The sequence below is a fragment of the Podarcis vaucheri genome (genome assembly GCF_965113315.1).
Source record: "Podarcis vaucheri genome assembly, chromosome: 3".
Lineage (NCBI taxonomy): Eukaryota > Metazoa > Chordata > Lepidosauria > Squamata > Lacertidae > Podarcis > Podarcis vaucheri.
The window spans coordinates 124,976,524-125,048,612 of NC_138761.1; the positions used below are offsets into that span (position 1 = coordinate 124,976,524).

The 72,089-nt window shown below is 43.9% G+C and overlaps 1 protein-coding gene across 2 annotated transcripts; it reads right to left on the minus strand.

The window, feature by feature from the left end:
* Window positions 1-256: 256 nt before the first annotated feature.
* TFAP2D (transcription factor AP-2 delta) lies at window positions 257-40,672 on the minus strand. Of its 2 annotated transcripts, XM_082216440.1 has the most exons (8): window positions 40,619-40,672; window positions 39,194-39,691; window positions 35,823-35,883; window positions 18,329-18,494; window positions 15,839-15,957; window positions 10,456-10,597; window positions 6,452-6,565; window positions 257-1,225 (listed from the first exon to the last, which is right to left on the minus strand). In XM_082216440.1, exons 1-8 carry the CDS (start codon window positions 40,655-40,657, stop codon window positions 1,006-1,008), a joined length of 1,359 nt encoding a protein of 452 aa, XP_082072566.1. In that variant the 5' UTR covers window positions 40,658-40,672; the 3' UTR covers window positions 257-1,005. The 2 variants fall into 2 exon arrangements, with proteins under 2 accessions (XP_082072566.1, XP_082072565.1); XM_082216439.1 differs by lacking the exon at window positions 40,619-40,672 and having other exon boundaries at window positions 39,194-39,755.
* Between the last annotated feature and the right edge of the window lie 31,417 nt (window positions 40,673-72,089).

Below are 72,089 nucleotides of genomic sequence, written 5' to 3' on the forward strand. Positions count from 1 at the left end.
TACCCCCCCACCCCCTGCAAGAAGAGCTGAACAGTGTGGCTGAAGCATGATCCTACAAGCCGTTGAAGAGGGGAAAGAGAAACATTGTGACATCACAGCAACACACTAGATCTCTCCAGTCCCATATTCTGATCCAGCAGAGCATACAGCTGTTTATGGTTTTCTGCAGGCACAGAACTCAGCTGCTAAGATTAAGGGCAGGTGGGAAAGATGGTCAGAAGCTCCAGCTCTTATTTGTTGAACTTCTCCTAGCTAGCAGTAAGAAGGGTATGGACTCAGTGGCCACACCCTCCCAAGAGAAGGCACCCAGGCTGGAATGACAAATCGTTGATGGGCTTTGACATCATTCTGGTGTGGATCTATCAGAAGCTCCCAGGCCTCAGTATTCAGTCCAAACAACGCAGTGCTTGTTATTTGAAATATCTTCAAGTTCTTCCACCTCCTATGCAAGACATGCTTCCATATTGTCTCTTGTGGGGGCAAGTGAAAAGAGGCACTCTTCTCTGTTTCATCCATTGAATGGGTGATGGTGTGACACAAGTTCACCAGGATGCCATATTCTTTTAGTCTCTGACTAGGCTGTCCAATCAGAAAAGTGTTTCAGTGTTAGCCTGCGATAGGTTAGAATTGTGCTGCTTCTTCCAAGTCTGGAAGTGCTGGGGGGGGGGGAGTGTCAGTGTATCATTTGGAATGATCAAATGTACGTGTGTGCATGCGTGTGTGCACACACAAAACATCATTGAGAGAGAGAGAGAGAGCTTTTAAAAAAGTGACAGTTTCATCCCACAGTTACTGTACATAGCTGTCCTTGGGGAGAGCAGGGGTGGTGGGTTTTAAAAAACCTCCCCCTCCCCAAATTCAGTTTGGTCCACTGGAGCCAAATCACTTTTGATGAGATATATAGATATAGATATATATGTAGATCTATATATATAGAGATAGATATATGTTTTAAAAAAAATATCAGCAGCAAGGTTCTCTGGAAATAGATTCTGTTTGATGTAGCTAGTCTGTCTTTTCTGTTTTGCCCTCTTTCACAGCAGCCTCTGAAGTTTTCCGCAGGGGGGCCTTCTCCGAGTTGGCATGTCCTTGGCCGGATTCTGCGGCTCCGCCATTTTTGTGTGCCGTGTGTTTTTCCAAGTAGTTCAGCATTTCACTGAGAACAGTTTGGAAAGTGCTGAGGGCAGCACATATCGCAGGCGTCCCAAAGCCATGAGTGATCAAGCTGTAAAGGAAGGAGAGAGAGAGAGAGAGAGAGAGAGAGAGAGAGAGAGAAATATTGAAGAGTTTACTGCACACAGATTTTCATTTTGCTGAAATTGAATACTTGCCCACTAAAATATTTATTACTTTTCGAGTGAGGAAGACACAAAAATAATCTATCTATCCAGGCCAGAAACATCTTCAAAGGTTGATTTTCTTGACAGAAGCTTAGGTGTTAAGTGCAGCCCTTAGGGACCAGATTTTCAGTTGGTGTAAACCGGTGTTGCTTCATTTACTGTGGCCAGGATGCCCTGGAACCCAACAGGTAGAAGAGGATGCTATGAAGTCTCCCAAAGCAATACAATGTGACTCCCAACAAAACTGTCTGCTAGGATGATGAGGAATAAACCCTGCAAGAAAAAGCCTCAAAGGTAGAAATATGTGTGGAAACACACATCTTGCACCCACTGGGAAACTCTGGCCCAATCAGGTACTTGCACACGGGTGTTTATAGGTTTATGGGTAACATCCACCCTTGGCATGTTGTGGTGAGAGTCAGTGTTGCAACAAAAGTGATTCCTGCAGTAATAATGTTTGTAGCTGGAACATATACTGGGGTGGCAAAACAGGGAACAGGCAATCTTCATTCTGGGAATAGGTATGAAGGTGAAGGGTTAAACCCCCCCTCCCAAATACATGGCCCTGATCCAAATCATACTTGGGATACAGTCACATGTAGTTTGGTCTTTCATTTGGATTAAAGTTCAGGTTGCCAGTTTCCCCCCCTGGCATGTCCCCTATACCTTTAATGATTGCCTGGCTGGCAAAAATCAGCACTGAAGTTTTTCCTGGCGTGACTATTCAACAGTGGGCGAAGCTTAACATGCTGGTTTCTGACTGTTATATAGCTATGAAATGCTGGAAGTATTTGGATACAGCTAAGCTTGCACTGGAGGCAGAGGTGTAGGCAGTGGCGTAGCGTGGGTTGTCAGCACCCGGGGCAAGGCAAGTAATTTGTGCCCCCTAACCCGTGGATTTGCGCCCCTAACCCGTGGATTTGTGCCCCCTAACCCTAATCCCCAGATGTTGCGCCCGGTGCGGCCGGCCCCCCCTGCACCCCCCACGCTACACCACTGGGTGTAGGAAGGTCAGGTGGTACCTGGTACGGAAAATTTCTTGTCACCCCCCCACACACACACATTGATTTTTGATTTTTGATTTGCCTGCAAAAATGGTTTTTATGTTATTTTGTATTTTCTTACAAAGGAATGTGGATTCTGGGCCCCTGATAACAAGTACCATATTTTTCGTCCTATAGGGCGCACCGGCCCATAGGACGCACCTCGTTTTTTTTGGGGGGGAAATGAATTAAAAAAAATTATCCCCCCCCGCCGTGGCTGCCGCCCCAAGCTTTGCGCACACCTGCCCGAAGCACGGGGCACCCTCCGGAGGGCTCCCTGTGCTTCGGGCGACAGGCTGCCACCCCAAGCCTCGCACGCTCGGCGGGACCTCCTGCCGGGCACGCAAGGCTTGCAGACACTCGCCCGAACCACGGGGAGCCCTCCGGAGGGCTCCCCGTGCTTCGGGCGACAGGCTGCCGCCCCAAGCCTCATGCGCTCGGCAGGACCTCCTGCCGGGCGCGCAAGTCTTGCGGACACTCCCCGAAGCACGGGGAGCCCTCCGGAGGGCTCCCCGTGCTTCGGGCGACAGGCTGCCGCCCCAAGCCTCACGCGCTCGGTGGGACATCCTGCCCGGTGCGCAAGGCTTGCGGACACTTGCCGGGGCTGCAGGCTGCTGCCCGCAAGCCTTGTGAGCCCGTGGGAACTCCCGCCGGGCTTGCGGATAGTTTCCTGAAGCCTGGAGAGCGAGAGGGGTCGGTGCGCACTGATGCCTCTCACTCTCCAGGCTTCAGCGAAAGCCTGCATTCGCCCCATAGGACACACACACATTTGCCCTTCATTTTTGGAGGGGAAAAAGTGCGTCCTATGGGGCGAAAAATACGGTAGGCGACTGTGGACAGATACTTAAATCTACAGGATGGATTGTGTTTTGGCTCCACTGAATTGAAATTTCAGCTTTCATGACGTATGAAAACGGCCAAGTAAACAGTTATTTTTGTGGAGGTGGGTCAAGATATTAACTGATATGCATGAAATTTCAGATATAGCTATATAATCCCTAGTGTAGTAAGATAAGACCTTTGGAGCAGGCATTTTTTAAAAAAAAAAATTAATGAAACGCCTAGTAGGGCAGTAATTGTTCCTTGATAATTTGTCACCCCCCTGCATGATGGCACCTGGGGCGGACCCCCCCCCTTCCTACGCCCCTGACTGGAGGCTAGAGAGAGGAACCTCCTAGCTTCCTAGACTGCCATTTATCCTGTGCTGACCTTCCTTCAGACTAGAATTTCTGACTTCATTTCCTACTTTCTTCTTTTCTTTGCCACCTTGGCATCCGCTTTGAGTCTCTCTCCATCTGAGATGAAAGAGAAAGCAAGGCCCATTGCACCTCTTCTATGCTTACCATGATACAATGCACTTTTGGGGGAATGAAAATGGATTTGTATTTGTAAAGAGTGTTCTGAGAACTTTGGCGGTGGTGGGATATTATGCCAATTTTCTCAAGTCATTATGCAGTTAAGCACATGCAGCCAAGCCCAGAAGCTGGATGGGAAGGGCGTTTCCCCTTCATGTTTTAATGATATCCTTTCACTGAAGTAAAACCAGCCAAATAGGCCTCAAGACTTGGACTCTCCTTTGGCAGCAGCTACAAGGTGTCGCACACCCCACCCCACCTCTCCACCCCCAGGCTGACAGAGCTCAGTCTTATTGTGAAGGAAATAGCTTTACTCTCCATGGGAGGTGGAGGAGAAAAAGAGGAAGCCACCATCTGTCTATCCCCGTTTACAGCAATGGCCAAGTCTGGATATTTCTAGCAGCAGAAGTTGCTATCAAATATTTACAGCATACTGTGGCAGGCTGATGATACTCAAAGAGAGACATGTGCCTCTGCTATGCCCTGCTCAGTGTGAAACCATCTAACCCCATGAGTGGCCCCTATGACTGCAGAAGCCCCTTCCTGCAGCCTCTACATATTACCTGCGGTTCTTCTCAGTATGTAACTTGTTCATGGTTAGAAGACGGAAAACACCAGGGCTTAGTGCCAAGCCTTCAGATGCTTTACAGCAGGCACAGCCAAGGTGGGGCCCTCTGGATGCTGCCAGACATAAACCCCCATCAGCCCCAGCTGGCATGGGAGTTATAGTGCTAAACGTCCGGAGGGCCACCCTTGCTTTACATAAATTTATTTTAGGAACAAAAAGGTGAGAGCAGTCTCCAGTGTTTTCTTGATAGGATCTCCCTGGGTCCATAATCACATTTTTGTGGCTCACGCACATGAGGATCTGCTTGCAACGAGTGCATCAGCCATGTCTCTTGCTGCATGAAGGACCGTATCTGCCACAATGTGGGCATGTTTTATGCAGGGTTTCAGCTTTTCTGGCACTGAAGCCTATGCACATAGCTCAGTTGCCCATGTCGGATGTGTGGATGTTGGGGGTGGGTCAGGGGAAGCTGCAGAGGCCGTGGTATCACCCCACCACTCCTTCTGGGCATGGCCACTCGTCCATGAATAAGAGTGTGAGGAGGGTTGCTAACACTCCAGCTGCAATTTGGGTGGCTGTGTGTATGCTCACACAACCTTTTAAAAATACATATGTTATTATTACCATTACTATTCATTATTGTTAGTAATAACAATTTAAAGCATGCAAGTATATTAAAGTGATTTCAGGAGGAAGAACAAGTTGCTGAGAAGGACTTGTGTCCTATAGCTACACCCACAGAACCCTCTATGCCAAGCCTATTAGAACCCGCACATTCCCTTAAATACTATGAAAGTGCTTTGTGGTAGTTCTACTGGTTGAGTTTTAGTTTGCAGAAAATGTTGCAGGGTTATATTCAGATACCCTGTCTGAGCAGCGCAAGGCAAGGGAAGTATATATGGCTCCATAAATTTTTTGGCACTTCAGGAATTTAAATCCTGGAAATGTCCCATCTCTACACTATGCTCCATGAAGTGCTCCACCTTCAGCCACCATTTCGCTCAAGCACATTTTTATAATTGATGCCTGGGGGAAATCTTTGCACTTATCCCATCCTGCTCTTGCTTAGAGAGACCTGCAATATCACTTATTTGATTTAACCTGTTTGGGACTGAAAGATCATTTACGTTCATTTGGGAAAATGTAACCTAGTCCTATGTCCTTTCTTGCTTCCACATATTCTTCTTTTGTTTAGCTCACTAGCAGAGCAGCAGAAAAGAAATGACTGCTTCTCACCAGCACCACCAGAGGGCATCTGACCACTCAGGAATGACAGCACCTTGGAACAAGACAATAGTCTCCATTGCATTCTAACTGTGCAAATTTTCATGAATTTGGATTTCATGTTTAAGCCCACATATTCAACTGGATAGTTTTTCATTATGCAAAAACTGAAGTGGTTTAATTGTTTATTTGCTTGAAACATTTATATCCCACCTTTCCTAGGGCAGATAACCAACAATAATTTAAAGAAAAACAAGGAAGAATAGCTAAACTATTAAATGTTGAAGAACACATACACACACAAATAAAAGCGGCTCTTAAAATAATCTTAGAACAGTGTACAAACAATGCAATACAGATTGATGCTGTTCTGATTGAGCCTCATATCTCAGGCCAACAGAACCATTCATGGCTTCATGCTCCTCTAAACTGGAAGGTTTGACCATCCGGTGAAAAGTCATTAAAGGGAGGGATAAGGCAAGCCAAGCTGGGGAAAATTCAAGAGCCTTTTTCTAATCTAAGTCTATATTATTTATATAGCAAAAAAATGAGTTTACATAAAAGTCTTGGACAGTAACTGCATTCCAGAGAGCTATACTCTCTCCTGGATCAAATTTGAGGACATTCCTGTGCCTTGGGATCCTGTAAGATGTGGTTGCTACACAAGGACTAAACTCGGCAAAGCTCCCCAACCCAAGACCAAAAGTTTAAGTAGCCTCCTTTTATGCACCCCTTGAAAGCTCTTCCCTACCACACATAGATTGGATTTAACAGATGCTAGTCTTGATGTAGAACTTACTGTGGCAGCATAAGCAACTTTCCTCCCAGTTTCTTGAGAGGAAGCACACTGAAATCTAAAACATTCACCAGCTAACATTTCAAGTTGACTTACAGAAGACAAATGGATTTCAAAGGTCATACCTGAAATGTGTTAAATGTCTCTGGATGTCAAGGTCCAATATTGGTGTGGGTCTTGAGGATCCCAAGGGTGATCTATCTTGGCTTAGCAGGTCCTGAAATTCTTTACATATTTGCCTAGAACCAAAATGGATGCATAATGTTAAGGATGTCTACCCAATGTCCCAATGCATGCTCCAATGTGTTGACATCTCTTAGCAGAAATGGATTCCCAGGTATGGAGCACAACTGAATAAATAGTAGCAGGTGGTACAGGTGGGAGGTGGGCTGAGAAATGAAGCCATTCTTCAAAGCTCTGCTGAAAAGAGTTTGGCACTGGCACTATTCCATTGCTTTCCATAATGCATGCGAAATAGCAACACTATGAAATGCAGATGGAATGTGCATAGAGGCTCGAAAGTGAAACTGTGCCAGGATGTTTGAAACACACAATATTAATTTGGAGACCAGATGATCCAGCATGTGGACTATTAGCTGGCCATTGCTCTCTTACGCTGTTTAGTGATTATATTCAAAATCAATCTACATTCCAAAAAAATGTGCATATGCATACACATGCACACACACACACAATGCAGTGACAACAATCCAACACAAATTATGTGTGGTTATGCTGCTTTTGGAATCTACTTTAAAATGCTTCAAGTTGCAGTATTACTAAACCTTGACCACCCAGTTCCAGGCTTTGGTCAATAGAACTTCACATTTCAGTGAACAGGAAAGGCCATCAGTGGGAGGCATCTCCCTAGAACCAGGACTTGCCAACCATGCTTATCTCACTCATGTCTAAATTCAGCTGCTATGAGCTTGCTTGTACGCAATTTTCATCCACTATGTCATTGAGACTACTGCATAGGATAAAAAACAGACGATCAAAGGAAATAGTGCTACATGGGGTTAGCCTCTTGGTTGCACACCATTGCACTGTTCTCTCACCATCTCATAAGGAAGTCACACATACATAAAATATTGCCTTCTGGAGTCTACTGTGTAATTTTCAAAAGAGATTTTGAGGCCATTATCAGAAATAAGCAACATCTCTTGGGTGCATGCCACAAACACCTTCCAGGTAGGGTTTTATGTGTGTGAATCATTTCAGAACCCGCCTCTTAGGGTTCAGATAGGAGGCCACTTCAGCTTGTGTTTAGAGGGTTGCTTCAGTCCATTTTCTGAAGCTTCACATGACTTTCCCACAGACTATAATGGGGAAATTAACAAAAAAAAATATTATTTTTTTAAAAAGCAGAACTGGGTGTTATATGCAGAGCTGAGTTGCTCTCGATTTCTAAACAGACTGTATGAAGTGGTGTGATTTGCCTGAGATTCATGCCTCATAGAACTGTTGAATGGTAGAGTTGGAAGGAACCCCAAGAGTCATCTAGCTCAACCCCCTGAGACTTTTGCACAGCCTTGCTCTCAAGTTCTATACAAATTTTCCCTATAGACATAATTTTATCTCATGAACAATAACTTCCATATGCACTTCTGTCTCTGAGATCCAGGGAAGCCTGCATTAAGGTCCGCCAGTCCATATCAAGCAAATCTTTGCTCTATAGCATTTGAGCCTTTGTCTTATTTTTCAAAAAAGGAAACAAATTATTTGCAACCGTTGATAGTTTAAAATGAAAGCAAATAGTATTAGTTTTTATCACTCCAATCTTTACAGTGTTAAATCATAGCTCCCAAAAGCTCTGGTGCAAATCATTAGTGTGAGTAAGCCCAGAGTAATTTTGGTCCAGTCTTTCTTCGAAGCTCCGCCACTCTTGGCCGGAAGGGGTCACTTTGAAATGTTATGCTGATGTGCCTACAGATGAACAAATTGGTCTGTGCTAGTCCTAGGTAAATGTTTTAAGAGTCTGTTTGGTCTTTAAAATCCTGGCAGACTAATTGTTTTTTATGGCTCCTTGGGGAAGATAAAGGGCTTCAGGAGGCCTATTTGACTCTGTTATGTTTGTGCATTTCAGAACTGATTGTGATGACTGTGTGTGGCCTAATAAAAGTGGCAGCTTGTTTCCTTCCATTTTAAGCCAGTTATGTGATTTTTGGACTATTGCATGCTGGTATAGCCAAAGGGGATTCTTTGAAGAGAGGTTATACATCAAGTAGGAAAGAGGTTTCCCTTTTCAAGGAAACAGAAAGCTTGCTACTTTCATTGAAGCCTTTGATACTGTATAAGTTATTTGCGGTCACCTGTATCTTGTCGCCAGGCAGCACACCGTGGCCATTGAAAATGTGAAAGAGGCACAGGGGAAGGAACTCAGAAGCACTTACAGAGCAAAAAGCCTACTCTCTGTCCTTCAGTGTGAATGAATATGCAGGGCAGGTATAATGCAGAAAGTCTGATCCCTAAACAAACTGGGCTGTTATAGTTCGATTGAGCCTCATATCTCAGGCCAACAGAACAAATGTAACCTGCTTTGTCTAGCCTATCATGTGAGCGTAAATTGTTTGTGCATCGGACTATAATGTTACAGAGCAGCATGTACTTCTTTGGGGATCCTGTTGAAATCAGGGGAAGTTTTGTAACTGGGCTTATTCAGAATACCTGAGAGAGACTCTTACTGAAACTGCATTAGTGAAAATAATAGCTGGTGTGCACAGTGACTAGGTCTGGAGAGACCTTGGTTGAGCTCCCTACATTCATGAAGATCACCAGCCTTCTTCATAGACTATGATGAGGATAACATGGGATAATGTGACAGGGAAACGAAGACATGTTAGGAGTAGTGTCCCTTAGGTCTGCAACATCTGGTCCTTTGCATGTTTACTCAGAAGTAAGCTTCTGTTGAATAAGCTTCCTCACTCCAGAATAATTGCGTTTGGGATTACATCCTTGCTTGCGTATTAAAAGAAAGCAAACAAGAGACTGATGTCTGTAATGTATGTTTATGGCCCTCATTATAATAAACTAAAAAATATACAAGGTCTTTACTCCAGAATATGGCCCTTGATTTTTGAAAAACTAAAATTAAACCATTGACTTTTGCATAAGTAACCAAAAATATTTCAGGAAAACATTTTCCTCACTTTTTCCAGATTGCCAAAAAAGTTCAAAAATCAGATAATTTTCAAAGATTTAACATCAGGAAGTCAATAGGCTGCTTCTGGCCTGCTCCTGTCTTGATGTGTGTGTGTAATAATGTCTTCTTCATGTACTTTAGTAAATTCAGCACATTTGGGCACATTCAAAGAAGTTTGATATGGAGGATTGCATGTCAACTGCTATACAGTGAGGTTTTCATGAGAATACCGAACTTCTTTGTCAGTTTATATGTTTCCCATGAATCCCACTGGATAATTCCCATGACAAATTAAGCAGAGATGGATTTAGCACAGTGCAACTGGTTCTCCTGCGTTGTGTGTCAAGCTGAGGGTGGCACCGTAACTTATGTTGCAGTGCATGTGCAAAACAGACATGGAGAGGGCACCAAATTTTGGCCTCATGCAGGGGGCTGCTGAAATTTGAAAGACCAAAGTCCGCCCCTGGTACAGGAGCAATACAGGATTGACTCATGTGCCTGGTTTGTTCAGCATGTCTATGACATGCAGGTGATCATTTCTGATTATGCCCAGTAGAGGGCAATAATAACAACGGAAAGGAAGCAACAGTCCATCTGTCTGTCATGCATCAGTCAGCTGATTCCAGTGATGTGTCAGCTGCAGACTTCTGTTAAAAAACATCCAAGTCATCTTTCTTCACACAAATGGAATTGGTGATTTTGCATTTCTAATATTACAGTGCTCATGCAAGTAGACCACTCATGTGAGCGCTATATTTTCAGAACTGATACGAAGTGCTATTCTATTAATATTTACGTATTTGTGTCACTAAATTCAACACAATGTACTTCCTAGGAAGTGTGTTTCAAACTGCAGCCACTGTGGCTAATGCATTTATGTACCATGGAACAAAAACACTCCAAAAGTTTGCAGAGGGTGCATGTGCCCTTCCACTATGTTTTGGTCAGGTTACAAACCAGCATGAAAATAATCTGGCTCTCCCTTACTTTGTTGCTAGGATCATCTTTTTCCTTGCTGTCTGTTCCTTCTGTTCCATGTGTTGTCTGGCAAGATGCTCCCCAACCGCCTTAGCTGGGAATTCAGTTTCACAAGTGTAGCCAAAATCCCTGGCCAAATGTAAAGCTTCTCCTGCAAGCAAACAAAAACAACTGGGTCATTTTACATTTGGTCTTTGGTACTTTACTTTACTTAGAATGTACAGACACTGCCTCTCTCAACATAGATAGATAAATAGTTGTGATTTAAAGCATTTGTACCTGCTCTTCAATCAAGAAAAATGCCAGAGCAGATTGCATAAGAGTAGTAAGAAACAAAACAACAACATATTTTTGTTGTTGAAATATGGCATCAAAAATAAAATAAAATACTGATAACCCTGAAGAATGGCAACCACCAAAATCAAAGACTGGACTTTGGCAAACTTAAACTTTGGCTGGGTTTTTAATCCTTGCTCACAAGACATTATCCAAAATGTCTATCTATCCTGTACTTTGTGTTTAGATACTATTGTCTGATGCCTTGTTTCTCAAACCAGCTTCCCACCAGCTTAAATTGTTCTTAAGCCATTCCTCATTTGTCTCTAGCCCAGGGCATGGACACCTTTGCATGGGGCAAAGACAACCCTGCTCAGTCAACACCTCCTGGTGTGTACAGTACACAGACAGAAATTGAACTGATTCATAGAATCATAGCATTGGAAGGGATTCCGAGGATCATCTAGTCCATCTCCCTGCATTGCAGGAATATGCAGTTGTCCCATAGGAGGATCAAACCTGCAACCTTGGTGTTATCAGCACCATGCTCTAACCAACTGAGCCATTACTGCTCTAAGGCAGTAATGTGAGCACACCCTCACTTTGGATCCAAACCTAACGTATACTTTGTCTTTTGGCAAAGAAGTACTGCAGCTTTTCAAACCAGGCAATGTTCAGATATGCTGTAAGTAGCACTATGGGATGACTCTCTTCCATGGGCATAGTAGTGAGGTGACATATTAAAGCCCACAACTTGAGTAGGGACAATCACAAGATCACCACCAGCACATCCTCCTCATCAACAATTCATCAAAAGGTAAGATTACCAGATTTTTTTCCAATGAATTCAGGGACACTTTTCAACTTCAATGGATTTTGTCAGGGGACTGATTTGTAAATCTGGGGACTGTCCCCGGGGGATGGAGACATCTGGTAACCTTATCAAAAGGTCCCATGCAATTGGGCCCAAAGATGTGGCTCTGGGCCTTTAAATATTACAGCAGCATCAGGGAATGAATCCACAAAGAAACTGTTTCAATGCTTATACTTTAAAGATCAATCACTTTAATATTGTTTGCTTTCCTAAGGCTATGATGTTGTGAGGGGGGTATATGGAGTATTAAGGGAGGGGTAGTACCTCTGGTGGGGGATACATTCCACCTTTGTTCCCCACCCTACACTCAGCTCTCACCTGTGGCTCCCAGAAGCTGTCAGCATGCAACAGTACCCATGCCCCAGGAATGGCTTCAACTAGCCAGCTAAAAAAGGTGAGGGCAGCCAATGGGTTTCAAACCTTCAGTGAGTTAGGGACTTCCCCAGCATGTGAAGATAGGCTGTGGTGCTGTGGTCTAAACTACTGAGCCTAGGGCTTGCCGATCGGAAGGTCGGCAGTTTGAATCCCCGCGACAGGGTGAGCTCCTGTTGCTCAGTCCCAGCTCGTCACAGTGCAAGTAGATAAATAGGTACCGCTCTGGCGGGAAGGTGAATGGCGTTTCCGTGCACTACTCTGGTTCACCAGTCATGCTGGCCACATGACCTGGAAAAACTGTCTGCAGACAAACACCAGCTCCCTTGGCTAGTAAAGCGAGATGAGCGCTGCAACCCCAGAATTGTTCGCAAGTGGATTTAACTGTCAGGGGTCCTTTACCTTTATCTTAATAGTGGGTCCAGTGGTCAAGAAGGAGGTTGTATTGCCAGATCAGATATGGCCAGTAGGTGGTGCTTCCTGGTTTCAACATTTATTGTAGCTTTAAATCTTTATATTTTTATCTGTATAATGAGGGCTTCATCATATAGCTAACCTACAATGAGGAACTGGTGCTAGATGCTGCTATATATCTGTCAATATAATTAGGACTATATACGATAAGGGCAGGGATGCAGGTAGCGCTGTGGGTTAAACCACAGAGCCTTGGGCTTGCCGATCAGAAGGTCAGCGGTTTGAATCCCCATGATGGGGTGAGCTCCCATTGCTCGGTCCCAGCTCCTGCCAACCCAGCAGTTTGAAAGCACGTCAGAGTGCAAGTAGAGAAATAGGCACCACTCCAGCGGGAAGGCAAACGGCATTTCTGTGTGCTGCTTTGGTTTGCCAGAAGCAGCTAAGTCATGCTGGCCACATGACCCGGAAGCTGTACGCTGGCTCCCTCGGCCAATAAAGCGAGATGAGCGCCGCAACCCCAGAGTCGGTCACGACTGGACCTAATGGTCAGGGGTCCCTTTACCTTTACGATAAGGGCTTGGCAACTTAATGAGAATTTGGCCAGCTGCCAGACACCTGCCAGTTTGACAAGTTACCATGCCCAAGACATGAACTGTATTTGGCTCAACCTGAAGGACAGCTGACGCCATGCACCCTAATTGACCAGACATAAGGCTGGCAGTGCATTCACACCCAAGTAGGGAGGAAGGTTCACATAATGCAGAACACCTGCATAGCCTGGCATTGCGCCCTCGCTAGGGCTCTAAAAGCTCCTAACTTCAGAGGCTGAGTGAGTCCTCGCGTTCTACAGGTAGACTTCGGACATTGGTCCCGTCAGCTGAGGGAAGGATCTGATGCTCCTGGGGATTCTGCAGCAAATGAGATGAACCATGAACTTCGCTTTTGCAGTTATCTCCCTAAATATCCTGAAGTGCCTTTTTTGCTTATCTTAACTGCTATTTAGTGTTAAGCCTTCGCTTATTGTAAGTCTTTATATTGTAGAGCCTATTAGACTCTATTTTGTAGTATCATTATGTCTTACTGCTAATAATTGTCAATCAATAAACCATTTTCTTCTTCATCTCACAGTCTACTAGTCCTCCATCTGCTGGGATCCAAAAGAACTCCTTGCTTGCTATAACTACTAGGCAGCAGAGCAAGACAGAGGTTTCTGCACATGCTGTAGATGGACGTAAGGGGCAGATGGGGCTTGCCAACCTGAGAAGGTAGCCCATCTAGAAGGAAAACTCTGACCCTGAACCTCCACTGCCTTGTGGGAGAAGAAAAGGCTAAGGAGTAAACCCAACACAATCTAGAGTGGAGTTGGTTGGATGGTGCCTTGTACACTTTCTCCCAGCAACTCCTGCAGCCAAGCTGGTGCTCTGCTTTCCTTTGGACCACATCAGCGAGACTGAGAGGGCGGTCTTGTCTTCTGGGCAGCCCAAGACCTCCATACACACTGCCCAGGGAGGTCACTTTGGTGCTGCTAACACAATAGTTTGACTTCACCCCCAGAGGCACACTCCATTGTCTTGAGACAGATGGATGTCAACAACAATGCTGTTGTATTATGATTATAGGAAATTTTCTATAATTATGAATGAAGAATTTTTTTTTTCAAATATTAAAAAATTGCATTAAAAAACCGCTACCAATGACTGGTTGGTAGCTTCTGTTTATTAAAATGTAAGTTAACTCTTTAGAGAATCCATTTCTTTTCAAATTTGGATAAGAGTAAATTGGTTGAAGTTTGCATTGTAATATGCACATATATGGCAATTAAATCAATTAATTCATTATGTGTTCAGCTATAAAACATGCAGCCAAATAAAGGCCCTTAGATGGACAAAATATAATTCTGATTACTTTTGTGTTGCTTGTTTAGAAACAGAGAATTTTCATACAGAATTTTATCGTTTCATTGGGCTCAATTGCGTAACTGTGGAGTAGTTAAAACATCAGGAGGACATATCATACTGAGCTGCAGATATTAATTTTAGAGACAATTTGCTTTCTTCACCCCATCCCCTTACAAGACAAAACACATATTTTCAAGAAACAGGTCAACATGTGTCTCTTTTGGCTGTTTAATGGGCACTACCACATCCACAGCGTCTCTCCCCTTTCCCTACTCTGTAGCCTTTGTTTTCACAGTCTTCATTCTTCTGTCTTCTCATGGGATGGAAAAGCAACCTATTTCTCCCCCCCCCCAATTCCTTAAACAGGTAATGCTGCAGGAGTGCTGATCATTATGCAGGTAAAGCCAGTGAGGAGAAGAGAGGAAATCCATGGATAAGCTTCCACCTAGGACTGTTGTTTTCAGCTTTCACTTGAGATAGGAGCATCCCTCAGTCTTGGGGAGGCCCAGGAGAGCTCATTGCTGCTCCTTGCACCTGCCAGCTGAAGCCTGTCAAGGTACACAACCTGGTCCCTCCTGTGGGGCCTTCCAGAAATCTCTGCCTTAGCCCAGCAAACTGTCCTTTTCAATCTTGCAAAGCTCCCTGGCCAATTGTCAAGCAATACAGAAAAAGTCTTGCTTGTTCAGCATCAGCTCTAGCCGTAAATAAAGCAGCCTGTGCCCCAGATTGTAGTGAAAACAATGAGCAGTGCAGCATGGCTGCTCTAGCAGTCAGCACTGTGTGTGGGGTCCTCTGCGCAAAGTTGCTGTGGCGTTTCAAGATGGCTGTGCTGACAGATTAAAAGGCAGTCCCTTCCCCTAAAGCCCACCAATCCTCCTGCTCTTGTCCACTCTGATTGACAACAGCTGGTCAAAGCTTGAGCCTAAGTGTATTTGGGCTGATCCTCAATTACAGTACTACCATAGTGTCAAAGGGAGCAAGTTTCCTAGACTTTGCTGCAGGAGTCCCTGGTTGGAGACCCATATCCTTAAAACTCCATGTTAGGTTCCTGCCTTCTCAGATGGAATCAGTCGATGAAAGTCTGCTCTGTCTCTTGCACAGTTGCCTGCTCAAGTCCCTGCTGGGGCTTTTACTGCCTAAAAGGAAGCGGGGCTGTACCACACTTGTAGAACGCACACTTGGCATGCAGAAGGTCCTGAGTTCAATTCTTAACCTCTTCAAATAGAACTGGGAGAAACTCTTCTCTGGAATCCTTGAGAGCTGCTGTTGAGCTGGAAGGACAAATGACCTGACTCAGCATAAGATAGCTTTCTGTGCTCGTTACTTAAATAGTCTGCCATCTTGCCACACTCTCAGGGCAGGTGCCTCATTGAGATGTTGAGAACAAAGCATGGAAACTTCAGAAACAACAGTTGTCATTCATTGCTAGTAGGAAAAATGTAACTGTTGATCTTTTGTTTTCATCTGCAGTTACAGTAACATGCTAGAACCAAAACCACTTCAAAAATTCAAGAAGGCAACAAGTAAGGTATTTATATCATGATATTACAAAGCATACCTTCTACTAAGGATGTTAGGAGGGTGACATTTGCTGCTTTCCTCCTCCCTGCAGGCAGATTGAGCCCCAGCCTGTCCAATTTTTCTCTTAAGCAGCGTCCTCCATTCTTGGATTTTGCTCTGTCAGGGAAAGGGGAGGGAATGGAAATACAAAGATTCAATGTTATCCTTTCCCAGTTTTTCTTACTTAAAATAATTCCTCAAATGAGCATCTAAGAGCTGCATGTTCCCAATTTGCAGTACAAGGCCCTCCTCAGCAGGAATTCATAGGTCCTCTCAGCAGCTGGAGCTAGTAAATGAGAAGAATGATGTTGCTAAGGGCTAAATGGCATGTTAAGTGGGGAAGCCATGACTTGATGTTGCTTTCTTTCCCCATAGGAACCATTGTGAGTAGCAATTGAATCAGTGCCATAGTGTACACAAGTGTGTATATGGCTAGCCTTCCCCCACAAATTGATTTCATGGTGCAGATCACTTAGTGGGGCTTCCAAAAATTTCCTCAACCAAATTTCTCCCCAGATTTTTGGAGTTTTGAATGATCAGGTCTTGTTTCCAAAGTGAAACTGACACATTTGATTTTTCTCCCCATTGTTCCTTTTCGATTTTCAGATTTGTACAGCACACTTCATACACACAGCCTCTTCCTTCATCTTATTTGCATGCCCTCTCTTCTGCATCACAGATGTGCAAATGCTATGTGCATTGATAAAACATATCAACAAAACAAATGTGATATGATGGTACCTACAATTGTAATAGAAGGCTTTTTTGTGCCATGTTTGACCAATCTATGACAGCATATGGGCACACTGGAAAGAAACTTGATGCAGTCATATCAAGATTGTTTTTAGGGGCAGTGTGCTTTATAAATGTGTTAATGTGCACTGGTAACAAAAGCAGAGATAATACAAATGAATTAGGAAAAAATAGACTGTGGAAAACTGCACATGACCCACATTCCAAATTAAGTTTTACAAATGCCTCCAATTAAACTGGATTCAGGAAAAGTGAAATTTGGAGCACAGCAAATCAGAGAAACAAATAAAGCAAGAGAACGAACAGGGGAAATCCTCTCATCTCTAAAATCACTCCTCTGAAAGGGACATTAGGTGGGAAACTGAAAGCATGCAGGTACAATATGAGTAAAAGTTGGGGTTTCTGATGTACTGGAATTTTCTCTTGACTTATACTTAGAAAGGGTTATCAAACAAAAAGTAGTGTTACAAAAATAGTCCTGTTCCTCTCACAGATTTATGGTTTTCAGAAGGGACCCCCTGAATGATACTAGTAAAAAGGAAGAAAATGAATGACTTTGATTCTATTAACAGAGCTTTGCACCAAGAAGAGCAAGAATCTTCCCACACTTCACCAATTTAATTACTCCATGGCTTTTGCTATTAACTACATCATTTGTTTTATGTTTAATCTGAGAAAGTCACATTTCTTTGGTCATTTTTTCATGCAAAGTCATTTTGTTTCAACACTCATGTTTGTTTCCCCCTTCAATGAAGCTTGTAATTCTCCTGCCCCTGTCATCTGGGTCAACAGTGATCACAGAGCTGATTTTGAAGCCTGCTCCTTGTGGCTGCCACTTCATTTCCCCAGAATGCCCCAGATGTTATATTGTGCTGTAGGCTTTCTTGTGGGAGGAGCAGCATAAATTAATGGTGGTCACCATTAGGAATCTTGTGAATCAGCTGTCATTTCTCTCCCAAATATATTGAAATGATGCATCGTCTAAGCCAGGCTTCCTCAAACTTGGCCCTCCATATTTTTTTGGCCCACAACTCCTATGATCCCTAGCTAGTAGGACCAGTGGTCAGGGATGATGGGAATTGTAGTCTCAAGACATCTGGAGGGCCGAGTTTGAGGAAGCCTGATCTAAGCACTGTGGAGAAAATAAAAGGTAGAGTGGCCATTGAAACAATGTGTCTGCAGGAACTGTCAGTGAAAAGTTCAAATGGGTCTAAGTGTGGTAACAAAAGCTGAGCCCATTCATGCCCATTCATTATTTAATGCATTCATTCTGAAACAAATGAAAATTTAACCAAATGAACTCCATTTTATATACATTCCATAGAGATGATGCCTAGTTGGTGATTGGGAGAGGAGGGATATTGTTTCTATTTTATTTTTGGACACAAAAGTTGTCTAATGGATAAAACCACAGCCAACAATTAAAATGCTACAACAAAAAGCTGCTTATGTTTCCTCTATTAGTTGTGGTCTTCCTTGTTGAGGCAGTCGTTCAGATGAAGTACTAATCACTTCAGGAAATAGATTCCAGAGGAGGCACCATTTCTCTGCCTCTGATCAATCTGTCTCAGTGTTCCCTTTTCCATGAAGAGCCTGAGGTACATAAAGGTCTGAAGAACTCATCTCTTAGCCAAGCTGAGCAGGCACAATGACACAATGCCATCCAAGGCCCCACTGAGTCCAACTCAAGCGTCCCTATATCTACCCCATGCAGTTGCCCACAGCTTTCCCTTACCTTCTCAAAATCCCTCCTAACAGAGAGGCATTGAGGCATTCTGGTGGGGACAAGCGTCTCTTCACTTCTGCGATGGTCACTTTGTATTTGGAAGTGGAGCTGAGTAAAGATAAACGGCCAGGAACCGAGCAAAAGAGGTCTGTGGGATTGACTACACACGTGCCACCTGAAAAGTTATACATGACATGCGTTAGGGGGAGGCTCAGAGCAGGAGTTTTCAGGATGAAATGTCCCTGGAACACATTTGCGGGAAAGTTTTGCTTAATTTGGGAATTATGCCTGAATGGAGGATGGGAGCGCAGGTAAGGTCCGTGGGGCCAAGCACACCAGCCCTGCTGCCAACACTCACCCGTGTGCTAGCTCTGCCTGTTCCATCCCTGACCTTCCTGTATTGAGTGGGAAGGTAGGGAAGGGAATTCTAAGCACATTTGATTGAACACACTTAGAAGTCTCCTTGGAATAATGCATGGTTCTCAGTTACAGGGAAGTTTCTAAGCACATTCGGCTAAATGCACTTATAACTCTCCTTTAGACTTTCCATCTCCAAGACTGATGGGGATGGAACTGACATGCTCAGTGACATGCAATCCTTTTCCATGGGTTGATCATTTTAATGCCTGAATAGGGTTTTTTATGTCTTTCCCAGTTTTGTCCATTTTAAAAACACAATTTCATAGCAGAACTTGTTATTGTTTTTTTAAAAAGTACCCCCAAAACTATATCAAACAAAGAATTTGCACGACATGTAAGAACTTCAAAAAGCTAGTCACAACAGGCTATTTGCAACCAATTACAACGATTTCTTCCCTTTTTATATTTTGGTTCTGGAGGATCTTTTCTTCTTCCAGGGAAATATTTTTGCATATTTATTTCAGGCTTTTTGTTCTGTGAGTTCTTCCCAGAACTGCCACTTGCAACTGTGACCTGACCTCTGGCATGATAGTGATACTTAGGCATCATCATCACCACTACAGCTGCAATTCTTGGAGTATATCGCTTCAGACAGAGGATTGCACAGTTACTGTATGTCCTTCCCAGTACATAGACAATTAGATGTCAGGGAGAAGGTTTCTAGCATTCTATTTTTCTATGCATGTATCTCCCCCAATATAAGCATTCAACCATGCTTTCTGCAGTCTGAAGAGGGGCACTCTTACCACAGGAGCTGCTGTTTGTTTAGGCTAAGTTTTGCAGTGGTAAAAATTATTAAAACAGGTTTAAAATACTATTTGTATTCTATATTAGCATGCGGTAGATGTTTAGATTAATACAAGTGGTTTACCAAAGGGTACTTGGGAAGGACAACAGCCACAATCCAGGTAACTAACATGTACCAGTATTTGTATCATGTACATTCTGCTTTTTATTACAGTTGTAGAAGTTAACATTATTCTTTGAAGCAGAGTTTATAGTAATTACATTCCATGGATTTACACAAGGCAACGGCACACTTGAAAATATTTGCGATGTTCCCAGAGGAGGCATTCATTAATTGTTGTAGTCCATGCCTTTCTCCTTTTTACATTTTGTTTTCACAATTTCTAAGTCATGATTTCTGTATTTATGCCTAGTGCATTCAAGCGGTTAATCACAATTTCTCCCTATAAAAGCCAGTCCCTCAATATCTCAATCGCATTGTGAGGAAAAGCAACAAAATGTAGGATGTGCTGAGAGAAGCAGCCTATCCCACTCAATGGCTTGATTTGGGGTGACTCAGATAGAGAACTGGGTGAGGCCTCCATTGCAATGATGTCTCCAAGGGCACGTCTTTCTTTTCTCCCATATAAGTGAATGGGGGATGTAAGGTCTGCACACCTGAAGGCAAACCTGCGTTCCCGCACTCACAGTGGGTGCCTCAACCCTCACAAACAGGGATCCCCCAGAAAGCAAAAGGCCCCTCCACACACAAAGTGTCCCTATTCTATTTATGGGCATAACAATTTGCCTGCCTGACTGCCTGACTTTATCCACGCCACTTTCCATATTTTCTGATTTTACCCTGCCTCCTCTGACAGAGACCACATATGCAGTTTACAAGGAGACAAGCTGCTTCCTTGCTTGCTGCTCAGGGGTCCCAGCAATCTATGGCCAACCCACTCGGTCACTATAATAGGGGCTTCACTAGAAAATATATCTGTGTCTGTATCTCTGTCCCTATCTAACTAGTGATTTTATAAATTGCCATTTAGGAAAGAAAACGAGGTCTCAAATTAAACGACCAACAATGAAAGACCAACAAAATACTGAAACTCAGTTATATTAATAAATGTGAGTATTTTCAAAGGAAAACACAGGCTTCATAACTAGTTGAACTCTTTGTTTGGGGGGGGGGGGAGGTTATTTTATTTTTCCAAACTCTCCTCCTGCCAAATTGTACCTTATGCTTTTTCACCTACATATAGCTTTGAATAAATAATAGTCTTCCTGTGCATCCAGATTTCAGTTCAGCAAAATAATGTGTAAATGATGTTAATTATATTGGAAGGTACTATTTATTTCAGCTCTTGATATATTTGCTCGTAGGCAGGTAGAGAATTACCTGCAGCCATAGATCTTTATATTACAATGCAAGAGACAAATTAAGTCTACATTTTACAAACAATGAGGAAGTGCAGCAATGAAATATTCATATTTCTCTTTTACAATCCAACCCATATGTGCACAAACAATTTGTGCTGAATAAATAATTGCTCCTTTAATAAGAAAACATTTTGTTCCCACCTGCTTTATCTTTTTCAGCGCAGGCTTTATCATTCAGCAAAATGCATCAATTCCAGAAAGGCCACAGTAGTCTTCTAAAATGAAACTGACTCAAAAAGTGATGCCTTGTAAAACAACGTTGAGCAGAAACAATGGCCAGATCCAAAGAATTGCTAACTTGAGGTGCCCCTTGGGGGTTTCAATGTGCCCAGTGGGATTTTTGACATTTTCTCCTGGAGTGACAGGCCCCTGCCTGCCGCATCTCAAAGTACATTTGAAAGCCCTCACCGTTTTCAAAAGTGTTTTGCCTTGAGGTATGAGCTACTGCTCTAGCACAGGTCCAAATCAGCATTGGGCATGCAGAGCTAGCATGGCCAATGGATCATGGCATTGGATCATGGCCAATGAGGATAGGAAGGAGAAGGGAAAATGCCGTGGGAATGTAAAAGGTATTACTTATCCAGTGACATAAGGGCAGGATGGTAAATGGAACTTCCCAGTGAACTATAATGAAGATATGAAGCAGGGTCTGTCCAAATTATGGCTTAAGCCTGCTGGGCAGGCTTCATGGGAAAGCTCAGTGCACTCAGCCCACCCACTGAACAAAGGGAAAGCCTGGCTCTGGAGGAAGGAGCCAGCAGCCAGTTCTTGAGCAACTCCAGGGGTGCTGCCCTCAGCTGACTCCTTGGTTTCTCCTCAGCATCCTTGAGGTTTGGATGCCCGACTTCTCTTCTGTCACTGCCCTTTGATACTACGCTCTTCCCCACCATTCTTCCCTATCATGCTTAACATGCTTGATAGGAGAAAAAATGTTCCCTGGAGGCTTCCCAAGGTTGCCCAACACTAGGACCAGCCCTGATGAAGTGGGGCAAGTTCCCTAACTGCACGTAAGTAGGCAATGCACCATTTTCAAGGGTGAAGTGTTAGGCGCACAATACTTTTCTCTCTTCAGGAGAATTGAAGGTGGTATGATAGGAACGCATTTTATTCCACTGTCATGACTGTTCAAGCAGATGTTAGGGTGCCTAACTACAAAAGGGCAAAAACTGCTTTTCAGAATCAGCAATGGGACGGAAAATGTAAGTGACTGCATTATGAGCCATGATGGCCTTATGGTGCCACCCCCAGGAGAAGAAAAACTACCATTTGTCTCTAGTCTGAACACGGCACACTGAAATGATGTTTTGGAGAAACTTCTGTATTCTACTAATCCCACTCTTTATAAGCAGCATAATATGGATTGAAAAGCTATATTCACATTAATGATTGAATTCCATGCCTCATTTTTCATGCTTTATGACCCGAAACATTCCCAGCTTCAAAAACTCTGGAATATGAGATGATTCTTAAACACCGTGTCCCAGTCTCTATCATAGCACCTTAGAGCCAAAGCTTTGATCCACAAGCCATGAAGTGACATGAAGCAGTTGCCTTGGGCAGCAGATTCCTGGGGCAATGCCTTTTCCGCACCTCCTGTTTCTATTTATGTACACATTTTGAAACATCAAGTCATCACTAAGCATGGGGTGTGGGTTGGTGGACTTTGTGTGTAATGTGCAAAAACATCCAGAATGGTATATGCCAATTGTCACCACTAAAGGCTGGATTAACTACTATATACTAACAGCTGGAGCCAGAGAAGAACTCTGCTCATGAAATGGGCCATTTTTGGACTCCCTTTCCATTGCAGCCCCTGATAACTCCAAAAGTGACTCCTGATGGTCAAGATGAAGGAGGCTGAAGGGGTGGGGTGTTAATGGGATTTGGGGAGGAACTACAGCTTTAGATCTAAGCCTAACAACTCAGACAAAAGGGCATCCTGCTAGATCATAATTAGCAAGAAATGTGGGGCAGAAAGCCAGGTTTTATTTAGTCACTGAATTCACCATGGGATTCTGCATTCCTGTGGCAAATATCTATGCCCTTTCCAGTATTAACTGTCTAGAATTCAAGTCAGTATTTACTGAAGAATGGTTTTTATAGTGGCTTCTGGCACTTTGAGTCTTTATGATTGATGTTTCTATCCCAAACTGTGGAAGCTAGAACTATCTATTTAAAAATAAATAAAAATGAAACCAATACTGTCCCATAATGGCATATGATTTCTTGGCTAATGAAGGTTTCAGTCTATACATTTTAAACAAGAAAAAAAAATCACTCCATGAAGGAGCCATCCAACTATCTGCCATATACTTCAGTTCTCGTCCAAAAAACACCTGGGAAGCAGACGTTCAACTTTTATCCTAAAATCCTAGCTGGATTCAAAATTAGATTTCATTGACCTAGATGGGTTTTCTTTCATGACAACTGGACTTCACAACTATCCTATGCTAGCTACACGGAAAGAAGTCTCATTGTGCTCAGTGGGATTTACACCCAGGAAAGTGTGGAAAGGATTGCAATCTTTTTTTTAAAAAAAAAAGGTGTTTCTAAAATATTTTACAGCAAGCTTTGGCATAACACAAGGAAGAATTTGATGAAATGAATGAATGAATGAATTTATTAATACGGTCACCGACCAGCGTCAACACACACAATATCACAGATCATAAAAAAAATATCAGAAATACAAAGGACAATATGAATATAACAAGGATTTAAATATAAAAATTAAAATTAATTATTAGCGTGCTCCCTATAGTTAACATTTAGGGATTTGGTCATTATGGGATACCACTTGCTTCCTGCGATTGATTGCAGACACACAGAATTTGGCTACATTTAATGTAGTCTTGGGATTCTTGTCCTCTAGCAGTAGTTTTAAACTATGGTGTTCCGATTCTTTCCTGTACTTTTGCAAAACAGGTGTAATAAAAGTCAAATGTACATCCTCATAAAGACGGCAACGTAATAGTATGTGTGCAGCAGTTTCAACTTCCAACGAGCCACAAGGGCAGACCCGTGCTGTATATGGTTTACCCTCAAATCTGCCCTGAAGTAAGGCAGAAGGGAGAACGTTGACTCTGGCGAGGGTAAAAGACCGTCTGTATTTGGGTACCTGAAGACCTGACAGATAGTTAGCTGGGGAGAAACCTCTCCCATGGTCCCTTATTGCTGTATGTTTGATCATTTCGCTCATGTGGCATTGTAATTCTACGTCCCAGATACGCTGGCGAATTGTAGTTTGATGAAATGTGATGTCTAGGCTTGCAAGCAGGGTCATCTTTACCCAGGGGTGCAAGGGGGGCAGGGCGCTCAGGCACCAAATTTTGGGGGTCATCAAATGTATACCTACTGTATACCGGTCCCTCTTGATTGGCGGCAGTGAAAAGGAAAGGAGCAAAAGTCCCCCACCCCATTCCTCCATCGCTCTGTTACTCAGCAGCATCAAATATCCCCGGCGAGTCAGGAAACAAAAGCAGGGTTTTTTTGCTGTGTCGTTGTTATAGGTGAGCGATTGCCGCCACCCAAAAAACTCCCAAACTTTGAGTTCACCCCCCCTAAAAAAAAGGTCAATAACTTTGGCTTCCCCCCTCCCTAAAAAAGCCCTAATTTGGGGGATGGCTAAACTAAATTTGGGGATGCTGGGCAGATCTTTGCACCCCGGTGGCCCATATGCTAAAGATGGCCCTGCTTGCAAGCCTATGCACATGTACTTGGGACTAGCCCTCACAGATGTGTGAGGTCCCTTTCTGAGCAGAGGTGGATTTAGGAGAGTGCGGCTGGTTCCGCAGCACTGGGCACGGAGCCTTGGGGGTGATGCAGGAAGCGCCACAACTGTGATTTAGAATGGAGTGTGAGAGGAAGGGGATGCACCACATTTTGCAGTTGTGCTGCTGACTTTGAGATCCCAAGTTCCACCACTGTTCATCCAGCCTGCATATCCTCGGATAGCAGCAGTACAGTAAAAGATGGAATAAATAGATCCCTTCTTTGGGACAAGGTGGGACACAGTGCAGTGAGCGGAGGAGGAGGCATGAATCATGGAGCTGTTTATACAGTGGTACCTCGGGTTAAGTACTTAATTCGTTCCAGAGGTCTGTTCTTAATCTGAAACTGTTCTTAACCTGAAGCACCATTTTAGCACCATATTCTGAGAGATCCCACCCACCCTGCTCACAACTTCTTTGAACTATTGCCCTCGGGCAGAAGATATAGGACGATGAAAACACGAACCACACGCCTTCTGAATAGTTTCTATCCAAGAGCTCTGATTGCACTAAATAATGATCTCAGGGCCAGTTGCAAGGTTTAGCAAGCAGGGAGTAGGAAGGAATGAGATAGGTTTTAGGTTATGTTGTGCCTTTAGTGGGTCATGCTATGTTCTGGATTGTGTTGTGTTTTATGGATTGTGTCTGAATGGGATGGGAGTGTCGGAGATGCGTGCAGATGTATGTGTGAACCCGGTCTTTGGGTGGGTGTTTGATTTTCGTTGTTGTGTATACTGTGTATATACGGACAATGACAATAAATTTATCTATCTAGCTAATGGGACCTCCCGCTGCTGCCGCGCCGCTGGAGCACAATTTCTGTGTTCATCCTGAAGCAAAGTTCTTAACCTGAAGCACTATTTCTGGGTTAGCGGAGTCTGTAACCTGAAGCGTATGTAACCTGAAGCATATGTAACCTGAGGTACCACTGTAATAAGGAACAGTACAGAGGGAGTGAAGGAAGAACAACCTTTTCTTCTAAACTAAAAAGATAAATCTCTTTATCTTTTCTTTCTAACGAAGATAATGCTATGGTCAATTCAGTTGCCTTTTGCTGCACTATAATATGCTTTTTGAGATTGGGTGACCTTGAATACAAACAACATTCTAAATTATCACCATAACATGTGTCAACATTACATCCCTGCTTTGTTGTATCATTGGGAAGTATTTATGTCCTGGTACAGCAAACTGCATATTAACTGCTAACCTGGGCCACAATAAAGAGGTCTTTTCTTGGTGTGCCCAAAAGTTTATATAGGCTTCAAAAACCAGCACCTTTCTTGGAATGACAAACATATTGACCAACATTTATTTTTTTTGTAAGCACACTTTCCACCTACCAGGAGCTGTAAGTATCTCTGATATAGAATCATAGAATTGTAGAGCTGGAAGGGACCCCGAGGGACATCTAGCCCAACCCCCTGCAATGCAGGAATCTCAACTAAAGCATCTATAACAGATGGATACTTAAAAACCTCCAAAGAAAGAGAGTCCATAACCTCCTAAGGGAGTCCATTCCACGGTCTAACAACTCTTACTGTCAGAGAGTTCTTCCCAGTGTTTAGTCTCCTTTCTTGTAACTTGACTCCACTGGTTCTACTCCTGCCTTCTGGAGCAGCAGAAAACAAGCTTGTTCCACCCTCTATAACTGGGAATGACACAGAAATAAGGGGAAGTTCCAGGCTAGTTAAGATCGGGCTGCTATTTGGAAGTTCTATTGAAAACAATGTGCCACAGAATACAACAGGAATACATGGGCGTAGCCAGGGTTAAATTTTAGGGGGGGGGCATGCTTTATATTGGATGAGGCAGAACTGAGATATCTGTGATGCAATTGGTCAGTTAGTTAAGTATTTCTATTTATTTACTTGAGGGGGGGGGACAGCTGCCACCTAGCACCCCCTGGCTACATTCTCGCAGGAATGTGGCAAGTGCCTTGCACCAAATTAGGAGGTGTGCCCACCTAGCTATCAGTTGTCCAGGTCCCAGGCAGAGGTCATTTCATATGTCAGCTTCTACCTTTCAATCTGAGATGCCTGTCAGGATGGACAGTGCTGGGCTAGATGGACAAATAGCCCATCAATTCATATGGATTTTCAAGGGTAAGGGTTTTTGTTTTTTTAAGCATTTGGGGGGTTAGGAATGGTAGAAAAATTGTCACCTGAAACAGTGTTGTTGTTTTTTTTTTAAAAAAACCTCTGTTTCTCATTCCATTGTCACAATATCCTTGCATTCTACTCATCTATGATTAAACTTCCATGCAGAACTGGCTGAAAACATCATGCTGCCTATTCCACCATCCAAATCTATCCCCCTGCAGAGGACTGTGGAAATCATAGGAGCAGTTCCCATTCTGTGCATTATTTCTTTTTTTACAAAACTGTGAGTTCAGCTTAAGGATATGTGTGTGGGGGGTGTGTCTCTATCCAATTCCCTTATTGTTCTCTGCCTTGATGGTGCCACTCCTCCAAAATTCCAGTTTAACTAGGAGAATTTTAAAAACCTTTTGCTGGGATTGGAAAACACACAATTTGCCTCCACTTTCAGTTTCTACAGTTCACTATCATGGTCTTCCCCATCTACTTTATGAACACAGTATACACATGCCTGTGTAGAAAACATTGCAGAAAAGCAACCATGAAGTTGTCGTTCCATGATTGTATCGAGATTCTTTTTGTGCAATGTTTCACTGGTGTGCACAAACCTGCTCCTTTCCATTAGTAAAAGATTGCACAAAGGAAAATCAATACAACTGTGTGTACAATTCTATCAATGCAATTAATTAATACACACACACACACACACACACACACACACACATGCATGCATTGGTAATGCAGGACAGAGTGCAGAGTGAAGACATGAAGGAACTTAAGCAAATCATGGACCCACAGCACTGTATAGAAAATTTGGGAACAAAAAATTGGAGGAATGGATGATTCTGAATACATTGATTCTCTCAGAAAGAAGCCTGCACAATTCAGAATGCCAAGAAAATTCAGAGGAGGATTATTTTGGAAGCACCTCTAATTCAAGCACATGAGAGATCAGCCATGTCTCCACACCACAAGACAAAGATCAAATAAAATGCATTATTTGCTGCCATGTAACATGAAGCAGCACATAGAGTGAAGAAGCATCCTTAATTCCACCACCTTTAGGACCAGAATAAAGTTAGCATAGCCTCAATATTTCAGTTGGATTGCAATAATTCTCTAGCACTTTATAACCTCTCATTGCAGAATTGATATGAGTTGCATTAGTTTTGTAGAAACCAAGTAACACCTCTGTCATAAACACATATTTCCAAAGGCCTTCATTCCACACAATTGGTGCAATCTTGAAAAAGTTACCTACACCTCAGTCTTATGGAAACCACAGCCCCTTGCCTATGAAGGGGTGGGGGTTGGGAAAGAAGGAATCTCCAGTAAGGAAGGTTTACTTTGGAGTAAACTTTGATGCTTGTCTGTGTATTTCATCTCTCTAGGTAAGTAGGATTTAGCATGCCCAATTTCCTCTGGATTTTCCCCATGCAGTGGGACTTGTAGAAATTGCGTTGGAGACTGCAGCCTATTCTTACTTGGCCAGAGAAAGCAACACAGCCCATCCAACCTGTTACATCTAAAAGTTTGGGATGAGGCGGTTTTACATCCCTGCTTGGGAAGGCGCTTATTGGAGCCAACCGTGAGCCCAACCCAAGAGAAGACCGATTCAACTCAGGCTGCCAGCATTTGGGAACAATCCCCCAAAACACAGCGGCGCTTTCTTCAAGGAAGGCATGCAAATGATCGGGCTGTGCTTCCATGGCGAGCAACGCAAGGCGATTGCTGCGACGTACTTCTGAACGGAAGGGCCTTCCGAACGCTTGCGCACAGCCATGGAAGTGAATGGGGGAAATGGCTTGAAATCCTAATACAGTTCTCCCTCGTTTGGGGCGGGATTTCCCAAGACGCTCCCGTGACCCGCGAGTCCCAAGCCCAGGCAACTGTTGAGATACTCGGCTGCTAATCTTTCAGCCAAGCCAAGCAACCCTCCCCCCGCCCCCGCAAGCTGTACCCTCTTAAAACCCAGCCGCGCTTATTCCAGCCGCTCCCTCTTTTGCCTGGGCGCGTTTCTTGCGGCTTCCTTCATGAACCATTCAGGCTTTCCCCCACACCCCGCCTCACGTCTCTCCTTTCCTGCCCCCCTTCCTCTCTTTTTATTGTTGTGACTCCATTTGAAACCAGCTCGGCTGGAACTATTAATTAAACAAGCGCATTAGGGCTTTTAAATGGGACTCAATTTGCTTCCTGGAAAAAAAAGAGAGAGAGAAAAGAGACAGCAGCGTTAATGACAATACATTAAGGGCAAATTATACGTATTATGGGATTATCAAGATTTGGCCAGATAAGAGCTAAAGAGTGGGGAGGGAATTGGAATCTAAGGGGGCCGACAGAGAACGGCTGGCCAAGCAAACCAGCCTCGCCCGGTCTCCTCAGGTTGCTTTCTCCAAGACCGGGACACTAGCTCAGCACAGTTACGCGCGCCTAAACTCCGCGGATGCGCAACGGGTGGTGGTGGGTGTCGGAGGTGTTATAATAATTCTAAGGTGTCACAAATATAATGAATGTTCATAAGTGCACAAGGTAAACACACATGATAAAAAACCCACATGTCTGAAATAGTACAGGAAAGAAATCCAAAAGCCATCTGGACTCTTAATGACCCATATTTTTCCTCCGCAGAAGGAAGTATATTGGAAGAAACCTCTCCCAGTAGTTCTTTTCGCTTACAAATCTAGCGAAAAGAGAATATTTTGTGAATGAATAGGGGAGGTCTTGGGACAATGGTTCCAGGAACTAACGTTTTACCATTTAAAAGATGGCCCAGACTGGCCGAGGTGGGGCGATCAGGAAACAATATCAGGTATCTTGACAAACAGGAGACAAGCCACACTCTCAAATTTCTGTTGTAGACCGCCTCTTTCTGAGATGCGTGTGTGATGCTTCTGGTGGTCTTTAGGCAATTTCTAAGTGTTTAAACACACCTTTGTCCTGGGTCCTCCTCTTCTCTGACCGATCATGGACTTAGGAGACACTGAAACCCCTGGATGTTGAGCTGTAAAAGCCAACCCTATCCCACCCACCCCCCGTAAAACAGGGTTCCCAGTTGTGCCCTGCATTCCGCAGAGACTCCACGCGGGCTTGGGGAAAACGTCCGTGGGGCTTCCTTACTAAGGGTTTTAGGAGTTTGAAATGGAGGGAACAGAAATTCATATTATTTGTTTTTACGTCAATATTTAAAGATGGAAAGAAAAGCGGTTGAAGACTAGAGCTAGGCGTAACTTGGAGTCGAGAAGAGAGAAGGACTCGGGGAGAGGACTATGAGACAGAAGAAGCCTGTGGTGGATCAGGTCTAACAGAGAACATCCTTTCAAAAAGATTAACCTCTTGGACATGTTTCTGCTGGAATATGTACTGTTGTAAAATGTGTACACATTTTTTAAACCCACTCCCACATTAAAAACAATGGTCAAATAGAATTCAACAGAACAGCTATAGTGAAGCAAAAATATATAACAGAATGTGGGTGTAGGACTCTCGCGTTGGACGCCTTGCGCCCATAGGAGCCAACATCTGGGGCCCAGGAAGCTTCGGCCACCTCCAATAAAATATTGGATGGGGCCATCCCCCTTCCAAAAAATTAATGGGCATTGCCATTCAAATAGTGCGTCTTGTGATTGATTATTGGGGGGCTTACCAATAAGTTGGCACCCCTGCTTTCGCCCTAGGAAGAGGGATCGGATTAGCTGGATTTATTTCCCAGTAAATATGCCTACGATCCGCTCAACCTCACCTCAGCCCTAACCTTGCCCGGTGGTTTAGGCCAGGGGTGTCCAAACGTTTTTCAAAGAGGGCCAGATTTGATGAAACGAACATGCATGAGGGCCGACCAAAGTTGCTGACCTTTTTTTAGAACCACAAAGGGGGAACTGCCTGTGGGGGCCGAATTAAACCGACCGGCGGCCGGATTAGGTCCCCCAAACCGACTTTGGACATGCCTGGTTTAGGCAACCTCGTGGTTCAGGCATTCCTTCCAGTTTAGGGACGGGACGTAGTAACGATGACCCGCCTCCCAGGTTTGTTGTGAAACGATTGCTGAGCGAAATGTGGGCAATGCTTTTGAGAGTACTCGAGAAAAACGTTGTGGTGCTAAAGTCACAAACCAGCCGGAGCCAAGCATTTTAAGCCACTGATTCGAATAAAATAGTTTAGCACATGTTTTGTTGTTGAAATTAATTTAACGAAGTCCGATCTTCTTCTGGATATCAGCTTGGGAGTGAGCCTTACTGCCAAGTAAATGCAAAAGGGTCGCGTAGGATTGAATCCTATATGTAATTCTTTCACAGAATAGCCGTATGGATATGATAGACTGGTCTTATCTTTCCCCGGGCCGATATGGAGAATATTCTGCGAGATATACTAACAAAGTCCCTTTAGGTTTTACCTTCTGTTTAGGCGTTTACAGTAAAACAAACGGTGGCTCGTCTGTCCCATCTGGTTTCTCTGCCTAATTCCCTATTCTCTACACCCAGTATGAACAGGGTCTTTTCTAACACGACATATGCGTCGTGATATATTCTGCCAGAATGTACCATAAATGCAAAACTTGGAGCTATCCTTAAAAAGAAAGAAAGAAAGAGATTGTTTGGTCTTGGATATTTGCCCCCTAGAGCTTCACTCCACCCCTTAATAAAAACTCTCTCCACCCCTCTCCCCCCGCATCCAATGAATGAGTCATTAGGCTGCAGTTTCATCATTAAGTGCCTCAAATTAAAATTGCAGATCAAAGGACCACGATCAAACCCCGGATTGCAAGGGATAGGCAGCGCCTTAAGTAAACACATAAAAGGCAGAAGGCAGAGAAGGGGGACGTCTATCCAGGCTCTCTATTGGCTAGGCTGGTTTTTTGGTGACTGATGCTCAGACTTTTAAGAGCCTTTCTATTTTTTATTTTTTTTAATCAAATAAGATCTGACAATGTTTCTAGCTTCGCATTAATGCCTCAGCCTTCTCATGTCAGTCACCTCTAAGCGATTTGACAAACTCAAGATCTCTTAAAACGGGAAGAGTTCAGATCATATTAATTCCCCAAAAATGTTTTGATTCAAAGTAGTTTGTATTTTACGTTGCCAAGGGCAATCGAGAAAGAGAGTGTGCCGATAGCCCGGGCCTTCTTTTTCTCTTCATGGCCCAGAGGCGATAGCAGTATTTAAGCTTCTGAAATTAGCCTGGGGCAGGGAAAGATGGATGATCACAAAGCGAAACAAGAGCCGCCCCCCTTCTCCTTTTTTTTTTTTTTTTTTTGAGTTTGCCATTTCATAAAACGACACAGGAGGGCCAAGTGTCACCGTGTTGTCTTTTTTTAAAAGGACTCCAAAATATTTAGTGCAGAAGCCACCAGTCTATCCCTCTTATTTACTCGTTCCAAGGCAGGCAAGCAAAACATATGAGACTCTTAAAAAGGGGGGGGAAAGCAGGTTCCAGGCTGATAATTGTCGTTTAGAGAGGAATTCCTAAAACAGAAAACTGATTTCTAAGAAACTATAAAAAAGAGGGGAGGAAAACTGGGCGTGGCGGCGGGGAGTGAAAAAGATGTTTCTTTTTGCCGCCATCCTCAGCAATGATTAAAAATAGCAGACGACTCTTGTAAATAGAAGGTTTGCATCTTCGGGAGAGATTTCTTTTGAAAGGGCCGATCTGAATATTCAACTTTTAAGGCAAAGCTTCACTCGTCTGTATGTACAACATTAATATGATCTCTGCAGAATTTGGGCTCTCAGAAAGATTACCATATCAAAGCAGGCGCCTGCGGCTAGAGAAGCTATCGATACGCTCGCAGTAGGTAAAGTAAAGATTATTGGTTGTGATGGTGCGAGGAGCGGAGCTCCGGGCGAAATCCTGCACACCATTAACTGGAAGTGATAGCGGTGGGAGCTCGGCCACCGAATCGGGGGCAAATATTGGCTCCGGCTGGTAATTAGCTCGCCAACACCTCAGTCCTGCAGCCCCGACCTCCTCCCGCCCCCCTCACCGCCACCGCCCAAACCCACACAAAAGAAAAGGCCCCTTCCTGCCCGGGTCTCATTAAAAAGCAAACACTCCACATCAGGGCACCTCCAATGTCTCAGCTGGGACAGGCCTAGTCGAAGGAGGAGGAGGAGGCAGGCAAGAGGCTGCATTTTGAGCAGACGGGGGTGGGCGGGCTCGGGCCGAGGACTTTGTTGGAAGCGGGGCGGGGAGTAGGGGCACTTGGTTAGTTTTCGAAGAACCATTGGGCAATCTTGGCTGTAGGGCCAGAAGGCCCGGTTCGAAATGTACATGGATTTCCCCACTTACTTTCTGTTCTATACCTTCTATAGTCCTTACCAGTTTTCCCCACCTGTTTAGTAAACAGTATTAGTATTTTGGAGTCGTCCTTTCAACTCGTTCAATTTCCTCTATATTGAAATTAAAGGGTGTTTTTATGTCTTTATGAAGTTAGATTTCCCTTCCTCTTTCCTCCTGCTTCTTCCCAAAGTGAAATATTTTCTCTCCCCCCCTCGAATTCCCTCCCTCTCTTCTTAAAGCCGCTTTCCCCCCCTCAGATAAAAACACCAAGCGCTTAAAATATGAGGGGAGCCCAGCTTCATATATTTGCATCGATGCAGCGAGAGAGAGAAAAGAAGGGCCCCCGCTGATTTATGCGGAAGGTTCCACAGCGCTCGGGATCTTGATGACTGCTAACCCTTTTTCCCTAAGACTCACTTGACAAAATATTTATTATGTATTTCGAGGACTCATTTGAAACGTATAGGTTCGCCTTTGATATTTGTCCCTGATTTCACAAGAGGCGTTGCACGGAGGGCGGGGGATGGGGGCTCAAGGTGTCGGAGCCATTCAGCTCTTAAGATGAGTAGAGAAAGAGCCTCCTTGCATTTTCATGCTGGATTTTACCACCAGCCTTTAAATCCTTGAATGACTCGGTCGCCTTTTGAAAAACGGAACGGTAAGGAGGGAGAGAGCAGCCTTGCTTAACTACAATCAGTCGCTCAGGTAATTGGAAGCTCCTTGCCAGGAGAGAGCTGGAGACAGCATCAACTCGATAAGGAGGACTCGAGAGGGAAAACCTCCTTCAGATGGGAGATTAGAGTCCAGTCAAGCAGTTACAGACACAGCACCTCAGTTGATGGGGATTCAGCATTTGCCGGTTTCTCCCCCTCAGGATCCAGCCCAAAGAAGCAAGCGCACTTGCTTACAGTATAATGAATATGAACCAAAATACAAGAAACCAACATGCAACTCCTCTCCCCGCCTCTGGCGCTAAGGAAGGTGGAGATGATTGAATAAGAATGCATAACATATTGTCAAAACATTCCATATGGATTACTCCAGAGAGATAGACCCTTGCTCTTTTTCCAGTATACAATCTACAAATGTAACTTTTTTAAAAAAATGTGTCACCCCCAGCTCTATTTATATTTCTCAAACCACACAATAATACCGCACATTAAGACGATTCTAAAAATCAGAAGGTACAGCCTTGTGTAAAGAGTGAGGGAAAACAACCGATTTACAATCCATTGAAACGGAAAGAAATAGATTTGGGGCCATTTATGGTTGATATTACAGTTTACGTTTCTGCAGACCTTGATCAAAATGTTAACAATAATATAAAAAGAATCCATCCGTTTGTTTAGAAGAAAATGACGTGGCTTTCACAGATCCTCAGTTTATAGAAGAATTGTAACCCTCAACATTCAGACGGGTTTTGGAGTGGAACTGTTATAAAGTAGCCACCGGCGCTCAACGGTCAAGCTTCCTCGCTGTTAGGAAAACTCACCGCCAAGGAGCTGTCCATTTCAGCACCAGAAGTATCCCTGCCACCGCCTCTTTACCCGCACCTTTAGAATATCTGCAGTCCGACAGGATTCAAAAGACATTTCACCACTAGCGTGTTGCTGTGCGCTCTTTCCATAGTTTTATGCTTCAAATAAGTTGTTATGACCTTATTACTATTTCAGTAACTTTAACCAAGACGGAAGAAAATTTCTCCTTGCTCATTTTGGTTTACCCTTCCTCCAAATGTCAACAAATAAAATAAATAAAACTATCTGGAAAACAGAACCGTAAATTATAGTTGAAGCAATGCTGTTGGAATCAGCCTATATTACACTCGTGGCCCAAACGGGCTAGGAAGCGCTCAGCTTTAGCACAGGATGGTTTCAATAGTTTCATCTTGTCTCCCTGTCATCGGTGATATATGGGGGAAACCCCATTTAACTTCATCCCTTCATTAATTTGTTCACATTTCGGGGGGAAATGTTTTTCCCCGTTTTCAGATGTAATCTTTGAATAAATTCTGCTCTCTGACATTTTTATTATCCTTCATTCTGATCAGACCGGTAACATATTGGCCTCACTATAGAGCCTTCTGCCTAAAATACTTGCGATTCACACAAGTTAATGAACTGACCCACCCCACCCCCTTTCAGTCACCCATTGCATTTTCAGTGCACTCCTATACATGTCTACTCAAGAGTAAACCTCATTGAATTCACCGGTTGCCGTAGGATCCAAATGTGAGCTTATGGCTGGTGTTACTCCCCGCCCTGCAAAAGCCAGTAATTCGGGTTTCTGATACAGAGTAGGTTAGAAGACCACATCCTGATTTTTACAAAAGCTACGCTTCGGTTTTAAAACTTCCATCGCAAATTGCCATTGAAGCCCTACTTGTGTCCCCCCCCCCCGTACGTAAATAGTACCAGCAGCATACTGAGTTGAAAAGTTTACAAAACACACGCGCGCGCACAAAATGAAATGGGAAACGCAGGTGGCAAAAACAGCATTGCAAGATCATCCCAAGTAGAAAGCAAAGCGGAATGGGGCGGGGGTCGTCTTTCATTTCCTAGAGCTGCACACTAAACATGATGGCAACGTTTCCTTAAGGCCTCTTCTGTTTCTATTGGGGTGGGGGCAATTACATGGATATAAAAGGCACCCAGAACCCGGTCTCAAACTCCGCTATTTGTTTGGAAGTTGGCCCTAGTGGTTATTACACAATTTTAAGGCTTTCTGTTGTTAAAATAATAAGTAAAAATGTAGGACTCGCAACTTGCTTACCTCTCCTTATCACCCCACCTTGGCCGTTCAACACTAGCCCACACTGGGTCTCCACTGAGCCCTTGAATGAAGAGAATAAAATAAAATCAGATAAAGATCCGTACAGATAAATTGCATGGCTGGATGCATCGAACGTGATGCGTTTTAGAAGTGACTGTGTTCAGATTGCAACTCAAAGAATATATCTCCTACGAAATATTTCAAAAACCATAGAATAGCGCAGCTTCTTCCCAGAACAAACAAACTCTGTTCTCAGATATGATCTTTTGTCTGAATGATTGATTGGCAGGAAAGAGGAAGAGAGTCAGTATGGAAAGTTTTTGAAGGGATGTTTTGGAGGTGGAAAAAGAACAATGTTAAAAGAAAGTGGCAGCATACCTGTGGAACATATATACCCCTTTCAAGGTCCATGTCTAACGTGTTAAGTGAACGTAGCATTCACATGTCACACAACTAGGACCAGTTTGCAGAGACTGGTAAAAGCCAGACTTAGAAATGGGAGTTATAAAGAACGGCGACAGAAGGGGAACAATCGGGTGTTTCTCGATTTCTCGACTGGACTAAATTCTAGACTACGTTGTAGTAGTCCATTTCAACGACTGAGAATTTTGCTGTCAACTTCAGTGGGATTTCAACATGCTCTGGTCAAAACCCTTTACAAACTGAGTTCCATATACTCTGGTTTCGCTTTATGTTGGGATACGAATTCTATCGAGAAGAAATCCCCCCTTTCTTCTGTCTATGTGTGTGTACATTTCTTCCACGCAACCTCTCAGTCCTTTTGTCTAGTGGCAATGTGTTAAAAGATGCATTTTCCTTTACAAACAAACGAGGTATTGGACATGAAAGAGGCCTCTTAAGGGTGTTAACCTACTCAACAGCCCGTGAAGAGTTAAGTACATGCGGAGAAAGAGTCGGTGCATAATAATAAAAAGCCCACTTTACAAAAACAACCTTTACAGTCCCGTCTCTCTCTTCCCCATGCCCCCCCCCCCGTTTTTCGGCATATTGACGCTGGCCTAGAAAACCCCTTTCAAGGCCTCTTTTGAGTTTTAGTGTTCTGCCTTAAAGTGATTATGAAATCAATATGGGGGAAAACTAGGCGACTGAGCATAAATTAAAGCGGTGATGGGAAAAGGTGTGACAGTTTCCTTTGTTGCCCATGGAAAATCTTTTTAGGGGTCTCAAAGATGCCCATTCCGGCTCCAAGACTCCTTGCATCTGTTAGGCTGGCTTAAACAGCCTTCCAAACTATTGGACTTTCACTTAACATTCTGAGCAGGGGAAAGTATATTTACATTTGTTGCATTAGAAATGAGGCATATGTTGATGAAGAAAGTGGAAAGCGGGCGGGGGCGGAGATGAAAAAGAAAAGGGAAAGACTGGCTACGAGTTGGAGTTCTTCCTCCAACCTTGGTCGAGCAGCAACCCATTTTGTCACAAAAAAAACCCTCCCCTATAAAACATAAGAAGCTGAAATCAACAAGCTTCTTTTCAAGCGTCGAAAAGAAAAAGCTACAAAAATCAGTGCAAATTCACAAATAGTGGTTTCCCCGCCTCCCCCTCGCGCCGCTTTCGAAACCCCACATTTGTAACTGTGAAGAAACTGATGACTATGTAAGGAAATAGCATCCATGTATAATGAGTATAACAGACATTATGCATCATGCATAACTCAAAACCAAAACAGGGTTTTGTTAAATTTGATTTTTATGGCTTTTTTTTTTGGTAGCGCTTCCCCGCCGCCCCCCTCCCACAAAACAGAAAGAAGGAAAGACGACCTCGTGTTATTCTCTCCACTATTTAAATTTAAGACAAAAAATGATTTTTAAAAATCGTTAAAATGATTCCTAAGCATGAACCTGCCATCTCAGTCTCGGCAAAAGGAGGTTGGAAGGGAAGCGCGTTGTTTGGTCGGATGACATTGCATAAGTGACCAGTTGAATGGCACTAAGTCGAAAATTGGATAAACTATGGTGCTTTTTTGCACAGGATTTAGGCATTGTGCGCTGCCTTGCAAACGTCTCTAATCCCTCCTTTTGAAAAAAAATACAAGGCTTTGTGCTCCGCATAGAAAAAAAAATGTACAGCTAAAAAAATCAGCAGCAGACGTGGTTATATAAAAAAAGGAGAGTAAATAGGTCTTAGTGAAGCGAAATAGTGAATGGCAGATTTGGGAGAAGGAGTGATGAGGAGGAACATAAGGGAAGCCCTGTTGAAAATGGGGAGGGGGCGGGTAGAGACAGAAGCGTGGAAAATGATTGAGTGAATTTCAATGCAGAAAGTCAGGTTTTAGGGAACTGTTCTTCATGGGCCCAAATGATTTTATTCTTGTGCAAATTCCAAAATATGTGTGTGGGAGGCCTTCCTTTTATATAGTACACATACAAACATTTTCTTTATCCTCAGAGAGGAAAATATATATTTTTTTCTGATAAGAAATCTGGGGCGGGGTTTGAGGGGAGAAGAAGGGACAATAAAAGCAACATAGAATTTACTCTCTGTAAGTAAATAGAACCCACTTCATTGCGTGAAACTACACTCCTTCCTAATAGGCTTGATAGAATTTCACGTTCTCTCTCTTTTACAGTAACGTTATAACTATGTATTAGTTATTATAACTATAGTTAGTTATTATAATACATTGTAACTATTATTAAAAGTAGTTAATTCCATCAAAACACACCTTCACTTGATGCTGATAGCTTCTTGACTAGGAAACTTTCGAATTTTGTAAAACTAGAGATCTGTGTGTGTCACAGTCAGCGAAAGAGAGGTACAACAGAAATAAACAGATGAGCATGTTGGAGAGGAAGAGAAAAACAGGTGTTTGCGTTGGAGAGGGAGAGAAATTTAGGGAAGAGATGTGCATGCGTATGTGAACAGGGGGGGAGCGGATGATTGGGTTAACGAATGGATGGATTTGCAGATCTATTTCAATATTTTACAGCTAGTTTTTAATGCTTCTGCTGGCTCCCTCGCTGCCATAGGTAGGACCCGCAGTCGCCTTCCATGAGCTACTGCTCTTGTGCAGTTCTCTTTCAGAGATATTTCTGCCTGTCTGGTTCAGTTTTAATTTTGCAGAGCGGAGTGGGGGGGGGGTGTTTGGAGGGATGCGATTGTCTTTAGGGGAGAGACCTTTGATTTCTGCCTGTCTAATCTGGATTAGCTAATGTCCCCGCCCGCCCTCGGCCGCAGGCAGCTCGCAGGTGAGAGGCTCCTCCGCCCGCGTAGCACTTTCTCCCCTGACCAGAAGGTCGCCGAGCTCTCTCTCGACAGCCGGGGGCCGGGTGGGTGGCAGGCGAGTGCGGGCCAGGGGTGGGAGCAGGAGCCGGGCGGCGGCGGCGGCGGGAAGGCGACGTGTGATTTACCTGCAGGTCGTCCGCTCCCGAGGCGGCCAGCCCAAGGCTTGGTCCTGGCAGGAGTCTTTGATCGGGGTGCATCCCATACTGGGAGCCATGGCTCATAAGAGACAGGTCGTGGCGACGGTAAGCGTCTAGGCAACCCAGCTCCCTCCTCTGCTCGTCCAAGCAGGAGGACTTGAGCGCCCGGGCGTTGTGCAGGTTGATGAAGTCGGCGGGTTCTCCATGGTGGATCTGCTGGTAGTACTGCTGCGAGTGGTGGAGCGAGTTCAAGGAGTAGGCGTCGGGGTTGACGGCCGGGTGGCTGTGTTGGAACTCGTAGTGGAAGGACTGGTGGTGCAGGGGGGTGTACTGGTGGTTGGTGGAGAAGTAGGGGGAGGCGAACTCAGTACCGGTGGTGGAGTAAGTGAGGGGCGACGTGGAGGAGTAGGCGACGGTGGAGTTGGCCACAGACTCCAAGCATCCCAGCTGCATCAAACGGTAGCTGTTTGATCCATCATGACGTATCTGAAAGGAAGAAGGGAAAAGGTAACCCAAATACTGCAGGCTGGTCATCGGAAAAGAGCGGGGCTCCAACAGCACCCTGTCCCGCCTAGCTCCCCCCCCCCCCCGCAACCCTAGCCAAAGCTCCTCTAGTTAGCGCCGGCAACCCCATACACCTTGGGCTGGTGCCCTGCAAGTCTGCACTAGAGGTTTAAAGAGGGAGCGAGAGAGAGACCCCTACGTAGGAAAGCGAGGCGTCCACACAGCTTGGGAAAGAAAGCTGCTACTTCACTGTGATGGCTGCTTGCGGAGGTAACCCAAAGTTACCCAACACAAACGCTGCAAAACTCCATATCCGTCTCAAGCGCAGAAGGACTGATCTCCTCCTCTTACGGTCCTAACTCTCTCAGCAGACATAGGTCTCTCTCGATAGATACCAGGCACCGCGTCTCTCTCGGTGTGGCTCGACTCCCTACATGCCTTTAACCCTTCTTGGTAAAAGATCTAGGTCCAAAACCTTCCCCTTCCGACAACCTGAGTAGGAGTCGATCGCTTGCTGGCCCCCGGATTCCCATTGCGCGCTCTCGCTCTCGCTCTTTTTCTCTCTCTCCGGCTATTATTAATAGTATTTGCCACCTTCCGTTTCACGGCATTATTGGGGCCATTAGCCTGTTTTCTTTCCGGCAACCGTTTGAATGCGGCAATGGGTTTGCCCCTTTCCTGGCGACAGATGTCATAACGAATTTTCGCCCTTTACTTCTCGAAGTTCTCTCTGAAGCCGGATTATAATTAAATGTAACGGTCCAATGTGGATTAACAAAAAAATGGAAACAACCACACACAGGCACACTCGACCGTACACACACACACACGCATGCATAGGCACACACACCCGCACACACGCGCGCACACACACACCCGCACACACGCACACAGACACACACAAAATACCTCCGCATCGTGGACGAGTCCTGGAAAGGTAGTTGACATTTTGGGTTCTCCGAAAGAGGCTCTGATTAAATCCCTTCTCCAAATTTAAAAGGAAAGAAAAGACACCAAAGCAACCACCAAACCACGAACAGTTTTTAAAAATCAAAAAATTGCAGTCCTCTCCTGTTTCCCACAGACGTGAAAAATATATATACATATAGAGAGTATTTCTATCTAAACACAAAGAGGCTTTGCAACGTGTCTGCATAGGTCTCCCGCTTTTTTCCACCGTGCACCCTTTTAAAAACCTGTAGGAACAATTTTTCCCTCTGCACAAAAGCAGCTCCCCGGATCAGATTTTGTACTTGCAGGGTATTTCTTTGGCTGATGTCGTAGGTCCCTTGGTAATATAGAAGTTTTGAAAATTAAGCATCAGCACTGAGAACTGGGAGGACAATAGATAGAGCAGCTTCATCCCAGGAGACAAGGAATAAATATTGTATCTTCGCCTAATAAGGAACTGTAGGTTCTTTCAACGTTTTTATACATTTTTCCTTCACTCTTTTAGAAGGCTTCCCCCCACTTTACTCAGGCTAATGTGGGACCTAATCTTTTCGAAAGGGGCCTTTTTAGGAACATATGATAGAGGTGAACTAGAGCTAATACATAAAACAAACTAGATTAATTAAAACCATCCTTTTTCAGTTGGTGAGTGTTTCTTCTTGCTGGTTCTGGCTATCCATCCACCCCCCCCCCATATTGACCAAAACACAAGATTAGCATGTATGTAACTGGATTTCCCCCGTCCTCCGAATTACACCAGCGCATTTATATTTCTTAGAGAAAATAATAAATCGAATTGAAGTCCACCTCCACGCCCTCCCCACCTTAGTCAGATTGTTCGATATGGGGCAACTTAGATGAAATCACACTGGGTTTTGAAACAGAATTTCAAAGAAACAACTTATCTGAAATGTGTCACTGCGGTTAAGTGTCGCTGCCGTGCATTAGAGAGAGAGATATATATAATATAAATAAATACATATATATACATATAGGGCGATACCGGGAGCAGGAAGACACCCCCGCGCGCCCCCGCACCCACACATGACACGGGGTAAGAGAGCTAAAAACCTGGAGATTTGTGAGCGAAAAGGTGAGAAAGATTTGGAGCCTCCCGCCCCAACTTGGAAGTGTCTATTTGAAGTGCGAATTGATTTATTTTTCAGACAGTTAATTATGGCCGAGTTAGCATTATGGCCGAGTTTAAAACTACGTGCATGTATTTATTTGCAACCATCCCGGGAGTTAATTTCTGGGGGCGCGTCCGCTTTCTGCGGGAGAATCATCTAAGCCCCGTTTTCTGCTCGGAGGAACCGCAACTGAAGATTCTCGCTCGTCAGGGCGCGCCTGGCGAATGCTCCAAGGAAGGATCTGAGGCAAATGGCATTTCCTGCCGCTGCTGTGCCTCTCTGCTGATGGCGAGCTTAAATTACAAGCCTTGGAGACAGAAGCGGGTGTAACTCGCTTTTAATTGCCATTTAATTTGGTTCGCTTTTAAGTGTTTAAACCGCGAAGGTGTCTTAATAATAAGCCGCAGGCAAACAGACGTGTGGCTCTTTTTTAAGGTCCAGGTTTGGGGAGTGTTTATTGGTATCTGTTCATGCAGGCTAACAGGAGCTGTCATTCAAGCCTCTATTCTTTATCCAAATGGACAAAGGCACACGACTCGAATTGAAATGCATTGTCTGAAATGGAAAAGTGCGATTATCCAGACCGGCACAGGGGTCAGCAGCAAACACTTTTTGTTGCCTCCCCAACCTTCTCTTTAACGGGATGGGGTGGGGCGGGGGGGGGGCTTCTAAAACTCCTTCGCAGAAAGAAAAAAGAAAGAAAGAAATTACACCCTGACATTTTAAACAGGAAATTCCATTAATTACTGACATCTCTAATGTTTCTTTTCCCAGGCTCTGGGCAACTTTGGTGGTAAAGATTAGGAAATGGGAGACAGTACATAAATCAGCGAAATCTTTCCCCTGCAAAGACTGAGTTTGTCCAGTGATCAGCCTACCCCGGTTAAGACGCTCCCGTCCACCCCCTTCCTAAGCTGAGACGCCTTCAGGAAAGAGCAGGGACTCCTCTCAAGTCACCTCCTTTTAAAGGATCCTGCTTGCCCACCAGACGAGAAGAGCCACCAGTCCCTTGGGATAACCACGATTATTCACCCCACTCTGGTTTATGACCACCTATAACGCCGAAGGGTATTATTTTGGTTTATGAGAGCCTGGATCGTCCTTCTGGCTCGCAAGAGTAGATGAGCACGTCGGAAGCGTGGAACAAAGACAGACAGACAGACAGACAGACAGACAGAAAGAAAGAAAGAAAGGAGAAATCTTGTTCATGCCTAGGTTCCACTCAAATGCATCTATTCAAGTGTAACATTGGACAACTAAATACTTGATTTGTTTGTGTGGAAACCTTACCCACGTCAAACTAGATTTCCAGGAGAGTGTGCGGAGGATAGCATCGTTACAGCCCGATTCTCTATACTTCCCTCTCACCTGGAAGGTAACCCCTACGGATTTCAAGTGAGGTTCTGCTGCTTTAAAAGCAATTTAGTTTTGCACACCTCAGGTGTGATTCTTCTTGTCATCAACTGGACATACTTCTAAGTGAGTGCCTTGAGAGGAAGATGGAAATAGACAGGAAGCGAACCTCGGTACGCTTACTTGGAGATGAGATCCATAGGAAATAAGATCGAAGTTGGTGATGGCCACCAACTTGGATGACTTTAAAAGAGAATTAGGGAAATTCAGGGAGGAGGAGAGGGCGACCAACGGCTACGAGCCGTGATGGCTTTGTTCTGCCTCCATTGCCAGGGGCAGGGCGATGCCTCTGAATACCGGAATCGCAGGTGGGCAGAGGGCGCTTGCGCTCAGGTCCTGTCTGCGCGCTTCTCATCAGCATCGAACTGGCCAGTGTGAGACAGGATGCTGGACTAGATGAACCCGTGACCTGATCCAGCAGCCTCTGCGTATGTTCTAGAAATCAAGCGTAGGTTAGTAATTGGTCGGTTGCTGCAAGGTCTTAAGAGTTGAGGATCTAGTTCACATTCAGTCACTAAACTCTGTAGGTAAGGGTTCTGACAACCTGGTGTGATATGACACTTAATCACTGTTTCCCCTCAACGTCATAGAAAGTGTCAGTTCGACGCCGGAAAAGCGAGTGGAGAAAACGCGCGACGTCCTTTCCTATGCTGGCAAAGAAAACAGCCAAATGGAGACAAAGTTTGCATGTTTTATCTTACTTGTCCATGTTTAGGCTGGAGAGCTGTTTTCACTTTTCTACAGCCTAAACAAGGCAAGACAGGCGTGCAGAAATGAGACTGACAGTTTCCTAGGCATGGAAACAACTTCCTCGACAAAGCAGTGACTCCTCAGGAAGAGGATTTAACTCCTCCCTTTCCACAACAACAACAAAAAAGGCACTCCTCCACCGTCGCGTAAACACTAGCGGGGTTACCAAATCCTGGATCAGACCGACAACAAGGACCAAGGTTTCTGCCCGGACTGGCGAAAACGTTTAAAGAACAGCCAGTCAGAACAGATGAATTTGTCCTGCCAGTTCTTTTAATATGGAACTAAGAAGCTGCCTTCTGCCCAGTTCAGCCGTGGCTCCATCTACAATGAGAGGCAGCGGCTCTCCGGGGCCTCGGAAGGGTCTTTTCCACACACACACACACACACACACACACACACACACACACACACCGGAAATGTCGGGGGTTGAACCTGGCTGGGATCTTCTGCCCGCAAAGATGTGTTACCGCTGAGTTACAGTCCTTCCTACGCCCTCGATTTGTGTTGCTCTCGAAACAAACCATTAAACACACCCTCTCCTCCACAATCTTGGCCAAATCCATATTGATGAACAGATTCAAAGCTGTGAAGCAACCGACTGATTGCTTCTCAAAAGCAAGGAAACGCCTTGTTTCCTGCTATGTCAATCCCGTCCTAAGCAAAGCAATGCTAGACTATCATCCTAGGGACGCAATAATTGAATGAGTTACAGTTAACAGGTGCAGGTCTACTCCGAAGTAAGTCCCACTGGAATCAATGAGAATTCCTCGCAAGTAAGTGTGTACTGAAGGGCACTCCCAAGGTGTAGTTTAGTTTTCTAGCTAGCCTATTCTCTCGAAGACTTCTTTCAGTTTTAGCCTGTGAAGGAGGGTTTCAGTGGCACTTTTGATTTCTTTGACAGTTTGCGGGATTATGGAAAGAAATGGGTCAGAACACGGAAGGCCAAAGCTGTGGTTTTACTGTGTGGTGCTGCGGAAACCACCCTAAGCTATCGGTCACCTCCCTTCTCTCTATTTTAATTAGAAAGTCTGTGGAATATATTGGGGGGCTCCTCCGTTTGAGTAGCCAGTGACCAAGAGGAGCTGATTCAGTTCTCAGAGACAGCTCAAGAAGCTTGTTCCACACCATCAGTTTTGCCTCCTTTCTCACAACCACTCTCTGTCGAGATTCTTTGACTCATCTTATGATCCACAGGCACTACCATAATTTCCCCAAAGTCAGGGGTGCCCAAACTTTTTTCAAAGAGGGCCAGATCTGATGAAGTTGATGAAGTGAACATGCGTGAGGGCTGAACAAAGTAGTTGAGCTTTTTTTTTAGGATTTGACCCCAATAAGTAAACTGCCATGGACTTTGGACATGTCTGCCCTACTACATCAAGGACTGTTTGTGGGAGGAAGGCTGGGAAGGAGCCACCATCCGCTCAGACTTATTTGTTGAAAGGTTCCTGTTTAGATGAGAGATGGGCAATCTGTGGCTCTCCTGATGGTGCTGGACACCAACTCCATTCAGCCCAGGCCGAATGTAATGGTGGAAGCATAGGCCACACCTGCCACAATTATTCAGTAGCAGCCCAGCTTCCAAGCTGTGTGCTCAGTCTGCCAAGTAATTCCAACAGTAAGTTGTAATTCAACATCCTTGGGCCCACAAGTTGGTTCCCTCGCTCTTCTTTGGGGCACCCTTATAGCACTTCTGACCACCAAACACGGACAGGCTTAAGCAAGCAAAACTGGAGGCTAACAGAGAACCAAATGCTGTTGTTTTACACAGGAGCCACACATCTGCACAGTCCTGACTTCCATGGACCACTTCTGAGCCATCCATTGTCTCTGCCTTTAGAGACAGAAGAAATTTATTTGTATTTCATCTATCCTTAGCTGAAGAGCAAACTGTACCGGGGATATGAAACCTACCCTCTCTCCCACTCCCTTCATAAATACAAGAGAGGGAAGCAAAGTCTCTAATTCAACTATATACCATGTCCCTTGGCAAGTGCCAACTTGAATAAAATATTGGGGGAGGCAGGTAAGCCCCATACTGCATAATTGATCACATGGTGTGGTGCGCACACACCGTTTGAATGAGAATTCGCCTCAACTTGGGAGGGGCGGCCCCCTCAAATATTTTCTTGGGGGGCTGAAGGGACCTCAGCCTCTAGGAGTTGGCTCCTATGCAAGGTGCTGTAGGAATGGTAAAGACTTCAACACACCTCCTTCCCTGCTTTATGTTTGTCTCAGATTTCCTCATTTCCCATCATTATATGCTGAAGTCACTTTGCTTGCTGCGATGTTATTTAAGCTCTTTTTAAATAATCTGCATAAGCATTGGGCTTGGACCATGCATAACCTTTAATGATCTTGAACTCATTTATTCTGCAGCCCACAATAATGGTTTCTCAAGGTGTACCCTATCTATGATTTTGTCTTTTATGTGGCTTTCAGCATCTTTTATCTATACTGTCAAGGGAAACTGTTCTTTCAGCAGAATCCTTTCCTGCCTTTGGGAACTTTCCCAAGATCTTTATTGGGAGACTAACCTAAATGTGAGAAAGAGCTCTACTCATTGCTGAGAATTGTTGTCTTAGTCACAGGAAACAAGCGTCTACAAGTTGAGAAATGTAGAACTAGTTTTCCCTGCTATTGTTTTTTTTTAATTTCATCAACAAATGTGTGGTTGTCTTTCCCAAGCTACCAATGGGTTTTAATGCAACCACTCATTCAGACAATATTTAGTTTACTTTGGAATATGAACATTCACTTTAAATATGTACTGCTCTTACCACAATCTTTTCAGAAAGATCCTACTTGCTTCGTTATGTCCACTTCACCAAAGAGACATAGCAACATTGATCTTCCTTCCACTCATACCTGTGAATAGTGATGCAGGTCAAGTCATGCAATCCTCTCAGCTCAGGATCATGCTGATAATTTTTGATTCATCTGAGATGTCCTTCTTGATGTGCCATCTCTTATTAGAGATATTTTTTGTCCCCCCCCCTCCCTTCAGGAATATACAGTTAACTGTGGGAGATATTACCAATAACATTCACCACTTTGTGGTGGAGATTCACACAAAGAGAGACTGCTGCAGCCTCCAGCAGCAAGGGAAAATCTCTTCAGCAGCATCAGGTAGAATCCCAGCTTCTACTGATTGTTTTTATGCACTAGTCAGTGTTATGTGGATTTTCTTCCTAATTAGTGTTTAACCACTACGGATTGGGGGGGGGCAGGGAGGGAGGGAGGGGTTTTCATTGATATATACTTTCCCATTCTCTTAGACTGATACACATAGTCACAGGATATATACACTAAAGGGATGGCTTTGAAAGTGAACAGAATAGGCACCCTGAAAAACAGGTACCCCTTTGAAGACTCATAATGGAATCTCTCCTGGGAAGATGCCAAGCCCATGATAGCCCCAATATCAGCAGTCATGGCTTGGAGTGGTAGAGAGTGCTAAGAGAGTAGTCCAAGGCAGAATTGTATATAAGCATGTGGAATATATATATATATGAAAAATGCAGATGGTTGCCCTCAAAGCCACCATGATGATGTGTCTCAAGATGTGCATTGCCACATCATTTTGCCAGCGATGCTAAACCAGGAACCTCTGGAGAGGAGAGGACCTCACACAGGATGTATCAGCTAGCACAGATTTGGGATTTTTTAAAATAGCACAGTTGTTGTGTCACCTATGGTGATCTGCACAATCTGCTCTTTAAGCTGGGTCATCTTGTGAGTGATGTGCTATTTCATTGTCTTCAAATTCACAATGCCTTCAGTATAGAGGTGCCTCCAGTTTTTCTGAGAGTGACTGATCCAAACACTACTTGTTTTGTAGTCTCTTAGAATAAAGGGGGAGGGGGGCAACTATACAAAGGATTATCAAGGGTTTCCTGACCAGGCTCTCCATAAAAGTACTCCTGGCTGAGAAAACATCACACCAGATGCAGAGCTGCTTTTTCATCAAGAAGACTATTCTGACATTGTTTTCAAGATGCATTTTAATATTTGAGTCAGTATCCAGTCATTAAACTTCTCTCTGGTAGCTGAGAATGAAAACATCTGTAGACTGTGATGTATTAAAGATGTACCGTATATTAGGAGTGTCTATAATTGATGGAGACATTCCAATAAATAATACAGTGTCAGAATCTTTAGATTATTGAGGCTCATCTACAGTGCTCATATATTTATGCACCACCAGTAATAGCAAGCATGTCTCCTTCTCTAATTAAACACACAGCACCACCATGGTATGTTTAAATAACATAAGATTATAGCACAAATGTGAAAATAATTCATGTCAAAGATTTGGGTCCTTAGCTTATGAGTCATTTTAGTGTCAACTCTTTTTTGTAGTGAAATAAGTTGGTGATCAGTGATGTGAATGTCAACATCTGCTAGATTTTGGATAATCATTCTAATGTATCATACAAATAAGTATTTTGACTTGCTTTTGTTCTTCCAGTTGTAGGCCTATGCTTTACTAGTAACACTCTTCATGTGTCAGTCTAATGCTATTAATGTTTTTAAACCACTATTTTCTCAAGAGTATGAGCAGCTTGAATAAATTTTATGATTAAGGTGGTTTTTTTTTGTAAAAATAATATAAAATTGAACACATATTTATTCATGGGCTTGAAACATAAGGCTTTTATTGACCCAAGAATCCAGGATGGTTGCAAAGGAACCACTGAATATATATTTTTCCTTGACTGATTCAGAATTCATGCCTTCCTGCTATTAAAATGCATATGCTGCATTCCCCAGACTGAGGCCAGCTACTTCAGAGACACTGGAGTCCACCAGGGAATATGTATTTATGTTTTAAAAACATAATTTAATTTCCCCATTGATTGTAACAGCTCATGGATAAAATCAAGGTTTTCCCCTCCCATAATTATCACTTAAAAATTAACAAGTAAAATTTATATGGAAAACAAAATAATGTCCTCAGCAACCCAGCAATGAGAGGGTAGTGGTAAGTTTGTTTTATTTTTTAAATCCACAAGGTTTGATTCTGAAATGAGTTTTTCCTTCTTATGCTTTCCTTTCTTAAAAAAAACAACAGATGAAGAAGAGGTTATTTCTAAACTTTTGGCAACAGCCAATAGAGATTCCTAACGGTCCTACTGATAGTACAAACTATGAATTCATTTCTGCAAACCTAGTAATCCCTGCTTAAGCTAGTTGTCTTCCTCACCCTATTGGAGTCCTTGACCTGGGTGAAGGTTGAAGGGTCAAAGCCCTAGAACTCTGGAACTCTCAAGGCTTGAAGGGTTTGGCCCAAAGCTCATTGCAAGTCAGAGCCTCTTCAATTGAATGCACTAGGCTTGAGCTGAGGCCCTGAGCAAATGTTTGAATTTTCATTGTGTTTTAAATGAAAGAATGAAAGAGTAAATGGCAAAGCAATGACTGCTCACATTAAAGGAATGGATTTTTAAGCATTTGGGGCCATTTCACACAGTACAGCACAGAGCAAAATTTGGGTTTGCCGTCAAGTAAGGACCAAGTAGGGACGCGGGTGGCGCTGCGGGCTAAAGCCTCAACGCCTAGGGCTTGCTGATCGAAAGGTCGGCGGTTCGAATCCCCGCGGCGGGGTGCGCTCCCGCTGTTCGGTCCCAGCGCCTGCCCACCTAGCAGTTCGAAAGCACCCCCGGGTGCAAGTAGATAAATAGGTACCGCTTACCAGCGGGAAGGTAAACGGCGTTCCGTGTGCGGCTCTGGCTCGCCAGAGCAGCGATGTCACGCTGGCCACGTGACCCGGAAGTGTCCCCGGACAGTGCTGGCCCCCGGCCAATAAATGTGAGATGGGCGCACAAACCCCACAGTCTGTCAAGACTGGCCCGTTCGGGCAGGGGTACCTTTACCTTTACCTTTAAGGACCAAACTACATGTTACATGCACTTGCATCTTTAATTGCCTCATTCCCTTCAGGAGAAGTATATAAACTCTCTTTGGGTGGCAATTGGACGTGCAGAAGTGGTGGAGGGAAACTGTTTCAGGGTGCCTCCACATGGGGGTTTTATGCTGCAAGTGTCATTCAGGTTTGATTTTTTTTCTGTGTGCCCAATGGGCATGCAGCTACCCACCACTCCTGTATTAGTCGTAGGTTTTTGCTTTTGTTTTAAAAAAGATATTCCACTGCTTCCCAACCACAACAGTGAGCGGTCCTTGATGGAATGTTTCTGTGTTATGTTCCTCTCAGTCACTACTTCCACACCTTTAGTTAACTTTCCTTGTTCTGGACATGCATACAGGAATTTCTTCTTTAAAAATTGCGCAGGAAGTATGCAACAGCAAGTGTTATGAACCCTTTGTTATCATGTCTCACATTGAGCAAAACTGGCTTATGCTATTTTAATTTGGAGGTGGGAGGTGACATCAATGTCCATTTGTTTTCTTTTTAAAAGAAGTTAATTAATAATTATGACTTTGGGTGTGTAATGGTTTTGGTTTTTGTTTTATTTAATGGATTTTCTCCAGTAAGAGGAAATCTGGATTAAATGTAAAAAAGAAGGAGAGAAAATGGGCTGGAATTTTGATGACAATGACATCATGTCAATGGTGTGAAAAATAAGCATGCGTGAGTAGCAGCAATATCAAAACAAACCTCTATCCGGAAGTGCCCTAACACTTTCCCAGCCCACTGTTTTTCTGCTCCAAATTACTCCTAAATGTCTTCTCCTGTAGAGAAAAAAAGTTTTTTTCTCATTATATGAGATTGCATATAATGTATAGTTTGGTTCTTGATCTTAAAACTTGCTTTAAAAGATATAGTATGAAGTCACCCTGAAAGATCCTTTCAGGATCTTCAGCAGTACCATTTCCCAGGTTCTGTATAACAGGAAAATAAAACATGTTATTGTTTGCAAACAGCAACCCCTGTGAAGACTTTCTGAGTAAACCTATCACCCCTGCTTGAAATGGCAGCTGAAGAAAAGGATGACTTTTGAACCCTAATCTGAAAGCATTAGTTATTTACAGGATATTGAGATCTGCAATCTTGTCTGAAAGGCTGTAAATATGAGCTCACTCTGCAGTATTTGGCATCACTAAGTAATTAATTTAAGCATAAAATTGCATTTCCTAAATCAAGCCAGTAACAATAGGAAACCACCCACACAGTGCATATTTACTTTCAACAGGGCATCATTCAAATCCAATGTGTTCAGGAATGTGACCATAAAACTCAGAATTAGAATCAGGGCTATTTTCAAAACCTGAGATTTACGTTAGCTGATAAAAATCAAAGTAACTCCATGAATATTCTCAATGCTGTTATATTCCAGGGCATCAGAACATCAGAATATTTATCAGCACTTTGTTTCCAAGCCTCAGTCCCTATTTCAATCAACAACAATTGATTTCCACTGAGTGGTTCTGTCCATAGTCTATCCATGTGGGAAGCTGTGGTCATTTATGTACATGCTAATTCTACTGAAGTTAGTGGTACTGATTCAAGCTTAACTGAGAAAATCCGTGCCTTAATTTATGCCTTACTATATCAGTAATATGCTAGCACTGACCCTATCAGCTTGAGCCCAAACACACTTACAGGGAATTAACCCCATCACTTCCAGTGGAATTTACTTCCAAGAATATGTGCTTAGGGCTGGGATGTACATTTGAATCCCCAAGGTTATTAGAGATGAGTCATTGTGAGTAATGTACAGCAAATCTAAAGGCTGATTTTTATTTATATAATTAATTGGGGTGGGAGATGATGAATTATATCTCTCCGCTCTCTTCCTTCAAATCCCTCCTCAATACCCACCTGTTCTATAAAGGTTTTTTGTGCATAATATCTTTCTCTTCACTCCCCACTGAACATGAATTTGTGCATATCCCCCCCCCCCACTATCCTTGCTCCCACCACCTTCCGCCTACACTGGTGTTTCCTCCTCTGCTGAAATGTAAATTGTAAGCTGCTTGGGGTTGAGAAACAGTTACCAACAATCTCTTTGTCCTTGCTTTAAATTTTAATTATTCTGGAGCAGAATGACTCTAAATCATTGAAGTATCACTTGTTTTCCTGCAGGATGTTTTCCCAAATCTAAAAGGTACCCTCCTTTATTGTCTTCAAACAACCCCTGAGCTACGTTGAATGTTTGCAATAAGAGCATGAAAAAAGGATGCAAGCCTGCCTGGCATCCCTTTCTTTTATTTTCTGTAACAGGAGCAGCCTGTTAGTTGGAGTAATCCCGCACCCTCTCCCTCCCTGCTCTGCAATCCCCCCATCTCCTTCCTCCAAAGGTTTATCAAACATCATGGCCCCTTCCAACAAGGTCCCTTGTCTTTCAGCAAGGCTTCAGCAGGGAGCTGTCCATTCAGGACCAAACAACCACGTGGTGCCTGCCCGCGAAAAAACAAAAGAAGTGAAATATTAATTAAGAGAGAGAGAGAGAGAGATGCAATCTGTTCAATCCTACGCCTGCAGGCAAGCTCTAACGGAAACCACATATGCTTTCTCTCTCCCCCCAAGAAATCTTCATTTGGGCATTAAAATACTTAAAAGGATTAGTCATTAAATACTTGTACATTTGGTTTAATTTGCTAGAAACTCTATGTCACAGGGTTAGATCAGAAAGCTAAGAGTTTTAATCTCATTTGCAGTATTTACCTAGATGTTTTATTTCTTCTGCTGCTTGTTACAGGGATCATATTAATATCCCATGCATCCAGAGGGAGGAGGTTGAAAAAAAAGGAGCTGGTTGCTGACTGATGGCATAGAAATATCAAAGGGCCTTTTCAAGTAACACAAAAAGCATTAATGGGAATTGGGTGTTTCCTATAGCAGTCTGGCTCCTTTTAATGATAGGGATGCTGTAATAGTTGCTCAGGGAGACAGTGAAGCTAAATGGGTAAAGTAGTGGCTGAACCCATTAGGGGATTTGGGTGATGTCCCACCATTTCAGTTGTTCAGGTTAGGTCATCTTCCTACCCTCTGATTTTATCTCTTCCCTTTCCAGCTGTCATATAAGAACACTGAGTTGTTTCAAGCAACGGGTTATTGCAACAAATTCTTCTATGTTATTTTCTCAAGCTGATGTTGCCATTTAATTAATGGAAGAGTTGGGATATTTCATTTTGCTGTGCACTTGCTTAATTAGGAACAGCAACTTTGGTAATATGGTGCCCTGTGCAAGGCCAAAATTTGACAGCCAAAATTTCACTGCCTGGCCCCAGCCTAAAACTGCCTTCCCAAAGCCAGATGTGGGAGGTGTCAGGTTTGGGAAGGAGGTGCAGGGCTCTTGCAGAGTCCTAGAGCCCTCCCTCCTCCTTCCCAAAGTTTGAGAAGTGCTAAATAGGCTTTAGGAAGGAGGTGGGAAGGTGTCCCTTTGGCCCCTGTGCCCTGTGTGTGTGAAAAGTGGTCATGGTGCCCTAAATCTGCCTCTGGGGACAGCATGTATGGAACTTGAGTAGCCATGATCTAAAAAATAACCTGTTATGATTCCAGGGATCTTTAATACAGTACTGGGAAGGGCCATGGCTCATGCTTTGCATTCAGAATGTCTTGGGTTCAGTCCCTGGCATTCCCAGGTAGAGCTGGAAAAGTCCCATGTCTAAAACTCCAGAGAGCTATAAATAATATTGCCACTACATGGCCTTGTATTGTATTACAAGGGACGCGGGTGGCGCTGTGGGTTAAACCACAGAGCCTAGGACTTGCTGATCAGAAGGTCAGCAGTTCGAATCCTCGTGATGGGGTGAGCTCCCATTGCTCGGTCCTTGCTCCTGCCAACCTAGCAATTCGAAAGCACATCAAAGTGCAAGTAGATAAATAGGTACTGCTCCAGCAGGAAGGTAAACGGCATTTCTGTGCGCTGCTCTGGTTCGCCAGAAGTGGCTTAGTCATGCTGGCCACATGACCCGGAAGCTGTACGCCGGCTCCCTCAGCCAGTAAAGCGAGATGAGTGCCGCGACCCCATAGTCGGTCACGACTGGACCTAATGGTCAGGGGTCCCTTTACCTTTACATGGCCTTGATCAGATGTGCACAAATCCATTCAAATCTAATCAACTGAAACATGTACAATGATACCTCGGTTTAAGAACAGCCCTGTTTATGAACTATTCAGTATATGAACTCTGCAAAACCGAAATTAGTGTTCCAGTTAGCGAACTTTACCTCGGTCTATGAATGGAAGCCAAACGGTGGAAGGGCACCGGTGTCAGGAGGCCTCATTAGGGAAAGAACACCTTGGTTTAAGGATGGCTTTGGTTTAAGAACGGACTTCTGGAACGGATTAAGTTAATAAACTGGGGTACCACTGTGATGAGATATTTAGCTCCAAACCACAGTACACCATGGGGAGATGAAATATGGAATATGGGGCATATTAACACTCACCAGGCCCATTGGCAGACCAACTATCCTTACAAAGATGTCTGCAAACATGATATGAAGGCTAGCAACATCACTCCTGCCATGTGGGAATCCCTTACAGACAACCACAGTGCCTGGAGACAGAAAGCAGGTCATGTATCCACAGCAGTGACCAGAGGAGGAATGATCATCAGGAGCAGCACAGAGAGAATAAATGCCATGGTGCATTTGCATCAGCACAACTAGACACCCTTATCTGTCCCAGCTGCAACAAAACATGTATCTCCCATATCAGTTTCTACAGCCACAGCAGGTGCTGCAACCTTTCAACAGTTTGACTTTACCTGCAAAGGCACACACCTCTGTTGGACGCCAGCCAGCCAACCAAGCCTCAGACAACAGAACAGTCCTTAGAATCAAAGATGGTACCAGTAACTGGTGCAAGTTTAAGAGTCAGAACATCCCACCAATAACTAGACTGAGGCATTTTGCATCACTGCATGTTTCTGAATGGTCTTCAATGGCAATCTAACAAAGAGTGTACTAGAGTAGTCTAACTTGAATGTCACTACTACATTCTATGTCACTGGTAAATGAGGTTAAAGGTAAAGCTAAAGGGACCCCTGACCATTAGGTCTAGTCGTGACCAACTCTGGGGTTGCAGCACTCATCTAGCTTTATTGGCCAAGGGAGCCAGCGTACAGCTTCCGGGTCATGTGGCCAGAATGACTAAGCCACTTCTGGCAAACCAGAGCAGCACACGGAAACGCCGTTTACCTTCCCGCCGGAGTGGTACCTATTTATCTACTTGCACTTTGACGTGCTTTCGAACTGCTAGGTTGGCAGGAGCAGGGACCGAGCAACGGGAGCTCACTCCATCACGGGGATTCGAACCGCCGACCTTCTGATCAGCAAGTCCTAGGCTCTGTGGTTTAACCCACAGCGCCACCCGCGTCCTTATAAATGAGGTTAGGTCTGCTCTATTCAGATAGGGTCATGGTTGGCATCATTCTGTGAACTGCCCTGAGACCTCCAGGTATAGAGTGGTATATAAATTCAATTAATATAACAACAACAACAACAACAACAACAACAACAACAACAACGCCATTCTAAATGGAAACATGCACTCCTGACCACTATGCTGAATCCAGGAGAACTCTGTTTACTTCAGTGGGACTGCAACCTTATCCAAGAAGGGTCATGAGCCTCCATCCAGAGTTGACAATTCACCTCCCTCACAACACCCCCATCTTGTCTGGATGAAGTTTTAGCTTGCTTGCCTTCATTCACACCAAAGCTGCCTCCAGGCACTGGTTCAAGAATTTCACAGCCTCCTTAACAGAGAAATGGGAGTTTGCTTAAAGGCAAAATTAATCAGTAAGGATATCTTCCATGTTGGAGCTTCAGCTGTGGACAGCTGGAGTCACGAAAAGTCTCCTTCTTCCGATGTGTGTGGGGGCATTCCCTCTGGGGCAGCAAGGACTGGCATACATTAGAGAGTGGGCAGGATAGAGTTACACTCTAACATTTTCTTTTGGAAGACTGGGTGATGCTAGTTTGTATATTTTGGAAATTGAGGAGGAATGTCTCCCTAGGTCAGTTTGGTCAGTGGCTTATGTGGGGAGAGAGGTGAGAGAGAAATGGGGCAAGAATACAGACAACCAATATTTTGGAGTTTCACCATTCCACAACATTATTCTGTTCTATTGTGGCTTATTATGGTTGCTATGTAGTGTAGGCTGAACGATGGAGCACTTGGGAGCAGGCAGGTCATAGAAGAGGGTTTTGGAGTGCATGGTCTTTTCTTCCTTTTTAATTTCGTGAATCTATAAAACTATGCCCACATCAATTCAAATCTGCAGGTAAGTTTAATATCAGCCATGAATTGAAAGGCAACCAAGGCATAAGATCCTTTTTATTTTCTTAAAACAACATTTTCACAGGAGATGAGACATTATGTAGCAGCTCTCCTGATGGCTGCCATCTTGCTTTCCTCAGAATGCTTCATTTTTTGTGGTGAATGTTGAGAGGCATTCTGGAGTGGTGAATGTCGCGCCACTGAAGTCTCCTTCTGCCAGAGCTGACTTGGCTCCTGCTGCAGACAGGTCATCTACTTATCCATCCTTGAATGCCACCAATTGAACAAATGCACATGAACAGGAGTCCCAGACTGGATGTTCATTCATGACAGTTCATTCCTCTAAACATTAATTGTACCACAAACTGAACTGAACTGGATAGACTCCATTTGGTTCAGTTGTCCGTTTGTCCCTAAACAAATGCACACTCCTAGCAAGCAGCCCCCCACCCAGGCATTGATCAAACTTGTAGGAAAGTTTCATATGTGCCCTGCCTGGGCCACATTTTCTGTTCATGTGGGTAAAGGCAGCCCAAAAGTCGTGAATCTGAAAACTGGCGGATGACCTGTGATGTCTGTTCATGTTGAGTCATAGAAGGAGAGGAGGGAGTATAAGAGAGACATGGGAAACCTATCCATTCCCTTCATTGCCTTTCAGCTTTCCCAGGCAATCAGTTTACAGCATGCAAAGTTAAGTGACTGACAATTTTGCAGCCTTTAAAGGGACCTCAAAATTTGCTGCCTAAGGCAGGTCACCACACCCTGCGTGATGTTAGGGCCAGCCTTGAGGCTCTGCCCCTACAGCAAGGCTAATTCCTCTCTTGCAAGGCTACCCTGCTTTAGGTGTCGGTTTGGGGTCAGCAAGAGGAAAGATAAAATTTGAGGGTTTTGATGAGGTGAAAAGCCCTTGCTTTTCAAGAATGCAGGCCTTTCTTTTCATGTCATAGCTGCTGTGTTTAATCTACTGGATTTATTTCCAAATATCTGATAGATGGGGAGGGGAAAAGTTTTATTCTCAGATGTTGCTCCCATGTTCAGTTTTATTTGAGAATGCAGGAATAAACCCTGCACCACACATAAAGCTTTTTCAATCACACTGTTGTGCTTTTCTTCCCTTCTCAAAAGCCAGAAACTCTTTTCTGATATTCAAAGCGTTAAGCCCTGCTACCCATGGGAATGCTTGGATGAGGACTAGATAAGAGAGTTACATTAGGGCAGAAATTCGGGTCACATCATATCAAACTGAAAGCATCAGGCCAAATACGGGTTTGGCTAATAAGATTTGTACACAGTCATTTTAAATTTTTAAGACTTGCCTTGAAATTTAAGGGGAAAGAAAAAGAAAAAGAAACAGTGAATGCATTTTCAATAAGCACTGGTTTTATTTGCTTGCAACATTTTAGGCTTCTTTTTTCCATGTTATTATCTTCTCCTGGAAACTTCAATCCTCCTGGAAGACTTAGGCCTCATCCTCACTCATGTGGTAAAACAGATTATGCCACTTTTTTAAAAGCTCCTTCACACACAATTGTTCCCTGCACATCAAACTTTGACATTTATTATTTTTTTGGATAAATCTCTTTAACATGTTAGTTTTATATGTGAAGAGATTTTGGTTTTGGAACATCCTATCATGTGAGCCTTCCACCTGCAGTCTGAAGTGGCAGGGCCCAGCCATTGATTTTTAACACCTCAGTGACAACTTGCCTCAAAACACAGCTGTGTCTCCCCAGCTATTCTATTTACAAGAGGAACAAATTGAAGAAAAGTTAAGCCTAGTGTATGTTAAATTATGTAACTGGGACATATGATTGTTCATGAAATGCTTACCTAAATTTCTCAAGTAAATTAATTTTAGAATTTGTATACAGTTCTAGCTTTAGTTGGCTGAGCAGATAATCTAAAACTTATTTTATGAATTAGTTGAAACCTAAACCAAAGAAGAAAACAGAACAAGGCAGAGAACTAGATTAATAATTGTTTAGTGTATTGCACACAAGGCAATACAACAGAATTATACTGTGTGGCTACGCATAGAGAATGTGTCTGCTCTGTTTAATGCTTTGTGTTTCTTCTCAGTGGCAGCTTTTCCTTAACATAAGGAAGCAAAATGAAAGTCACTGCAATGAAATTGTGGCAAAAAAAAAAAGTGAGGGAGAGAGGCTCCATGTTGTCCAGCAGGTAATGGCTTTTCCCACCTTCCTGTCCTAGGAGCCTCCATAAGGATGCTGTTTCCAGAGGAAGAACTGTGAGATGAGAGAGACTTGTTTGCCATCAGGGGGTGGTTGGTTTCACCAGTGCTGCTCCACCTCCAGCCTGAGGAATATTCAGAAGGGAGTTGCTGCCAAAGGCATGAGGTGTATGTGTATTTTGATGAACTGAATGGAGAGAAAGATTATGAGTCATGGGGTGTGGAGAGTGCATGTATGAATTTACCAATGCTTAGTTTATATTGGCTGCTATTTTGTTAATGTTATTATTTTGTTTTATAGATTATAACTTCGGAATTGATTTGTTTATCATATAATATAACTTTGCCTTAATTGCGATGTTTAGCGTATTTTAATTTGTGGTTTAGTGAATAGTGTTTTATAGATTGTAATTATTTCACTGATGATTTGTTATTTATTCTGTACGATTTATGTTGTATTTGTGATGTTCCATATTATTATTATGATTACTTATTGTTTGTAAACTGCTTTGGGATTCATTTTAATGAAAAGGGGCATAAAAATATAATAAATCCATTAAATCAAATCAAACCCAACACAATTGTTGTGGATACATCAGTGTTACACCAGTATTTTACACAACAAACATGTGGAGTGTGGATGAGAGTTATGCATCCTTAAATATCTGTACACAAGGACTTGGCTCAACCAGGGCTCCCAAACATGTGTACGATAATGTACACTTTTTGCATTAGCTGGAGAGGACACTAGTAGGCAACAATGCTGTAACAATCATGTTTGATGTGTAAGGTGTGGAGCTGCCTTCACAGGGTTCTTCATACTCCTATATATTTTAGGTGTATGATCAACAAGACAAAACAAACTCCCCCTGTGCTTGTCTGTATGCCAACCTCAGTATTCCTATGCAACTGCAGATGTAAGTGAGAGTATTATATATGGGACAGAGAGGCCAGGGATGACAAAACCTAGAAATCATAAAAACTATGATAGCATTCCTTCCAAAACCAGGTATAGGCAACCTGCGGCTCAGTCGCCTTCTCAATCTGGCCACCGGGCAGTCTGGGAATCAGCGTGTTTTTACATGAGTAGAATGTGTGCTTTTATTTAAAATGCATCTCTGGTTATTTGTGGAGCATAAGAATTCGTTCTCCCCCCCAAAAAAATATAGTCTGAGGGACAGTGGACCAGCTCATGGCTGAAAAAGGTTGCTGATCCCTGCGGTATACAGCTAGCTCCTTATCCCTCTTCCTGGCTTCCAGTCCTCCTGCTTCTACCATACATTAGTAACCACCCAAACTGTTTGTGGTCCATTCTCTTTCCCAAGTCTATATAGGAGAAAAACATAAACAACAACGCCACATTCCAAATTAAATATGACAGCAGGCATAAATCACAAAGAATAAATATGGAATGGAAATGAAACTTGAGACCGGGTTGGTACCGTATTTTTCGCCCCATAAGACGCACTTTTCCCCCTCCAAAAATGAAGGGGAAATGTGCCTGCGTCTTATGGGGCGAATGCAGGCTTCAGGAAGCTCTGCGCAACCCTCGGGAGACCGGCTCCGAGGGTTGCGCAGAGCTGCCTGCAATCCCGGGACCAGCGCAGCTCTGCCCTGCCACCGGGAGCCGGGGGAGAAGCTCCACCCCGCTCCCGGTGGCCGTGCAGAGCTGCCTGCGGTCCTGGGACCAGCGCAGCTCTGCGCCGCCATCCCGAGCGGGACGCTAAGTCCCGCCCCACTCGGGATGGCGGCACAGAGCTGCCTGCCCTCCCGGGACTGGTGCACTTCTCCCCATCGCCAGCCCCACAAGCTCGGGGGACAGCGGGGAGGCAGAGCGTGCCTTCCCACTGTTCCCCGACCTGGTTCTTCCAGCCCCGCACCTGGGGGGGGGGAATAAATTTTTTTTTCTTTATTTCCCCCCCAAAAAACTAGGTGCGTCTTATGGGCCGGAGCATCTTATGGGGCGCAAAATACGGTAACAGTGATAAGACACTTGTGCAAAGTAAGGGGCTGCTTTATACAAATTTTACACACCCTCATCCCAGAGTGTGATGTGCAACAAGTTACATGTTTGCAGACAGACTGGTCAGTGAAGCCAGGATGTGGGGAGGTGGCAGGGACTTCAATAGGCAGGCAGAGCTGGAGGTGGATCCTTGAGCAAAAACACTGGGGTGGTAAGACCAGTCCACTGCTTTTAAGCAACGGGGCGGGGGTGGAGATATTTTTGTAAAATGTATTGCATGTGATCACAGAACTGGAGATTCTGGAGAGTTTCATCCAGGCTTCCTCAATCAGATGTCCTCCAGATGTTTGGGCTACAGCATTCATCAGTCTCAGCTAGAATGGCCAAGGGTCAGGGATTCTGGGATTTGTTGTACATAATACTATCAGGGCACCAGGATGCATAAATTTGGTTCAATCTAGGCCTCCCATAGAGAGCAGTCATGCACACATCTACTCAGCAATGTCTTCAATGGGGCTTATTCCCAAGTAGTTATAGGACCAAAGCCTTCAAGAAGCAGTCGTACCTGAGCTCAACCAAAGTGTCTAAAATACTAATAGAGATCTTTCCTAGTATTTCTTTTAAGCTGTCTAATCCAGAATAGCTATCATTTTGATACTCCAGATCTAAATTATTTCTAAGAATGTCCTGTGGAAGAAAAACGAAAGAGAAAAGATATTGTAAAGGAAAATTCATTTGCATCTTTTGAGCAGTAAGAACCTGTTGAATGACATTTAAAAGAGGATTAAAGCTGATTTCTTACAAGCAGCAGAATAATCAGATCTCTAAGCTAAAGTGGAATTAAGGTCCTTCAATTCATCTGCAAAACCTGACTGAAGTTAAATCATTGTTCGGTAATTTACATGTCATTTACAGGGACATTCATTGTGCCTTTAGTACTGTAAATATGATCTGAACAGCTTTTGATCTTTTGCAGTATTTGCAGGAACACATTATTGTTTCAGAGAAGGAGGGGAGGCAGAGCTTATGAAGGAAGAAGGGGGGGGGAAATAAGGATGCTCTTTTATAACGTCAAAACAAATGTGTCAGCCAAATGGTAATATCATCACTGGTTTCATTTATTTGAGCTTGGCAGATGTGAGGGTGGTTCAATGATTGTTTGTCAGGAAAATAATTTTTTAAGAGAAGCAAGCAGATTGCTGAGCAATGAACATGTCTGATGGAACATGCAGCATTGTAAACATATTTTTGTGCTCCAATGGCATTGTAAGACTAAGTGCATTAACAGGGAAACAAGTTGTTGAATGCAAAGCTTCTATTTAAAACCCCTATGTTTTGGGACCCAGGTATCTCAAGGACTGCCTTCTTTCCTAGTAGCCTGCAATACACTTTGAGATCAACATATGAGATTCTTTCCTTGGTTCTCCCCCCTTCTGAAGTCATGTGTCTGCCAACTAGAGAGAGCACCTTTGTTCCTGTGATGATGCTGCCTGAGGAACTCCCTCCCTATACATATTTGACTGGCACTTTCTGTTTTAGCTACTGTTATGTCCTAAGCTTGGATCCTAGAACAATAGGCAAGTAGGATCCTAGAATGCAACAACTGATTGGCCTGCAGGAAAAGACCAATTAGGCTCCAGGAGGGAAGCAGAGCCAGCCAATCAGACGGGACTCATTGTGTAAATAATGTATATAAAAGCCTGAGGTTTGGGGGGGGGGCAAATCAATCACTGTTTTACAATAAAAAGCATGAAATCACTACAGGACTCCGAGTATATTTCAGCTACTATCTTTTCCTGTGGGTGGGGCAGTAGAAAAAATGCTGTTACTCAGTCATACCTAGGATGAACATCTGAAGTTCTCTATTGTTCTCTATGGGAAACTATAGGAGGGGGGTTGTGCAAGTCTATGATAAGTCTATGGATGAGAGCAAGTGAGATTGGGAGATGCATCCTGTGTACCAGGAGGAAGAAAAGAGAAATATTATTCCCTTCCCTTCCCCACTAGAACTTCAGCCTTCTCCTGCTGTATAGCTGTAAAATTCTCAGGACTGTGTTTGACTGGCAAATGTTAGAAGCTTTCACATGAGGGTCAAAAAAGGTGGCCTTTTGGCCTCCTCTCCAAACCAAGGGCAGAACAGTACTGCATGAAGCCCACTCCCAGCAGCATATATGCTCTTAAAGCAGCACTGATGATTCCCTAACATGGTTGATAAGTAACCTTAAATGCTGCTGATCAGTGTTAGACCCAGGGCTGCCCAGAACAAATTTACCAGGAAGCTTCCCACATCTCATAAAAGCCATAAAACACAAGCACAGGATGCTTTCATGTGGACATACACACAGCATCTGAGAGGAGAGAGCAGAGCTCCAGAAGGGATCTTCCTCTCTACTCCAAACTTCCTGCTCCTGTTTTCTTCTGAATGAGCTTCAAGATTCATCTCTGAAATGGCATCTTCTTAGTTCTAACTCCAACTCTCTGTAAGGCAAACCAAAGCTTTATTATTCACCCTGGGTTTGGACATGTAGTCTCAGTTTTTCTTTCTGACTGCTTAATGTTTCATTCATTTTATCTGTCCTTACAAATGGATTTTAATGTTTTGATATTTTGATGGTTGTAAGCTGCCTTGAGGACCCTTTGGTTTGGTTGCTGTGCCTTTAAATCTCTGGTTGAAGCAGGAGAAAAGGCAGCTCTGGCTCCTCCCACCCATTCTGTCCCTGGTCTTGCTGATTCATGTGTGGCACACTTGGGGTTTGTATTCAGGCCAGCAAATGATGGAGGTTGTGGAGTGGACAATAGGACTTTGAGAGATTGGATGGGTGCACTCTCTGTGGGAGGGATGACTGGATTCCCCACATTCTGTTTTGAATTGTTTCAGAAGAGTACTACTACTACTACTATTATTATTATTATTATTATTATTATTATTATTATTATTATTATTTCAGAATATTTTTGTTTGCTGAGCTCCCTTCCTCCATCATTCTACTTTAACGGGAAAGATTTCTAAATTAACACCAAGAAGGAGACCATTTGAAGTTTGATGCAGCTTTCTATTCTTTCTGATCAATTGTATCAGCACAGAAGTTGATAATGTGGATGCACACATTGATTCAGCATTACAAAAAGCGGTTATGAGTGTTGTAGGATTGCATCAAATGAAAAGGATCTTAATGCAATTTTACATATGATCATTGAAAAATTACTTTTCTGCGATATTTTAACAGTGCACATCTGTGCATCATCAGTATAGAGAAGGGGAAGGACAGGGATGAATGGAAGGCACATTAAACTTTGCAAACTACTCTATATAAACTCCATAAATTGAAACAATAACAGTGGAGGATCTCTAATTCATCAGTTCTAAGTAACAAGAAACAAGACTGGGCAATTCAGAACTCCAAAGACATGTGATGAAAATTCCAGAATCATTCCTTTACAGAGGAGACTCACCTGCACTGATAATTTATAAGGCAACATTTGTGGCTGGAATAAGAGGTGAAAAGGTGAAGTAAGAATGCAAATAATAACCAAAAACTGGGGTGAGTGGCAGAAGGAATAAAGGGGCACTGATCTGCATAGGCCTAGAGTGCAGAATATAACTTTAAGTAGACTTTGTGCCACTGCCAAAATGTCTGTATTTCAGCCAACTACACAGGGCTGTCCCATTCATGAGGCCAGGCGAGGTGACTGCTTCAGGCAGCATGATCCACAGGGGCAGCAGATTCAGATGTCTATCTCTGCCCCTACACCCAATCTCGATCTTCGCTCACTCCTTCCTTGGCAAGGAGGTGAGACCATTTCGCAATTTGCCTCAGGTGCAAAAATGCATTGTGCCAGCCTTGTTACACTACAACTAATTTTCTCCTTTTCTGTCCTCAGGTGGAATGCACAATAGCCCTTCTCACACAATAGCTGCTCTCACACAATAGCCATAGCACAGCAATCTGCAGGAAAGAAGCAAATGCATAGCCATGTATCCATAAGCTTCCACTTATTTGAGGCACCCAATTCATCCCAGTGTCCCAGTCTTGTGGCAGCCAATGTGTGTGTAGCTGCTTATACGTGTAGGCTTATTCCTCATAGACAACACCACCATGGAGCTAGGCAGCACCCCCAGTGTAGGGGTGTTGCCAGGAGCGTGGCCCCATTCCCCATTAATCATGTGATGTCCCTTGCATGCAAGTATTGAGTGAACTTTAACTCAAGGGGTTAAAGAAGCCAAATCCAGAAAAGGGAACTTCTGAAACCCCCCTTTCACCCTAATTTGAGGTGAATAATTAGCTGAGTAGAAAACTTTCCCCCATCTACAGCACAAACATCAGTCAAGGAGATATGCTAAACCGTTCATGGCACCAGGACTAAGTACTGCACTAAACTGCATCAAGGAAAATGAGGATCAAAATATGCAGTAGCAACAAAACCTACACAAACAGGCAAGTGTTCATTTTGTACAAAATTATCTTCTGTCAAATCCAACCAAAGCGACCTACCGCTAGGTGAGTTGCATTTGGAGAGTCCTCCATTTGCCAAGGTGTCACAAGATGTTTTTAATTAGCAATTGTTAAGAGCTCTAAGACCTTCACTTGGAGAGAGAGAGAAAAATGCTACAGGAGCATTTTTCTAAATTACAAAAAGGGAAAACAGCATAATAATAAATCTCAACATGAATATCTCTGACTTAAGATGCCATGATTTCAGCTGTGATTAAAGGCTACAAGCAGTAAGGAACTGGAGCAATAAACTTCCTCTGCAGCCGAGCACTACAGATTTCTGACACACTGTGAGGCCGCCGAGTTCATTAGCAATGGAAGCCCTACAGAAAGAAAGAAAAAGGAAAGAATGAAGGAAAATGACTTTCTATTCACACACTTTTTAAATAATTAAAGTGGTATTTACAAATGCTCCTAGGATCTTTTGTTATCTCTCATTTGGCATGAGTTACTTTTCTTTTTATATATAGAACTAATAAGTAAATTGCAAACATATATTATTCCTCACCACTCTCCACTCGCCTTCCCCCCACTGGCATCCAGTCCACCAGAATTTTCTTCCATTCCCATTAATTGGTCCTTAGAGAGTCTCACTCTCATACCTTTGCAGTGACAGTCAGTGAACATTCCTTAGTAATACTGAGTCAGAGGCCCTGTGATAGCTCACAAGTCACATATTGAACTGGAGCTGTACTACTCCCTTCCATTATGTTTAATGCATGAGGCTTTTAAAAATGGTACCATTAAGGTGATGGCTTATACTTTATTTTGAAAGAATCGTGAATTTTGGGGGGTTATTGTGTGTCTGTGTTTATTAAAAATATAAAATATCTTTTATATGTCTTACATAAAAGAACAGAATGGAAGATCACGGCAGACCATGGTATCTGAAACTGCAAGGTGAGCAAGCTCTGAAGGGAGGACTTCTTCCTTCCCATAGGAAAATGCAGGTTTCTTAATGTGCTGCTTTTATAAGAAGCTTGCAATTTTGATGCTCAAAACATTTCCGAAGATTACATTGAAATTATTTATTTCAATTATTTATTTTATGGCTAAAAATATCCCAGATTTATTAGCACAAATGAAAATGCACATTACAGTTATTGTGTTTCTGCATCCAGTAAATAAATTATTGCTAGTTATATAAGTCTAATATGAGAATTATGGTTTGGGGAAATTTCATGGGAACAATGACAGCCATGGGCTAAGATTAACTGCAGTGCAGTAGCATATTATTGTCTAGGGATTTGGATTTTGGTTGTTGGCCATGATTCATTGATGATGCCCAAGTATATTTCTCTTTTTCATCTGAACTGCAGTGTCTTTGCTTGCTCAAGACTCACTTGCATTTGGGGACTGGATGAAGGTGAGTCAATTGAACCAAACTCTGTCCACTTATGAATCCTATAAGTGCTATAGTCATTATTTGCTGGATGTCCTCTGAAAGTAGTGGGTGACTTAGGTTCTCTGATACTTTTTCATTTATTAAGCAAACTGGAAGGGGCAGCCCAAGTCAGGGCCAGTCTGAGACCTTTTGGAACTTGAGGCAAGATGTGCTACCGATGCTTCTCCTCACCACAGATCTAGGCCCACACCCTGGTGAGGTGAAAGGACCATGCCACCCAAGATGGGTTGCCTCAGGTTGCCTTACTGGTGTGCCAGCCATGCTAAGGCAGCAAGCTAGTATAGGGGCTGCAGGGCAAACCACACGGCACACCTTTCTAGCCACTTTCCACCCTTCAGAATTTGCTACCTGAGGCAGCTTCCTCACTCTGTCTGGTCCTGGCACTGGCCTGAGTATGGGCTGAGTATACATTGAGTATGCCTGAGTATCAAATGTATCTATTCTTAAGGAAATCAGCCCTGAGTGCTCACTGGAAGGACAGATCGTGAAGCTGAGGCTCCAATACTTTGGCCACCTCATGAGAAGAGAAGACTCCCTGGAAAAGACCCTGATGTTGGGAAAGATGGAGGGCACAAGGAGAAGGGGACGACAGAGGACGAGATGGTTGTTCTGCTGGGTTGTTCTGCTGGGAAGCCCACAAATAGGACATGAGTGTAACAGCACTCTGTTCCCCAGAAACTGGAATTCAGAGACACACCATCTCCAGTGCTGGAGGCAATAATAAGCCATCTTGACCAGTAGTCACTAATAGCTTTATCCTTCATGAACCAGCATCATCCCCCTTTAAAAGCACCCACATCGCTGGCCATGACAACATCTTACAGCAAATAAGTTCCTAGTTTAACTGTGCACTGTCTTTCGTTTTGCCTCCCCCAAATCTTCCAACATTCAGCTTCATTGGGGTTGCCATATTTTGAAGAGCAAAAAAGAGGACACATTTGCTGACTTCTACTTTTAACTATATGGGACACGGGTGGCACTGTGGGTTAAGCCACAGAGCCTAGGACTTGCCGATCAGAAGGCCAGCGGTTTGAATCCCCACAACAGAGTGAGCTTCTGTTGCTCGGTCCCTGCCCCTGTCAACCTAGCAGTTCGAAAGCACGTCAAAGTGCAAGTAGATAAATAGGTACCACTCTGACGGGAAGGTAAACTGTGTTTCCGTGCACTGCTCTGGTTCTCCAGAAGTGGCTTAGTCATGCTGACCACATGACCCGGAATCTGTACGCTGGCTCCCTCAGCCAATAAAGCGAGATGAGCACCGCAACCCCAGAGTCAGTCACGACTGGACCTAATGGTCAGGGGTCACTTTACCTTTACCTTACTTTTAACTATGGATCGCTATAATGACTCTACCAAAGATAAAGAGCATGTGTCCTGGAAAAAGAGAAATGTGGCAACCCCTGGCTTTATAGGTTAAAACCAGCACTTTCAATTGGACCCAGAAATTAATTCGTATCTAGTACTCAAACCATCTTGCCTGAATGAGCAACTTGGTAGCTGAATTCTGTTCCAGCTGAAGCTTCCAAACCATCTTCAGAGGCAGCCCCATGTATATTACAGTGATCTAACATAGTGCTTACTGGTGTTCTTCCAGAAGTAGCACCCTGCTGGTAGTTTCCTCCTCTCAGTATAATTATTTTGGGTGGGTTGGTGGGTGCCCAGAGTACTGTGCCTCCTTGGTGCAGGCAGTGGCGGAGTTAGCTGCATGGGCGCCCAGAGCCATGCCGTGCTCAAGCCACCATGCTCGGGGTGGGTGGGGCAAGCCCCCCGCAGTGTGGCTTTTTGTCACCCCCCTCATGGATGACACCCGGGATGGACCGCCCCCTTCCTACGACTCTTGGTGCAGGGAACTTAGGATGAATTCCTATGGAATCCCACCCAGTGAGTGTGCCATTTGTGGGATGTAAACACAGGAGCAGTCAATGACAACATTCCTAGAGTGTACATGTTACAACATGGGGAGGGATGTCTGTCCAGCAAGCAGGTAAACTTCCTGGGGACGGACTTCCTCCGCATGTGACCAGAGGTGGGTGTGGCCTCACCTGTGCAGGTAATGACAAAAGCACAGGGCAGGCAGCCATCTCTCTCTCTCTGCCATCACCTTTCGAAGAAGCAGGATGCCCTCTTGGCTCTCAGCCAAGAGAGGAGAGGGCTATCTTCCTATAAGATAGATTCTAAGTGTATTATACCTTTTTAAGCCTGTCTGCCATCTGGGATCATATTGTGAACAGATCGTGAGTAAACTCTTTATACTTTTATAAAGACTGTGTTGTGTCTTGTATTTTAAGAGGGAACAAAGGGGAAATTACCAGAGTAATTATTATAGAGGTTCTAGCGAACCTGTGCACACGTTACCGTTGCGAACAAAAGGGGAATGTCTATAAACTCTGCTGATATTTTGGGAACTTGTTAGCACAAGTTGGACAAGGATATAATTAGTCAATATATCCTCTCCTGCACCCCAGAACATTCCCACACCATTAGCCTAGGATCACTTTGTAAACTTCTCAGGACTCACCAAACTACAATTGCTTGGAATCTTTCAGGAGAAATCTTGATAATGAAACTGAGATAAGTTTATAACATAGATATAAAGCTGCGATAAGTTTATAACCGAGCTGTCATAATTAAATAATAACAAAAGTTTGTGGTGAAATGAGCTTGAATTTTACATAGACAAAAGCATGCTGCATAATAAGCCAAGTGCCAGGAACAAACCTCTGACTATGCAATTTCATGAAAGATGAGGATGAATGGGATAAACTAACAAGGCATTACCACATTTAACCTGATATAATTTGGTACATGAGACGTCAGGGAACAATCCGCTGGCATTCATGCTGAAGCCCCCCATTCCAACCCCCCCCCCATTCCAAGTGCTGTAGGAAACTGTCAGACTGTTGATGGCATTTGTCACTGTGCAGAGTTCTTTTACAGATGGTGTTCAACAGTGGCTCAGTAATTCACAGATCACTGTCCCCATTTGGCTCCTCCAGGAGGTGTGAATATTTCAATGTGGTGATGTGCATTCATTTTCATCTTTGTTTCTGGGTGCCTTCATGCTGGGAGAGGTGTCTTTGAAATATCAGAGCATGAAGATGAGCAATGGCTTTTATTTCCAGCTTATCAAAATCACACACACATACACACAAACTTTCCCTCACACACACAACACATACACACACACACACACACACACAATCTGCAGTTTTCAGATGTACAGCTCTATTTCATAGAACTTTGGAATCTCTCAATTGTCTGATCTAATACTGTGGGGAACCATTTACTGAGAGCCAGATGTGGCCCTCTCAGACTCTCTGTCTGGCCCTTGGGAATCTCACCTGACTGCACACCTTTACCAGCCTTCCTTTACACCCTCCTTGAGTGATTTTAGAATCATAGAATCATAGAGTTGGAAGAGACCACAAGGGCCATCGAGTCCAACCCCCTGCCAAGCAGGAAACACCATCAGAGCACTCCTGACATATGGTTGTCAAGCCTCTGCTTAAAGACCTCCAAAGTAGGAGACTCCACCACACTCCTTGGCAGCAAATTCCACTGTCGAACAGCTCTTACTGTCAGGAAGTTCTTCCTAATGTTTAGGTGGAATCTTCTTTCTTGTAGTTTGGATCCATTGCTCCGTGTCCGCTTCTCTGGAGCAGCAGAAAACAACCTTTCTCCCTCCTCTATGTGACATCCTTTTATATATTTGAACATGGCTATCATATCACCCCTTAACCTCCTCTTCTCTGCCTGGTTAGAATGTGTCCTTGAGCTCTAATCATGCCTCTTGTTTGCCTGGATAGAGATGCATGAGTGTGCACAGAAACTAACCTCCTGTACAAAGGTAAAATCTACATTTATGCCCCCCCCCCACTTTCCCTTCTGCTCCTGCCCACCATTGTCATGTGGCTCCCAGAAGGTTACCAAGAAGAGTTTGTGGTCTTCAGTCTGGAAAGGATTCCTCACTCCTGCTTTAGTACTTGAGTTGACCTCTCAGACTGAGGAGCACGGAGACAGAGAAATGCTACTTTTCATGGTGGAAAAGCGAGTGACGGAGCCGGGACCAGCGTTGTTGCGCACCAGCAGGTGGTCCACTCCCAACTCCCAAGGACGCGGCTTGCTGCTTCTCTTCTTTGCTGGCACTTCCTCTTCACCTTCCTCCTCCAAGCAAGTGAGCAGCAAGGAGAGGAAGGAGAAGGAACAACAGCTGCATTTCACTTTGGCCTTCTCCCTCTGGCAATTGTGTGGATTTTGCCCAAAGGGAGGGGACAAGCAAATGGGAAGAGAGAATAGCAGGGAGAACCCAAACTAAACCTGGAGCTGGCACTTGACTGAGCATTGGTGATGGAAGAGTGATTGGGCAGGGGCAGCAGGGGGGCACTGAGAGGAGTGGAGGGGAAAGGCAGCTGGTTCTGGGGTGTGGGACTGTACCACAAGGGGGTGCTGGGGCAAGTGTCAGTGTGATGGTTTTAGCCCACAGGTTGGCAGCAGAAGACAGTTGTTCTTACCTTGGTTATGACATTAAATAGGTGGAACTGGATTTATCTATACTTGGAAGGCAAGGCCCCCTCTTTTCAGCCCAGCAGCTACCGTGAAAAATGGTTCAACTTTCAGTAACGTATCAGCAGAGCATGGGTGCATGAAGTGGGCTGAAGCAGCCGTCTTCAGGCGGTGGAAGACGAAGAGGCGGCACCCCCGTAGGCACCCCACCCCCACTCCACTGCCTCTAGCAAGATCTTGCTGGAAACCTCCACCACCGGTAAGGGAGGCAAGAAAGACTTTGGCATGGCAAGGCAGGGTGGCAGCACTGTGGCACGTTCCCATTTCACCTCTGGCAGTGAGACAGGGTGCACCACCCCTGGATATCAGGATGCCTGATGACCCCCAACTCTGTTTTCTTGTTATATCTGGCTCAGGAATAGAAAGGAGTTCTTTGAGTTAGTGCCTAGATAGGCAGATGAATGCACACAAACCATAAGCGTTTACCATTGGGAGATGCAATGATTTGACAAAAGTGCTCTAGCTGGGATTTCATGCCCCCACTGAAAATGAAAGTTCTTAACTTGGTACGCTGCTGGGCCTTGCTCTTCTGATAGATTCCCAGGTTATATTATCAACAAGGAGTGTTCTTGGCTTTCCCAAGTTCAGCTGGTCACTGATCAGAACCATGCTCTCTCTCTCTCTCTCTCTCTCTCTCTCTCTCTCTCTCATTTTGGATCAGTCTACCACTATATTTGGATTACAGGAAAAGCAGCTACCTTGGAAGATGGTTTGGAAACCATGATAAGCATGTAATGGTCAATAGTCATTGCTTCTCCCCAAAGAAGAAATTGGGAAGCTTTGGGAAGATGCTCTGAATTCTGTCTTGGACGGTCTTCACATTAAAAGCTTCACTCAAGTGAAGCAATGGCAGTCATGTTCATTTAAATTTATACAGTGCATATGCTCTGAAATGATGATCACCGTTCTGCTATTGGAGCCTGTTACCAGGTAGAAAGTTTTACATTGACAACTAGCTGGGACCATACTTTGTTTTTTTTTGTTTGTCTGTTTTCTAACTTCAAGACCGTGCCTGGCCTTATAAATTCTTTAGGATGTGACATTGCACACTTCATTCATTCTTAATACACAAAATGTGCTTTCCCCCCACATTCCACTTTTAAAACTTTACAAGCTGTTAAATTTCCCATCCCTTCTGCTCCATTTCCCCACTAAAATTCTAGTGCATATCGTATAAATTGTTAAGCCAAACACCTGCCGCACAACTAGTCCATATAAAGTCAGCTAGCAAATGCAAAGCCAAAGGAGGAACTAAGCCACCACCTGAGAAATTGAGCAAGGAGATCCTCAAGCATGACAAGTACCCCTTGCTAGAGTTATGGATGAGC

Coding starts and splice junctions, on each gene's coding strand:
- TFAP2D (XM_082216439.1), bottom strand. CDS start 39,739: ATGACCAGCCTGCAGTATTTGGGTTACCTTTTCCCTTCTTCCTTTCAG. Junction 35,884..39,193: donor CGGGAGCGGACGACCTGCAG/GTAAATCACACG, acceptor TCTTCATTCAAG/GGCTCAGTGGAGACCCAGTG. Junction 15,958..18,328: donor TTAGGAGGGATTTTGAGAAG/GTAAGGGAAAGC, acceptor TTTCCCTGACAG/AGCAAAATCCAAGAATGGAG.